Source organism: Dermochelys coriacea, chromosome 7 (genome assembly GCF_009764565.3).
Source record: "Dermochelys coriacea isolate rDerCor1 chromosome 7, rDerCor1.pri.v4, whole genome shotgun sequence".
In the NCBI taxonomy this organism is placed as follows: domain Eukaryota; kingdom Metazoa; phylum Chordata; order Testudines; family Dermochelyidae; genus Dermochelys; species Dermochelys coriacea.
Window position 1 is genome coordinate 87,506,665 of NC_050074.1, and position 72,089 is coordinate 87,578,753.

Below are 72,089 nucleotides of genomic sequence, written 5' to 3' on the forward strand. Positions count from 1 at the left end.
CAAAAAGAAAATATTTCTAGTGAATTGTCATTTTAAATCCCTTAAACTCAGTTCTCCTCCATGCTTATTAGGAATTTCCCAGGCAGTAGATGTTTCCATTGAATTCCCTTCCTGCAAATGACACACCTTTTGGGAAGGGGGATGGGTCTTAGTCTATGCCCTTTTGGTCAAGAACCCAGAGTTGCATAGGACCTAGCCACCTTTTCTTCACAACCTCTTGTTAGAGATTGAAGGTTGTTTCACCTCTTTTGAAAGGTCTGCATGAAATCCTCAAACTATAATAGAAGATTTAAGTTAATTAATTGAAAATAAGGTTATTAGTAACAGAGAGAAAAATATTGAATCCCTGACTTTCATCTAGTCTGAAACATTTCAAAAGCTCTTTTAAGTAGAATCATAGAATCACAGAATATCAGGGTTGGAAGGGACCTCAGGAAGTCATCTCGTCCAACCCCCTGCTCAAAGCAGGACCAATCCCCAAAGTAGAGTCATTACAGTGAATTTAAAAAAAATACATTTCTAGAGAATGTCTAGGAAGTTAAAAATGAATGCATCAGAAACCCACATCAAACATTACTACCATGATTGTATCATGTCATTTTTGGCAATGTCAGCACAAACTATATGAACTCTCTGAAATAGTCATTTTTTAAAATAGAAACATATTGAGACCTGGCATCAAAGGGTGAAGATGTAGCTTTGAAAACTGCTCAGACTAGTACAATTCCTCAAATGAAGAAGGAAAGCAGAAAAGTGAGATTAAATAAATACATTCAGAAAGTGGTCATAATACCTACCAAAACCAGTAACTTAACTAAATCTTTTGTATATTATTGAACTCTTGAATAACGTGAATAATTTAACACACTCACACTTCAAAATTCATTTATTCCAGAGAGGAAAAAGTCAATTCAACAATGTTATGCTTATGCAAAGCACACAAGATTTTTTTATGGGGAAAAGGCAACGTGCCGTATTTTTTGAAAATAAGCAGTTAGCATAAGCTTTTAAGCCACACACACAGAGTCCAGCCAGTCGATGTTTATAGTTACCAGTCCAGAGTCTGGATTAATTTAGTGGCCAGCCAGATTGGTTGCAGAGGGGAGCCGGGCTCTGTCGGTCGTGATCCGATGCTTCTGGAGTTGTTGGCAAGATGAACCCAAAGCCCCATGGCAAAGCACCTTGTTTTTATAGTCCTCCTTCTTTGTTGAAGTCTATGGATTTTGCTGTGTTAGTTTATGACTGATTACTTCTTAGTGGGTGAAATTTTTTGATGGCCCAAAACACCTCCGGGAGGATTATTCCATATGGTTTTGATTTAATTAATTATTTTGTGTTTTAAGCATGCCAGCCTTTACCTCAGGGTTGTCAATCTGCCCCTTATTAGGCATGGATGCACACTGATGGTTTTCTGGTGTCTGAGTCTTTTCACTTTTTTTCTTGGCCATCTGGCTTCAAAAATGGCCTTTATACCTTATCTTTCCCTAATGCATACATTTCTCATTTACACAAACAGTTCTTTGCAGAGACCTTCAAAAGGTAACAAATAGCAGTGTTTTATATTGAACAAGAAAGGCATCATAAATTTTGTAACTATCCTTTCCCACATTGGGGCCTAGGCCTCTGATATTCCTTTAATTTAATTAACATAGACATGGACAAAATCCTGTTTGTTACTTACAAGGCATAAAAAGAAAATGGCTAATACTAGTATTCACTATTCTATTCATTTATTTTAATACCTTAATTCTTATTATAAAACATACAGTGTATATAGTCAAAACATAATCAATTATATAACACAGTACCCATGGTACAACACAACCAGTTCAACACAGCAACTTTATTCTTTCAATCTCTATGAAAGCTGAGCATTACTGATCTAGCTTAGTGTAATGCATTTATCCCTGATCTCTTAGAGTGAAATTCACTCCATAACTGAGGGCCAAGAGAGACCTCTGCACCACTTAAGTCCTAGTTAAGTCCTATTTTGAGGTTTTAAGTTGTGCTTTAAGTAGGACTCAGATATATAGGTCTTGTGCTACCATTTGCTCAAGGGTGAATTTAACTTTCAATGGACAATCTAAACAGGGACTATGATAATCAGTTAGAAGAATCAGTATATAGAAAGGATATATTAAGATGAATTTTCATAGGAACTAAGTACCATCACAAACTTCATCTTCCTTTCTAAGTGCTAGGCACATTTTTTTGACTTTGTCTTCTCTAATATAAACATAACAACATGCGTGGGGCTTTTTATATATAAACTAATGGCTGAAACAGGCTTCAGAATGATTTTTTATATATAGAATAATCTGCAGCAAAACACTAAAAGATCAGAAAAAACAAACCTGTCAGATGTTAGTCATGTTGCTTAATGCACTATTAGAAGGTTCTCAAGACCCAGATCCTTAAAAGTATTTAGGTGCCTAGCTCCCATTGATTTCAATAAGTTAGGCACCTAAATACCTTTGAGCATCTGGGCCTCAGATACTATAGTGATAAACATGGTATAAGGACTTATATAGAAGAGAACAGAATAGAATAGAAGGCAGATATGCTCCTAAATTGTAGGAAAATGACATGGAGTCTCATGTTTGCTGCCTCAATTACTTCCATATCAAATTTAAGGAAGAGGTCACTTTTTTACTTCCCAGGCTATAGACTCAGCCTGGGATTTGGAAGTCCAGCTGTATTTCATCAACACTACTGCAGAAGATTCTTCAGAGAAAATTCTCCACTGTTTTCAATGAGCTTTGGTAGGTGTAACTGGGCTGAGTTTTGCTCTGCAGCAGAAACTTAGTTAACTTTTCTGTTGATGATGCATGAGCTAGCACAGAATCCAGTTGTTCTAGCACTGCAGTAAAAGCAGTAAAACATAGAAAAATATTTTATTTTCACCATCATAAGCAGATGAGACACCAAATCCCCACAGATCAGATGATTAAGATGATGTCACTTTTACACAGCCACTATTCAGAGAATATTGCCCAAAATATCATACAGAAATGAACAAACAGCAGTGTTTATTTTATACCAACCCAAAGGTTGGCCACTTTCTGAAACGTATGCACATTTAGCACAGAGTGAGCTCTTTTATAATCTCTTCCCTTTCTTTTGAGCTTCTCAAATCTCCTCTCCACCATCTGCAATATGACATTCTGTATGAACCATTGTTGAAACTTTTTTCGTTTAACCTTTATTTGTACAATAGTAAGATTTGAACAGAAATATCCCCTTTGAAATAATTTGTTATATTTCCACAGTCTTGTTTTTTTCCTCTCAGGTGAAAAGTGAGAGAACAGAATACTTTTTACTGGGTTTTTTGGAGGAAGGCATAAAAGAATAGTCCTGATAGAGTCTTATTTTAGTCATTTAAATGGATAATCCTTTTCAAGTACATCTTTAAATTAATGATGAGTGGCTTCTTTGAAATATTTTTGATTAAGAACATTTAGAACATTTTTAAATCAGACATTTCAGATTCGCAATAAAACTTGAAAATCTTTTATGAAAAAAAAATTCTCCTCAAAAATTTCCATGTAGTTAAAAAGTCAAATAATTTTTGATTCAAAAATGGCTTGACTGAAAATTTTCATCCTGCTTCAGCTAATACTAATCATTCACAGCAAGCTGCAGTAGCTGTGCTTGGCATGGGAAGACTCCTCAGGTTTAAGAAGTGATGGTATTTTTGTTCCTAGGCTGCAGTGCCCTGCTGTTGCTTCCTCAACTATGACTCTACTTCCCCATTTTGCAGGGAAGCAAGACCAAAGTTGTAGACAAAACTTGATTCAACTCTCAAATCCACTATAAGGTCTCTGCAGTGCTGGGGATTCTTCCAGCACAAGAGTGTAGACCTACCGTGTGAACTTCTGGAATCATGCCACTTTACAAAGTGGTGGTTTGCTTGGCTGCCCAGGATGATTTTCCCTAAAGCAAATAAAATACATTCTTAGGGAAATATGTGAATGTGCTATTTTTTCCTGTAAAACTCATGAACACAGCTTTCATTGTAAGCTTGTTAGGAACAGTTCTATTAGCATTTTGAGCTTGTTTTCTCTCTATACAAATATTCTCATTAGAGTATTTGCATATATAATGCACATTTAAAAGAAATATTTTAAACAACTACATTTCAAATTAAGTTTCCTTTTCATGTAAATTTTTGTTAGATTACAATTTTGGAGAGCACTGCTCAGATAGTTCAGAAACTAAAAAGAAAAAAGAAAAGGAGTACTTGTGGCACCTTAGCGACTAACAAATTTATTAGAGCATAAGCTTTCGTGAGCTACAGCTCACTTGCTGTAGCTCACGAAAGCTTATGCTCTAATAAATTTGTTAGTCTCTAAGGTGCCACAAGTACTCCTTTTCTTTTTGCGAATACAGACTAACACGGCTGCTACTCTGAAACCTTCAGAAACTAAAGCAGTCTCTGTTATGTGGGAATCAAGCATATAAAAAAAAGTAACAGTCGCATCTGGCATATTTCACATGGTATAGAAAATCAGTCGTAATATTGCTATTTTTTAATATGAGTAAGTTGGAGAGAATCTTTACAAGCATTCACTAAATGCATTACCGCTATTCTTCCAACCATCTGATTAGGATGTAGATGAGCAGGACCACTGAAAGGATCCAGATTTCAGATGAAGTACATCATCAATCCAGGTTCTAAAGAAAGCATTTAGAAACACAGATGTTTGTACAGAGTATCCTGTTCACTGATGTAGTAAAGAGTGATACTGTGTCTGGAGTGGCTCACTACCATGACTGCCTATTTTAGGGCAAACACCCCAAACTGGTGGTATTTTCTATAATTAGATTTCACCAAGACAGGGACAAATGTGAATGCCTCAGTTACTGTAACAATCTTACTGTGGATTCACAGATAGTCCCGAGACAGGATTATGTGATAAATGGTCACTGATTAAAAAAAAATCACAAATATTATTGGTTACACCCAATCCCAAGAGACCTGTCACTCACCCAGCTAGATTTGCATCCCAGATCTCACATCAAAGATAATACTAGGAAAAAGAAATGAGTTACTGAGAGGTCAAAGTAGGTGAAAGATATGTACAGGTGAGTCATAGTCTATAATTCCAAATGATAGCAAAAAAAGTTGTAATCTGCCATTTCCCCCAAAGTATCTCAGGGCTACCTAGTATAACTCCGGGGACCTCCATCTCCTTGTTCAGTTGTTCTGCAGCATTAGAATCCAAACAGTCCAGAAATGAACTTTTCTTTGTGTCCATATTTATAGTTTCTTCACACAGAAAACAAGTTTACAGTTCAGTTACCCATGTGGGCTCTTTCTTTGATGACAGAGAGGAATGCATTTAAAGTGGTTGGTCTCCAAACACCGCACACAAAGAATGATCACTTGTTTTGAAATGTGCAAGAATTAGCACTTCCTGTTAAAGTTCTTCATTTTCATTACATAAGGCTTCTTTCTCATTTGATAGGTTATTTAGTTACAGGGGTATATACAATGTAAATGTTTGCTATTACTTTCTAACAGGATACAGATAAATAAACATAATGCAGGCAGCGTCACATTGGTTTTCATAAAGTTTAAACACCAGATACATTCTTATCCTTTTAACAATCACTTTGATCTGTACTAATACACAAATAAATTGGCCTGGGGCCTTCGCATGAGCTGGCATGTGATCTGCCAGCATCACAAAGAGTTAACAGAAATTTAAATGCAGAACCTCTAATCTATGGATAAACAGTACTTGGGCAGTTGTGGGTTTGCCCTCTGATCTGAATGCAGGTGCGCTGCAGACTTTACCAGAAGAAACCTTAGGCCCCTGTGGACTTTAAGCACCCATAGGGTCAGGAGGAAACTGAGCAGTGCTTTTTTGAATGCTGGTGGTGTCATAAGTGTTGCATTTAGATGCTTTAAATGGTAGTTAGGTGTCTAAGTCCCCCTTGTGAATCTCTAGCCTAATTTCTTACACCAAATTCTCATAAACACCACAGTCCAAATCACATTATTGACAAGTCAGTGGTACAGTCTAGTTGCCATTTAGCTCCATTTTTTTAGTAATTAAAAGTTCGAAAAATTTAGAGCTTGTCTACAAATGAGCTATTCTGGAAAAACTCCAAGTGTATTTCAGAACAAAACAAACTTTTTTCCTAATTATCTTAATCCACTTGAAATTCATAACTGACCATATTCCATAATAACTTCTATGTGTAAACAAGCTCTTACTTCTAAGTTATCTTTCAGAAGTGCACAGAGCAGGATCAGCCTGGTAGTATGTTGATAATCTTGATTCTACAGCTCATTGGCTTGCTTGCTCAGCCAGCAGGGGCTGCTCAGCTCCTGGAAGATGGCTAGCCTTGTGTCCCTCTAATACTTACTCATTTGGGCTAACTGGGGAGTATTACTGATGGGCTCCAAAATTAGCTCTGTCCAATCTCCCCAGATGGAGGAAAAGCTAGTTTAGATGCTTTCATGAAGATGTAGGATCCTCTTTACTTATGTTCTGCGTTATATGTATAGGGTTGAATGTACCAACCAATCACAAGTAGGAATCCAAAGGATTACTTGCATATCGGCTCAGACTTGAACCTTGTTAGAGCTGGATTGATTTGGATAAGGACTCCCCTCCTTCCTAGTTTTTCAAACAGCTGTTCAGTCCTTTTAAACTTCTTACACTTTTTTAATTTAGTTCATTCAAAGGTCTATATAAGCTACTAGCAAACGTGGGTGATGGCATTTTAAAGAAACCAGCTAGAAAATAACGTAGAGCACTCCCAGCAATGTTGAATTACTGTTTAAAAAAGCAAATTAAATCCAAAACCTGATCTTTCATCAACATCCCCTCAAGTAACATCTTCAACCCAGGATTGTGTTAATCATCACTATTGCAATAACACTCGTGTTCAGCAATTAGGGCTCCTGTTTCTTTTTAAAAGATTTCAGAGCCTTAGGTTGCATTTATAAATTGTTCTATTTAAATAGTAATTCAGAGCTGTTGATAATTCTGAGCCCTGAGGAAGGCTGGTTTGGCTGAAACATCAGTTGTTCTGAAAAATGAAATGGTTTGTTGAAGCAACAAAATAAATGAGCCTTTAAATAAAAAAATGCCTCGAATTTCACACACATACAAAATTCACTAACAGGAGAAGTAGTGTAGGAGACACTAAGAAGGATTTAGAAAAGGATTCCTTCAGTGGGTGCATTTGAAAAGTTTCTCCAGACTTCAGATGCTAGTGTTCCCTATTTTAATTAGTGGACACATCTCTGAAAGAGAGAAGATATGTGACCATGCTATTTTGGCTGAAATTTATGTCTGATTCTCAGGTGGTCTGTCAGTCACTGATGAGCTGGAAGGATCTGAGCCACAGGGACTGCAGCTCTGGTGAGTAGGGAAGGAAATAGACTTCTAGGATCAAGGCTGGCACAACTGATAAAGAGAGCTTTAAACTAGGAATTAGGGGGAGATGGATGGGAGATGTCCAGGAAATCTCCACGCCAGATTTTAGCATTGAGAGGGAAGAAGACGAAGTAAGAAAGGATACAGTCGTGGGTAGGAGAATGTATAGAAGGAGCGAGGGCGGTGTGGATACTAGTCTAATAGGTTATACTGGCTGTAGAATGACTGTGCCTAATAGGGTACAAAATGTTAGCGAGGCCAAACAGCAAAAATTAAGATGTTTGTACACCAATGCGAGGAGCCTAGGTAACAAAATGGAGGAACTAGAGCTACTGGTGCAGGAAGTGAAACCAGATATTATAGGGATTACAGAAACATGGTGGAATAGTAGTCATGACTGGACTACAGGTATTGAAGGGTATGTGCTGTTTAGGAAAGACAGAAACAAAGGTAAAGGGGGTGGAGTAGCATTGTATATCAATGATGAGATAGAATGTAAAGAAATAAGAAGCGATGAAATGGATAAGACAGAGTCCGTGTGGGCAAAAATTACATTGGGGAAGAAAACTAGTAAAGCCTCTCCTACGACAGTGCTTGGGGTGTGCTATAGACCTCCGGGATCTAATTTGGATATGGATAGAGCCCTTTTTAATGTCTTTAATAAAGTAAATACTAATGGAAACTGCATGATCATGGGAGACTTTAAGTTCCCAGATATAGACTGGAGGACCAGTGCTAGTAATAATGATAGGGCTCAGATTTTCCTAGATGCGATAGCTGATGGATTCCTTCATCAAGTAGTTGCTGAACCGACTAGAGGGGATGCCATTTTAGATTTAATTTTGGTGAGTAGCGAGGACCTCATAGAAGAAATGGTTGTAGGGGACAATCTTGGCTCAAGTGATCATGAGCTAATTCAGTTCAAACTAAATGGAAGGATTAACAAAAATAAATCTGCAACTAGAGTTTCTGATGTCAAAAGGGCTGACTTTCAAAAATTAAGGAAATTAGTTAGGGAAGTGGATTGGACTGAAGAACTTATGGATCTAAAGGTAGAGGAGGCCTGGGATTACTTTAAATCAAAACTGCAGAAGCTATCGGAAGCCTGTATCCCAAGAAAGGGGAAAAAATTCATAGGAAGGATTTGTAGACCAAGCTGGATGAGCAAGCATCTTAGAGAGGTGATTAAGAAGAAGCAGAAAGCATACAGGGAGTGGAAGATGGGAGGGATCAGCAAGGAAAGCTAACTAATTGAGGTCAGAACATGTAGGGATAAAGTGAGACAGGCTAAAAGTCGAGTAGAGTTGGGCCTTGCAAAGGGAATTAAAACCAATAGTAAAAGGTTCCATAGCCATATAAATAAGAAGAAAACTAAGAAAGAAGAAGTGGGGCCGCTTAACACTGAGGGTGGAGTGGAGGTTAAAGATAATCTAGGCATGGCCCAATATCTAAACAAATACTTTGCCTCAGTCTTTAAAGCTAAAGAGGATCTTAGGGATAATGGTAGCATGACAAATGAGAATGAGGATATAGAGGCAGATATTACCATATCTGAGGTAGAAGCAAAACTGAAACAGCTTAATGGGACTAAATCGGGGGGCCCAGATAATCTTCATCCAAGAATATTAAAGGAATTGGCACCTGAAATTGCAAGCCCCTTAGCAAGAATTTTTAATGAATCTGTAAACTCAGGAGTAGTACCGAATGATTGGAGAATTGCTAATATAGTTCCTATTTTTAAGAAAGGAAAAAAAAGTGATCCAGGTAACTACAGGCCAGTTAGTTTGACATCTGTAGTATGCAAGGTCCTGGAAAAAATTTTGAAGGAGAAATTAGTTAAGGACATTGAAGTCAATGGTAAATGGGACAAAATACAACATGGTTTTACAAAAGGTAGATCGTGCCAAACCAACCTAATCTCCTTTTTTGAAAAAGTAACAGATTTTTTAGATAAAGGAAATGCAGTGGTTCTAATTTACCTAGATTTCAGTAAGGCATTTGATACCGTGCCACATGGGGAATTATTAGTTAAATTGGAGAAGATGGGGATCAATATGAACATCAAAAGGTGGATAAGGAATTGGTTAAAGGGGAGACTGCAACGGGTCCCACTGAAAGGCGAACTGTCAGGTTGGAGGGAGGTTACCAGTGGAGTTCCTCAGGGATCGGTTTTGGGACCAATCTTATTTAATCTTTTTATTACTGACCTTGGCACAAAAAGTGGGAGTGTGCTAATAAAGTTTGCAGATGATACAAAGCTGGGAGGTATTGCCAATTCGGAGAAGGATTGGGATATTATACAGGAGGATCTGGATGACCTTGTAAACTGGAGTAATAGTAATAGGATGAAATTTAATAGTGAGAAGTGTAAGGTTATGCATTTAGGGATTAATAACAAGAATTTTAGTTATAAGTTGGGGACGCATCAATTAGAATTAACGGAAGAGGAGAAAGACCTTGGAGTATTGGTTGATCATGGGATGACTATGAGCTGCCAATGTGATATGGCTGTGAAAAAAGCTAATGTGGTTTTGGGATGCATCAGGAGAGGCATTTCGAGTAGGGATAAGGAGGTTTTAGTACCGTTATACAAGGCACTGGTGAGACCTCACCTAGAATACTGTGTGCAGTTCTGGTCTCCCATGTTTAAAAAGGATAAATTCAAGCTGGAGCAGGTACAGAGAAGGGCTACTAGGATGATCCAAGGAATGGAAAACTTGTCTTATGAAAGGAGACTTAAGGAGCTTGGCTTGTTTAGCCTAACTAAAAGAAGGTTGAGGGGAGATATGATTGCTCTTTATAAATATATCAGAGGGATAAATACAGGAGAGGGAGAGGAATTATTTAAGCTCAGCACCAATGTGGATACAAGAACAAATGGGTATAAACTGGCCACCAGGAAGTTTAGACTTGAAATTAGACGAAGGTTTCTAACCATCAGAGGAGTGAAGTTTTGGAATAACCTTCCAAGGGAAGCAGTGGGGGCAAAAGATCTATCTGGTTTTAAGATTCTACTTGATAAGTTTATGGAGGAGATGGTATGATGGGATAATGGGATTTTGGTAAGTAATTGATCTTTAAATATTCAGGGTAAATAGGCCAAATCCCCTGAGATGGGATATTAGATGGATGGGATCTGAGTTACTATAGAAAATTCTTTCCTGGGTATCTGGCTGGTGAATCTTGCCCATATGCTCAGGGTTTAGCTGATTGCCATATTTGGGGTCGGGAAGGAATTTTCCTCCAGGGCAGATTGGAGAGGCCCTGGAGGTTTTTCGCCTTCCTCTGTAGCATGGGGCATGGTTGACTTGAGGGAGGCTTCTCTGCTCCTTGAAGTCTTTGAACCGTGATTTAAGGACTTCAATAGCTCAGACATGGGTGAGGTTTTTCATAGGAGTGAGTGGGTGAGATTCTGTGGCCTGCGCTGTGCAGGAGGTCGGACTAGATGATCAGAATGGTCCCTTCTGACCTTAGTATCTATGAATCTATGAATCCATTTGAATGAACAGTTTTAAAGTTTAATGACCCTCCATTGTATGAATGTTGTTGTAGCTCTCACCAACAGAAGTTGGTCCAATAAAAGATAATACCTCACCCACCTTGTCTCTAATGACCTGCTATTGTCAGCTATTCTACCCTTTAGAATCTCATTCCAGCATGGAAGTAGAAGACAGCAGGAAGGCGAAGATCAACCTTACACTCAAAATGGAATTTGCAGCCTGAGACAGAGAATAGTTCATAATCTCACACAAAATGCATCAGTCGTAGAGACAACAAACTTGAGTGTATGGGGCTAGTGAGATCTCACCCCACATGAGGCTTGAACAAAAAGTACAATAATAAATAAAGCAAAACAGAGTTCAATAATCAGATATTAAAGAACCAGAAAGTAGCATGTCTGAACTATTTTTGGCTCTGTGAACAGCTACAAAAGGAAAGGCTGGGTATCTTAAATTGTCTTAGATTAGCACGATTTCTTTCTGTTTCTGCCCCTACTCCCTGTGGTTTCATTTCTAGTTGTGAGTTACTGCCAGTTGCTTAACACCCCTAATGAAAAAAATAGCTGTCATGCAAATAGTCTGCTTATTTGAAACATCTTCCACTAACTGCCAGGGGACAAAAATAAATAGATGAAATAATTTATTAAACCAAATAAAGTTTGATAGTAGCAGCCGTGTTAGTCTGTATTCGCAAAAAAGAAAAGGAGTACTTGGGGCACCTTAGAGACTAAGGTGCCCCAAGTACTCCTTTTCTTTTTTGCAAATAAAGTTTGACTACACCATAAACAAAAGTTAGAGCTCTGGCTCAAAGGGAACCCATCCATCACACATGCACGGGAATGCCTCCTCTTTTTTTTTCTTTTTTTCCCCTTTGATGTCTGGATTATTGCCCATTTTTCTTTTGTGCTTACTTTTTGCAAAGCAATCCTATGTAAGTGGGCAGGTCTCATGAACTACCACTGAACCTTCTATTTGCTACCATTGGTCCTTTGCTGGTTGGCTGGCAAAAGAGAGTAATAATAGAACAAGGATTCTCAAACTGGTGGTCGCGACCCCTCAGGGTCTCAAAGTTCTTACATGCGAGGGTCACGAGCTGTCAGCCTCCACCCTAAATCCCCTTTTGCCTCCTGCATTTATAATGGTGTTAAACATATTTAAAAGCATTTGTAATTGATTTGGGGGGGGGGTCGCACTCAAAGGCTCTGTAGCTCACGAAAGCTTATGCTCAAATAAATTTGTTAGTCTCTAAGGTGCCACAAGTACTCCTTTATTTATGTGAAAGGGGTCACCAGTGGAAAAAAGTTTGAGAATCACTGTAATGGAATGTCTTCCACCTCCCTTGCTGAGACCAAGGAATAGCATCTGATCAGGTTTCCAACAGCATAATATTAATGCATTACAACTGCACTATAAGATCACACTTGTAAGTCCTATATAAGCATTAATTATTTTCTGTCAAATTGCTTGTTTTCATTATGTTCTCTAGGATGGAAACAAAATAGCTGAGATTTGAATGAGATCACCATTATAGTTGGTTCAGAGGTAGTATTAAAATAACAACTTTGTGCTATTAGTTGTACAACCACATGCTTTCTTATCAATGACTGGATCACATATGTAACTAACTGAATTTCGTATTGCTGTTTTATTCATAATTGTTTGCACTTTGGTTAGTTCCATAGCATTATTAGTTTAGTCAGGGAACAAAAGCAATATCATTTTACTTAGGCAAGTAACCAGCTTTGCACAAATTGTACATATTTGAAATGAACTGTTAGCAAACAATCTGTTAATTTTATTATTTTGTTTTGTTTTCTGAAGACATTAACTAGTTTCAAATAATATATGAATCCAGAATTTTATGATTTGATCACAGTTTAAGAACAAAAATCAAGGCACTACTCAATGAATAAATTCTTCCCTCAGCTCTAATATAGGGGATGCCCAGTGGAAAAAGCATGGCTAATTAATTTATTGTAAGAGTTTGTTTTGTCTTAATATATCTTTTAATTGATTTGCCCTGCTAGTTGTTGTACTCTGGGGGTGGAGAAAAGCAATAAACACAGATATTGAAAATTATAAAGCAATTTACACTGTGGAAGGATTAACAGATTTTTACTGTTAATGTTTATCTCAGATATTTTGTTCTTTATTTCTTGTAATTGAATTCACTTAATCTGACATTTCTATTACTTAATTAGACAGAAAAGAATCTTCAAAGTGTGTTGTTGCTCAGATTGTTTTTAGGTGTTGAATTAGTGTATATTATTGCTGGCTTTAAGCTTATATAACTGGTGGAGTTTCATGGGGCAGCATACCGCTATCCTTGTCTAGATAGCGCCCAGATGCCTTTAAAATAATAACTTAAATAGACTATTGTGTCAGAAAACATCTTACTGGAGGCTTGACTTGACTCTAGGGAACTTGTTTTAGGATTTTCCTGGTCCCCACATTGAGCTATGACAGATGCTAAGGTTACTAATGGCCCTCTGATGCTGTGTGGAGACATTCAGATAAAAAGAATCAACAAGAGTGGAAAAAACAACTTAATATTGTACTGTCAAATATATCTGGATGATTATTTGTTCACCGACAGAGTCCTCCTTTCCTCAATGACACAACTCTCTTAATTTTGCTCTTTGGAAAAGAATATTCTAAGACTAATACATCTCTATTATTCTTCCCTTTAATGCTAAAAAGGAATATTCTACTGCTTCATTTGTGGCAGGAATAGTCAAGTGAAAGCACAGAATTTATAGAATTCAGGTATGTGTCACTGTATATATCTAATCTAATCTATCCCAGAGGAAGTCCAGCAGCTAGTAATTTTTTCTGCCTCTGCTTGAGCTATGGGTATGGTGAACATCAGGTGGAGATGCTGAGGATCTTTGCCCTTGAGACTACTGAGGAAAGAAACACTGAAAGGGAAGAGTGAGTGGACCCATCACAGCTCTTCTGATCCCTCCTTCAAGGTACTGTACATTCTGACAGAGGCCTGAGTTAGCATACAGCTTCCATTCACACATGCAGAGAGGAAGTAGGGCCAGTTCCCCTTATCTTCCTGCTTGGTGATGCGGGGTCCTGACACCACCAGTTGGAAATGCTGCTGTATAGGGCAATCAGGTGGACAATATATAAGGGAAAATTGTGCCCCCTCATGCTCACCCTAACTCTTGTCCTGGCCTGTATGGTATTCTGTAACAAAATAATGCTATTTGATTTAAAGTTCCATTAAAAATAAGTGGAATGAGCCACCATAAATGAGTTCAAATCTTAACAAGAGCCCTATGTTTCCCTGGAGCCTTGTTTCTTGAAGGGATCCAAAGTAAGTCTTGACTTAACAGATTTGCCAAGGAGCTAGTTACCGGTTTTATGGGTGCTTAGCTCCACTCATGACTGATTTAGCCTATTTCCCCTTCCTATGTATAACTAATATTGATATATAATATATTTAGTTGGTATTGCAGTTCGGGAAGAAAAAGGACAGATTTCTTTAATGGTTTAAAATGTATATTAATCTGCCCCTTTTCTTCCTGATCATTTTACCAGCTCCATTCATCCATAAAGATGAGAAGAAAAATGAGAATGGGAATCTACAGCACCCCACTGACTAGAGCCATAGGATAGAGAACTCCCAGTGAAGGTGCTGCCCTTCTGTACTGCAGCTATTACACCCTCTATTCTTTGTGCAGTTGCAGAGTCACAGTTAACATTTGGTTTCAGAGTGGTAGCCGTGTTAGTCTGTATCAGCAAAAAGAATGAGGAATACTTGTGGCACCTTAGGGAATAACAAATTTACTTGGGCATAAGCTTTGGTGGGCTAAAACCCACTTCACTGGATGCATGCAGAGGAAAATACAGTAGGAAGATATATACATACAGAGAACATAAAAAATGGGTGTTGCCATACCAACTCTAACGAGACTAATCAGCCCACCTTAATTGATTAGTCTCATTAGAGTTGGTATGGCAACACCCATTTTTTCATGTTCTCTGTATGTATATATCTTCCTATTTTCCTCTATATGCATCTGATGAAGTGGGTTTTAGCCCACGAAATGTTATGCCCCAATAAATTTGTTAGTCTCTAAGGTGCCACAAGTACTCCTTGTTCTTTTAGTTAACATTTGAACTTCGGTGTGAATAGCCATTAGTACATCTGCCACTTTTGAGGAAGAAAATGCCATATGAAGCAGCAGTTTCTCCTTTCCTATCCCCTAATATGTCTAATATATTTCCCCTTTTACCCACAAACTCCCTGGGCAAGATCTGTTGGCATAGGATTCCCTATGTTCATGGAAGTATAGGGTAGTGATCAGAGTTAGGGGTAGAAGTCGGAGTGGAAATTCCTACCATATATAATTTCTACTAGTAAGGACAGTAGCTTAGGAAGGCTAACTCAGGCTTCTGTATAATCATTATTTGGAATTTTTTTGGACCTTTTTATAGAGCCCTAATTTTCACCTTCATTTCATTCTCCTTTATTGGTTTCCTTAATGCTTACAACAAAGAACATTTGATTTAAATTGCAATATGAATATGTGAATGTTATGAAAAGAGGGCAAGGTTCTTAACATTGCCAACCGTGATTCTAAATGGATATGGGTCGAGAACTGAACTTAAAATCCAAATGTCTCAGACTTGTGATTGTGTAGACTGGATTTGAATTCCTGCTTTCCCTATGATTTGTTTTGTGTTGGACCAGAAGGTCCTGTTTTCTAAATCTGATTGGAATGTGGCACTGATAGAAGAAATATCCTGAGACCAATTAATTTTAAGAGATTTGCCTTTGTTGACCAACATCTTGCTAGAGTATTTTGCAAGATTTCAAAGCCATTGAATTTATACTGTTCTTGGCTTGGCTCGATATCAACAGTGAAACCTTAACCTAACCTGGATCACTAGTGCATCTCGCATTCTAAGTAACTTAATTCTCCACTAAGTGGATCTTCCAATAAATAATAATTGGAGGTTTGTGCTGGTATTGTTTTTTAGCTGCCTGCAAGGATTTATGGGCAGCTGTGAAACATTTAGGTAGTGCTATATTATGCACAGGTTCTATGCTTCTCTGTGTCTTGGATAAACATTCCAAAGATTGAATCTATTCAGTGTTCCTGTCTCTACAGACTAGTCCTGATATTACTATACCAAGTTTGCACCAGTGTAATTTCATTGACTTCAATGGATCTAACATGTAATTTATACTGATGTGAGATCAGAATCAGGGTCCTTGGGTTTTTCAAAACTAAGCTAGAAATAATACAAGAAAAAGCTTTCTCACAGCATTTTCAGTTCTTCCTATTTCCAGTTCAGCCATTAATATTGTAAAAAAGGCTTTTTGTAGTACTTTGGCACTTCTGCTTTTGCAGAGAAACATGAAAAATAATGAGAATCAAAAATGTAGTGTCCACATGTCTCCTGTGCTCTTGGAAGGTCCTGGGGGATTTCACCATTTCAGTGGAGTGCTGTGTCTGTCAGGATTCTGAGCTCAGTTACACCACTGAAATTGGGATCAAAACCTGGCCCAAAGATAGTGTGAAATAGTTTGGGATCCTTCAGGTTAAAAGGGGATATACATGTAAAATGTTATCAAAACAGTGGCAAGTCATGTACAAAATAATACTTTGTTTACTGAAATAATTCTGTAGATTATATGTGACAGGCATTCAACTTGATTTTACATTAGCATCTGTTGGTATAAGAAGTCCAGAGCTCCCCTAGCCTGAGAAAATCAGCCTTTTTCAGTTGCATTAATCACCCTGGCGACATTTAAAGCATTTTAAATTGTGGCTGAAATAGCAAGTGCTGATCAGTTTACTTTAAATACATGTAAGCTGCTTGCTCTAGCTTGTGTTTTGAAAGGGGATGCAATTACTTTACTGACTTCTGTTTGTACTTGTGCCTTTCAACATTAAATATGTTTATGGCAGTCTAGGATTTGATAAAAGTCCTGGATGCTGCAGAAGTGTTGCCATGGGATTCTGTTTATTTTTCTCTCAATGACTCGTATAGCAACATTGCCCCGTTTACAAACCAAAAGATAAATTATCTTCACTGCCAGTGCTGCACACTCAGTCTGTGATCTGAAAACCAAGTAGTTCTTTCTGTTTCCTCTGATATTACCAGTAACAAAGACTCCACAATCAGCCTTAACTGATAATTTAGTGCAACGAAAGGTAGCAAAGTCTCAGCAACACTAGTTTCTACCACAGCCAGAGCAATTCATTTTATTCAGTCATTATCTCAGTACTGTTTACTTGTTGAACTTTAATAACTGATGCTGTCTACTGCATTCTCAAGAGCCTTTTCTGACCAAGTCACCACAATTAATGTCATTGTTCACTGCTTAAAAACGTCGTTAACGCAGAATTGAGATTCATCAGCAGTGCCTCAAACCCTCCCAGAATGTTGAAAGAACCTATCCTTAAAACTCTGAAACACAGAGTTGAGGTTTCAGGGCCACATCAGTGTGTACCTTAACTCTGCCCCCGGGAGCTGGCAAGAACACAGTGGAGCTATTCTGTAACTATCGTTCCACCAGAACTGCCCTGTAATAACTAGACATGAAGGTGTATGTATCTACAGCTTGTGCTAGAAGTGTGTTTACCAGCTCAAAGATACATCTGCTTGTTAGCTCTGATTGAGCCAGCACACTAAAAATAGAGCATAGCCACAACAGCAAATGCCTAGGGTTTCGGATGGGCACATACTCAGGGTGGCTAGCTCCTCTGCCACTTGCACAGCTGCAGCTGTGCTCTATTTTTAGTGTGCTAGCTCAGGCACAGTTAGCGCATGTATGTCTCCTCAAACTGGGAAATATACCCCCAGCTTGCTGTGTCTATGTATCACATTTTAGGTGGGATGTTGTCCCACAGAAGTGAATTTTTGTCATTCATCCACATGCATTCCAGCTGCCCCAGCTGTATTTACTGGTGCAGAGATTACTTGTGGCAGGTTGCCACATTTCTCATTGAGATGTGAGGAGAGGACACCTGCACCCAAATGGATCATGGAAACCTCATTTCTGTGTTAAGTTACATGGGTTGTGCAAACAGAGGCGCATATGTGGGGGCAGGGGTGACACACAAGGAGGCTTCCTGGGAATACCTCACTGCCACTTAGCTACCACCTGTGCTCTCTCCCTGACCCCATAGATCTGAAGGGGCCACGAAAAGGAAAGGAGTGGTAACTGATCAGCTATGAGGAGCAAAGCTGAGGCAGGAAGGGATAGTGGAGAGGATTCCTGGAATCCATGCTCCACTTCAGGGGCAAGTGTAAGGGGAAGAGAGTCTAGCATAAGAAGTGAGGTATGAAGGGACACACTAATAGAAAGGGGATGTTATGTGTTACCAGATCAATCAAAATACCCCATGGAGATGAATAAAACCTGACACAATAGCTCTGAGAGATGTGAACTGATTTATTAATCTCAATGAGTGTTCTCTTCCCCCTCTCTCAAAATCTACCCTAGCGCCTGTTGGAGAATACCGGTGTTGAAGACAATCTTACTTATCCCTATGGGTTTTAGAGCAATTTGAATATTAAAATTAGGTCCTAATGAATAACCAAATGAGTCCAAATTCAATAACAAATTTGCCATGTTGTAGCATACCATATTTAAAATAATTTCACATGTGGATTTTAGATCCTTTTAAAAATTAAAACAAGTTCATAATGTAGGAGCCAAATGTTAGGAATCCCTTGATTAAATTACTCCAAATTTTCCCCCCACACTCTACCCCAACCTCTGTTGTGGCAGTGTTGCAGCCCTGCAGCATGAGCTCTGCGAGCCTGAGTCAGCTGACTGTGGCCAGCCACAGACGTTTAACTGCTGTAGACATACCCTAAGGGGCCAGCCACCCAGTTTGTACAGTATAGTTTTTAAATGTTTGTTGTAGTTTGAGCACTGTGCACTGCTTAATTTTTGTATAGGTTGTTATGGAAAGTTTACATTTGTTTTCCTGGTATATTTTTCATGATAAACAAAGTTACTCTTTTGACTGATGATAATATCCTGGCACTACATTAGTCAATGGCTGCCTTATGCCAGTCCTTACAATACGGTAGTCACTATTATGGTGTGTCCTGATGCTTGGCAACCTCGTTGATCATACTGATATTGATGAAAATCACAGGTACTTGCTTTTTTCCCCCTAAAAGTCCATTGTTAAGAAGTAAAATAATCTCAAAATTAATAATAGTACATCTATCACCCAACTCTAAAAATCAAAAAGTACCTATATAAAATTGGCACCCTGTCAGCACCATTCGTAAATTCAAATTGGAGCTACTTACTTTCCTGTCAGTAAATATTTTATCACAGCAGAGACAATAGAACATTGGAAAAGTGAGCTGGATTCCATTCTGTCTTATGTATCATCAAACAAAATGCAGCTAAATTCTGACTACAGTCTTTATTACTAGTGGCAAAGTACTTAGAAGAGGTGAAATAAGTCTGTTTTTCTATGGTATTGATTATCACAGTTTAGGGCACCTGCACCTTTATTTCTCCTTGGGCAAGGGTACACACTCCCAGGCTTCTAGCTTCCCAGCTGCTGCCTTTTGGGGTGGAGACCTGTGTCTCATTCCCTTCTGACTGGGGTATTTCCACACTGCACAACTCCCTGCCTTCACTGAAAAAAATAAAAGGAGTACTTGTCGCACCTTAGAGACCACAAGTACTCCTTTTCTTTTTTGCGAATACAAACTAACACGGCTGCCTTCACTGAGTTATTCCCAGTAGAGCTAGGCTGCCCAAGCACCCCTGCTTGCTTTCTCTTTAGAGACAGTTAATAGTGTGACTGTCCACAATTATAGACCCCACATAGTTCTTTCTGTGCAAGTCTATTTTACTTTTAAAGTAAAAGCACTACAGAGCCAACATTTAAAAACAACAAAAGAACCTACACACATGCTAATAAGCTTACCAGACATCACTCCATTTCTACCATGGGCTCTGGCAGAAGCAGTCCTTCAAACCGCATCCAAGGGATTTCCTTTGTGGTCACAAGTTAATCACTTCAGCTCAGAACTAGCACACTCATAATATGTTTACTCCACTCTTTATACAGTTCGGGGATCTTTGATCTGGAGTTTCCAGGAGCAGGTAATTAGCAGACAATGAGTTCCCTTCCCCAGGGTATAGCTTCAAAAGGGCAGATTCTAGGGGATCATTTTGCATTCCCCTTAGATCCAGATATTTCCTAGGAAATCCACTTCACAGGTAGTGTTCCAAAAAGCCATTTTAAGTTCCTAATACCTTCCAGGGATTGCATTAATCCATCTCCTAGAGAAGGTATATATCTACAGTTCTACAAGAACACATGCACAATTGCATTTTTAATACAATGGACCCCAAAAGTATTACAAATAACTGAATTAAGTTAAAACTTATTTAATTAAGTTCACTCAGGATATTGCAGGATATTGTCAGTCTTTCACACCTGTCAGTCTGTCACACCACTATTACTGTGGTACCTATGTGCCATGGTATTGAAACTGGAGTTTGCAAGGGTAGGAGTTGTCAAAAGCTTTTGCTGATATGTAAAATAGGTATAAAATATAAGAAAGTCCCTGAAAGAGATCACTATGTAACCTTATGATTTCATATGAGTCACTTTTTTCCCCCTTCCAGGCCAAATTGTGCCCTTACATATGCATAAGTGTCATTGAAATAAGAGACATTTCTCCTCATATCTGTGAGCAGAACTTTTGGTCATAACCATACTTTAAAGCAGATATTCAAATGGAAGGACCAACCAGTGGGACCTCTTTTTTGTTGCCCAAAGAGCAGATTTGCTGAGAGTCAAATGTTTTCTTCCATTAAGACCCTCTGCTGCTGATGGCAGTTGTTAATATTACTCAATAATATATCGCCTAAAGGTCCTAATCAAGACTGGGACCCTGTTGCCCTAAGTGTTTTACAAAGAGAGATACATAAACACAATCCCTTCTGAAAGAGTTTAGAATCTAAGGCCAGGTCTATACAGTAGACCTATGCCGGTATAAATCCACAGCCCTGAGTCACCTAGTTATACTGACCTAACCCCCTGTGTAAATAGCACTATGTCAATGGGAGAGCTTCACCCATTGACATAGCTACTGCCTCTCTGGGAGGTGGATTAACTACACCAATGGGAGAAGATCTCCCTCTGTGTTGTAGTGTCTTCACTAACGCCCCAAGATAGCAAGCAGTGTACAAATGGTGGGAGAGAGGAAGCCAATAAAGCATGTTTCAGAGTAGCAGCCGTGTTAGTCTGTATTCGCAAAAAGAAAAGGAGTACTTGTGGCACCTTAGAGACTAACAAATTTATTAGAGCATAAGCTTTCGTGAGCTACAGCTCACTTCATCGGATGCATCCGATGAAGTGAGCTGTAGCTCACGAAAGCTTATGCTCTAATAAATTTGTTAGTCTCTAAGGTGCCACAAGTACTCCTTTTCTTTTTGCCAATAAAGCATGTGTGTGTTTGTAAAATATAAAATTACACAACTGTCATGTTCCTGTACTAGATATGCACTGGTCACAGAGCTTATTTATAGGCACCAGATGTGTTCATCAGAAGATCCTTTAATGATTTGCCAGGTATGGCTGAGGTTCTTTTAAATAAGGCATTTTATACACTGTACCACCTAACAGCTGAACAATATAATACAGTTGTAGCATTTCCTTACAAGAGCTACACAGTTCTGTATTTTCATAAATTGCTGTATATATTGACTTTCCTCACTGTCCCTCACTTTGGCATAATATGCTAACTGATTTATTGCAGGTGCTGCAGTGCAAAGTGGGTCCTGAGAAAGGATATGGAAGAACTTAGGTTAGTAGTTCGAAAGAATAGTGTATAACTAAGGAGGGGCAGAGCTGTGAAGGTTTTTAGTGGTTCAGCCAAGAAGTGTGAATTCGATGTAGTGGAAGTGGGAGAAACGTTGCAGAAATTCAAAGTGAGTGAGAAGAGGACTGTGAGAACCTGAAACCTTTCTTGAAATATTTCATCTTTTTCCTAATCAAACAGATCTCTGTGAACTAACACTAAACTGTGTATTGGAAGTGTAAAAGAGGAACTTAACCTCAGTATTTATGCCTGTAATAGAAAAATGTGAGTCTGTTCTATATCAACCGGATGATTTTATTCAGTATAAATTATTTTCAGGAAAACATATGATCAACTAAATTATACACAGTAGATAATGAAGAGTTTGCATTGCACCTACAGATCACTCAGCCATGACATTGGAATCATGTTAGTAATAATTAAAAGTATCAAAGTAGCAGCCGTGTTAGTCTGTATTCGCAAAAAAGAAAAGGAGTACTTGTGGCACCTTAGAGACTAACAAATTTATTTGAGCATAAGCTTTCGTGAGCTACAGCTCACTTCATCCGATGAAGTGAGCTGTAGCTCACGAAAGCTTATGCTCAAATAAAATTGTTAGTCTCTAAGGTGCCACAAGTACTCTTTTTCTTTTAATTAAAAGTATGTGCATGCTTTTGTGCTGGAATATACTATTCTGACACAGGATTAAGCTGTACATTATTAGAACATGATTTTCGTCCCATTCCTAGTCATCATTTATAAGTCAAACCTTGGCTCTAGTAGGTGTATACCCAATTTTACTCATTATCTTGTGCATTGAGCCAAATCCATAACCTTGTTTGCTTATGAAAATAATAAAACCTGATTGAAGGGTTCTTATTTATTTATGCAATCTTTCATTTTGCATGAAAGTTTTCCCAAACTTGATGAAATTTTCTGACTCTTCCTGATAGTCTCTATCATACTGTCAGTCCCATTCAAACTTTTGAGAGCAATATCACACATGAGGAATGTGTAACAGCCTAGTGATGACCGAGATAAGCAACAAGCTTATATATAAATGTAAGAAATATGACCCCACCAAAACACAAATCAGAACATTTGTAAAATATTGCAACAAAAACATTCCAGTGTGGTTAGAGGAGGAGACAATGTGTGTAGTTGGGAAACCTAGAGAGTTTCTAAATTTTATAGGACATGAGAAATCTACTGAAGGGAAAGAAATTTCTCTACTGAAGGTGATGAATTGTGTAGGCTGCCCTGGCAAAGATTATAAACTCTGCAGATTACTGGTCATGGCATCTCTCCCTGTAAATATTAATGCAAACATATGGTGGTCCTTACTAGCAAGAAAATTAATATCAACATCATTAAACAACCATGCCAAATTTAATTGTAAATGAAGAAAACATTCTCTCCGAAATTGTGCGTGTAATTTAGGAATATCATGATTAGAGCCTGACAAATTAGGGAAAAATTGTTTCAGGTTGAACCAAAAATGAATCTTTACAAAATTTTTGGTGAATCAAAAACTAGAAAAAAAATCTTTTCAAGTTGGTTGCACCCCAAACACAATGTTTTATTTTGATTTTGAGCACTTTTTTACACATGGTTATTAGAAAAACAAAATTAAAAGAAATTTTGAAATTAAGTTATTTTGAACTGAAAAATCAATTTTTTAAAATGTCAAAATGAAATCTTTTGATTTATTATTTTTTGTTTTAGTGACCAAAACAATTATGTGAAATTGACATGAATATGTGAAATATTTTTAAAAACAATGCAGAGTCCTTGTGGCACCTTAGACACTGTCCATTTATTCTTTTGCATACATTGGCCAAACCGGACAGTCTCTACTCAAAAGAATGAATGGACACAAATCAGACATCAAGAATTATAACATTAAAAAACCAGTAGGAGAACACTTCAGTCTCCCTGGACACTCAATAACAGATTTAAAAGTGGCAATTCTTTAAAAAAAAAAAAAAACTTCAAAAACAGACTTCAATGAGAAGCTGCAGTACTGGAATTAATTTGCAAACTGAACACCATTAAATTAGGCCTGAATAAAGACTGGGATTGGATGAGTCACTACAAAAGTAATTTTCCCTCTGTTGATATTCACTCTTTATTGTCAACTGTTGAGAATAGGCCATTTCCACCTTAATTGAACTGGCCTCATTAGCACTGACCCCCCCATCTTTTCATGTGCTGTAATATATATATACTGCTTACTGTATTTTTCAATCCATGCATCTAATGAAGTGGGTTTTAGCCCACAAAAGCTTATGTCCAAATAAATTTGTTAGTCTCTAAGGTGCCACAAGAATTCCTCGTTGTTTTGCTGATACAGACTAACACAGCTACCACTCTGAAACCTGTCACCACGAAATATTTGTGTCGCCTAATCTGCATTTTTGGCCAAATAAAAGATTTCTGTGAAAAATTTCACTCATCTCTAATCCTGATGCATTTTATATGAATTATAGAGACATAGTGTGATGTGATCCAGTGAATAATGGCCTAGTTGAGTGTTGTTGGACAGATAGTCAAGTGATCTGGCTTGTTGCCTGACTCTACCTCAGTCTGCAACCTTGGAAAAGTGACTCCACTTTTCAGTGTCAGCTATTCTGGTCTGTGAGTAGTAGAAGTGGAGCCAGGATTTCTCCCTCTGTCAATCCTCTCCCTGCCCACTAATTGATATAGGTAGTAGCCCTTGCTCACATCTCCAGTGCTCACAGTTGAAGTCACATTCTGAGCAGGGTTGAACCAGCGAGTAAAGTAACGCTTACATTTCTAAAACCCAAGCAGATCCCTTCGACAATTGCTTGGGTGTTATTCAGTTGATTATTGTGGCAAGGTATATATTTCCTTATTGATATTTTATACCTTATAATGCTATAAAAACATGAGAGGGAGGAAAACATATATTTTAACTTTTTATTGGACACCTTCATGCCTGAATAGATTTCCCTCTTAGCTATGATGTCATCTAAATCCAGCAGACAATGGAAGTGAGCCAGACATACAGAAGTAGCTAATGTGGGTCCTAAAATAAAATTGACAAGTTTTAGGTAATAAAATTCTCAATATTGCGGTAGTGGATGAAAATGTCAGGCCATATCTTTAGTATTAATTGGCATAGCTTCAGTGACTTCAATAGAGCTATGCTAATCTGTTGGCTGACTTTCTAGTTGTTGGTGTTTTATTTGTTGAATTGACCTTGAATAGATTTAGTATGCTATTTTTATTTATGACAGGTTTCAGAGTAGCAGCCCTGTTAGTCTGTATTCACAAAAAAGAAAAGGAGTACTCGTGGCACCTTAGAGACTAACACATTTATTTGAGCATAAGCTTTCGTGAGCTACAGCTCACTTCATCGGATCTGATGCCACAAGTGCTCCTTTTATTTTTATTTATGTATTTATTTCTGCACAACATAGTTTTTGAGCAACTCTTGTACATAGATGACAGCAATTTTAAAGGTACTCAACTAACATGTCATGGCTTAGATCCTATGCGATTCCAGTACAGTTAACTCATTGAAATCACTGATTCCCATATCCTGAATTAGATGATGAAGCAGAATTAATGTATCATTGCACTATAGCATCATGGTCAGAATTATCTCCTTTACAGAGAAGTTCAAGATAACCATTTCTCTGATTAAATGTGCACCTGCTTGCTTAATAACTATAAAAATGGCCACTTTAGTTGTATAATTGCTTAGCAGTACTCTTTTTTTTTTAACGCTATTGCCTAGCACATATGTATGAAAGCTGTGGGATGAAGAAGAGGCGAGATTCGAAAGATCAAGTTATTATTTAAGTATGTTAAATATTTGTCTCTCTTAAAATTAATCTCTGGGATTAAACAAAAAAATCCCTGGATTTTAGGACAAAACTGCAGAACACTCCAAACTAAAAGACTGAAGAGACAATAGTGCATATATATCACTTTTAAGTTTTGTAGTTTTTTTTCTCCCATGATCACTGGCTTTCCTCTGTTCTCGGCTCATGGTACTCTATGGGGATAGGAGGTAACCTATCTGTGTGAACCTTTCTTTCTTTTTTTTTTCTTTTTCTGTTCTAAGATTCGTATTCTTACATTGTAAAATAGAAATACTAAAATTGCAAGGTTCCATTTGCGATCCCTTATGTTGGGGATTACTAGGGTGCACACTAGAGCAATCATGGGACTACGTGAGAGGATAAAAACATGCTAAAAAGATCCCTTTCCTAGATCACCTTTGTCACTAAAGAATTAACCCTAAAGTTCTAAAGTAGAAATTAAACTTTGCACATTTTTTCTAAAATACAATACTACCAGATTTAATTTCATAGCTACTGCGATTGCATACCCAGTTTCATGTAGTTTTTCTTTTATTCACTTTTCTAATCTCTCCAAATGTCATTCGAAGTCACAGCCCCAATTCTGTATCCACTAGTGCAGATCCTACCACCTGCTACTCAGAAATGTTTACAGACAAAGATGTGGGTTCAGCTCTCACCACAGTATGGTTTGGATTATGATATTCATGAACATCAAGATTTATGATTTGTAGACTGAATCTCTTTTTATGCTGGAACTTGCAAATGGGAAATAAATAGTTGATTGGTACTTCACGTGAAGCTACAAAATATTTTTCTCTTACGCAATGAAATCCAGTTTTTTAGATGGAGGCTACAAATGAAGTCCTAAATAGGGGCTAGTTTTAAGCTGTGATGTCCCAGGAATGGGCAACAAAAGAGAGCGTGCCCCCGTGGCTACGTGAGAGGGGCGGGAGGAGGGTATATGCTCTTCTTTCCATTAGGCTGAAGCAGATTGCTGCCCCCAGGGAACTGCCCCTGCTCTGCTTGTGGTTCATCATGGGAAGGAGTAGCTAGCTAACACTCCTTGTTCTTCCAGAGTGAATGGACTGCTGCTGTAGAAGGTTTTTGGGCAGTAGGCACAGGTGGGTGGGTGCATGCATTCTGCTTGGCTGCATCAGGTCCATTACAATCTTCCCCTTGGATTGTAGGCTCTTTGGGGCAAGGACAGTTTATTCAATTTGTCTGAAAAGTTTCTTGCATGCTTTGGGTACTGGGTACTTTGGGTATAAAATTAAATAAATTTCTGCTTTTCAGATGGCAAAATAGGCCACAGCTATAAGTGTACTTTCCTCCATTTTGCCTGTGTACAGTATATGTCATTCTTTCTAAGATATCCACATCTGTATGTTCATGTGTATCCTTTTACTGTAATAATTCCTTGTCGGCACAAGGACACTGTAGGTGGTGTACTACCTCTTTTTGTGAGTTGGATTCTACTACAAAATATTCGATAGCATGCCACTCTGAAATGTCTATCTGTCTTTATATTGTGTTCACATTTTGTTTTGGTTCACATAATAGTCTTTCATAAGTAGTAAATACTTTTGTTGGTTTGATAAATACTTTGTCTTATGCATGATTTATGCATCTTTGCATGATTATGCAGTGTCTGTCTTCAGTGACTGAATATCAAACCACAGCTGGTAATATCTTTTGTCATATTTTGTCCTGCTCCTTTCAATCTAGACTCACATGATGCTTTATTAATATACTTGTAGATAATTTGCTCAGTAGCCTGATGTTTTTTTGGTTTCTTTTCTGATGCAAAATGCATTATGTTGTCTCATGAATAAGGCTCTTGTCCCTTGATAACCACCCCACTGTAGTTTTGCTGAAATTCTTCAACACTTGCACACATTAAAGCTGAATCCTCACTTCTCACTGATGAATTTTGCCATTGACTTCAGTGGGAACACAATCAAACCCTAACCTTTAACATTCATCCATGTCTCCAGAGAAGGAGGGGTATTGCCATGTAGTTAAAACCCAAAGAGCAGGTCATATTTAAATAAATGGAGGAGTTTATTAAATATCTTTAATTGCATGAAATATTGAGGAAACATGAATCAAAAGTTTTCTGCCATGTTAGGGAAACAAAACAACAATATTGTGATAGCTCAGAATTGGTGCATCTCAGGAGACCTATAAGAGACAAGAATGAACACACTGAAATCAATGAAGTTAGGCCAACTTGCATAAGCTGAGGATGTGACCAATAAAACAGACCACAGAATAAAGACACTAGACTTTTCATGTTGAACTAATCCATTCCTATGCTTGGCTAGAATAAAGAAAAAAATTCAGGCTAATGCATTAATATATATGGTGAAAATCCATGCCCTCTCTAAACTAACAAAAGAACTGTCCTGACTTATACTAGCTGAAGATTTGATCCTTGGTGTCCAGGGAGGACACCTGTGGATAAAAGGGAGATTCATTTTGCCTTTGGATATGTGAGTATAGCTCAAATTTAAGCTAAAAGGAGCCAGGTACCTCAGAGTGCACAATTCAGTTCTATACAGCATGTACTACACCTTGGCAGGGTGATAGAAAATATATTTAAATTAATCTTGCCCATCTGTTTTCTATGAATGGGGTGCAGGGGAGAAAAGGACTTTAAAGGATGGATTTATGGTGCATGCAAATTGACAGCAAAATAAATTCTGAACTACATGGAGGTGAGGTAGTGGGCTACGGAAGTGGAAAGCACAGTTCACAAAACACCAGAGGGAGGGCTCCAAAATTGTTTTTGTACCTGAACCCTAATTTACTCTTAATTATTTTAAATTATGTCTGTGCTTTTCAAATTTAGAAAGACTTTTCCTTGTTCATTGTGAAAGATAGATTGTAGAGCCAGATAGCACAGTAGATTTTTATGTTTGCATGAAAGAGGAGTATAGATACAACTTTAAAAAAAAAAAGGAGAGATGACGTAAATCTTTTAGTATTTATTTGAATACATATAATTTAATGGATAAACTGCAATCTCTGCTGTTGGTAGAGAAATTAAGTGATTGTGAGGATACTAATTGATATATGCATATCCATTTTTATAATGGCCATATAAGAGAAAATCTGATCACTTTTAGTATACATTATTTCTGTGTTACAGGATGCACTTTTCTTTTTCTTTCTTTCTTTCTGGAACAAGGTCTTGTTTTAAAAATAAGATCCCTCAGGCCTGTGGTGTATGTTGATTGGCCACATACAGAGCAGTCATACCTCCCACATATTTCAGTTCTGCTTAGCCTAAAACGATACTATACATTTATGACTTAAAAGTGCACTAAAAAGAAAAATACACACACACACACACACACACACACACAGTGTTTCTCACTTCAAGCCACGGGGTTCGGCAGCATCCAGCACCCAGTTCCTGGACTGTAACCCAGTGGAGAGGGAAGGCCTGGGTTACCCACCAAACCACCAAAGAAGGTGGAACAGAAACCCTCCCCAAAAGGGCTAAGGACTACTGAAGCAAACTGATATCAGGGGTAAGGATTGGTGAGTCCGGACTCAGACTGAGAGTCCAAAGTGAAGTTGAAGGAGTAATAGTTTACCCTTGAAGAGGCAATACTATATGTGATCTGCCAGAGGGCTGATTCATAAGAGGAAGCAGTCAGCAGAACACTGCAGGGCTAGAACAAATGTCAGCAGGAAGCATTAACGGAGGTGAGCCTACTACACCCTGCCCAGCCACCAAGGGATTTGCTGGCAAGTCACATGCTTTTGGCAGATTTGAAGGGGTATGAGGGCAGGATTTAGTGAAATGTCAGCATGTTCCCTGCAGGTAATCTGTGACTTCAGTCCCATTGGAAAAAATGGGAAATGGTGGGGCATGTATACTACGGACACTCGCCTTCAGTAAAATATGTACTGAGTGAATCAGTAGCTTCATTCCCATTGGGTTGTCTGAGTCCCATTGTAAAAGATGGGAAATGGCTACCATTTAAAAATAAAGGAAAATTATGTATGCAATTGGTCAGAGAAAAAAGAAATTTTTAAACTTTGCTTAATTACGATGTAACTTTTATCAGATGTGCATTTGAAGATAGCTAGTAATGTTTTAACTATATATAAAGTTCTAAAAATAACAACGTAACTATTTTTAGCAAAGGAGTAAGACACTGAGTAACTTCTTAAAGTTCTCATTTACTTTAATTCATAACTTACATGGATTTCTTTTAAAAATCACCAGAAAACTCAGTTTTTTACCCACAGATCTTTAGCCATAAATGTGGGGAAGAGACACAGTACTCTTCATGTAAAACAAAGCTGCAGAATCTCTGCTGTAAGTGAAAAATGGAACCCAACTTCAATCTAGTGGCACTAGCATATATATATAACATATATAATGTGTGCAATGTATAATGTGAATGACTTATTACTATTAGTCCTATTTTCTCCAGACATTTCTTCATTTAAATTCAGAACCATAACGTATTAACAATGTTTGCAGTTAAATATTTATCATTTGTATGTTGTATTTATCAAGCTGTTCTGTGAATGAATATGTAGATTTTGTTTTCCATGTAACCAAGTATTATATTCCAATATTTTTCCAAGGGCATAGTTTACTTTAGAAAAAAACTAAAACACATAAAAACATACATTCCTTCCCCCCAATGTACTTTGTGGAATTTAAATAACTGAAATACATTTTACTGGAACTGCACTTTTTTGCAGATTGGCATAATCATCAAAGCTTCAAATATCAATATCACAGATCCAACTCCATTATAATGAAATTCATCATTGTGTATAAAGCCCAAAAGGAAACAAGTTTACTACATGACAACAATCATTAAAGTACATCAGTAGCATCAGCCTTTCCACATCAACCACCCTTGGGGCACATTTTGTCCATATTTTCATAAACAGCATAATTTGTGGAAAACATGAGTTTCCTTGAAAGGAAAAACAAAAGCAAAATAGTAGTAGAGCAACCCTGAAAACAGTTAATTTCTTCTCTTATTTAGGCTACCAAATCTTTTGTCAGTCATCATTTTACTTTACATTTTACCATAGAGTAATTAATAAAGGAAGAATTTGATATTATTAGAATCTCATGCTAAGATAAACATATTTCCTCAGAAATATGAACCTTATTTTGAATGATGTATATAGGGTGACCAGACATCCCAATATTAGGGGCTTTGTCTTATAGATGCAACTATGCCCTCCACCTGAAAAAAAGAAAAAAAGTGTCCTGATTTTTCCACACTTGCTATCTGGTCAACCACCTACATGTATATTTCAAACAGTAGCTGTGGCTGTAGTTAAGCTCATTAGTAAGGTAGGAATGTGAGATGAAGAGAATGTAGGATTTAAATGTGTTTGTCAGAGACTCAGCCCTTTTCTTTGGGCTTATAACCTGACTCATCTGCCGTATCCAAATAGACCCAACAAATTCATGACTACATTTGTGCCTTGAGGGGTTTTACCCCGATGTGTGCGTACCACTCAGGGGTTTACATTTGCATACTTATGAGCACACATAAGCTAGGCAAGGGTGCTGAGCTAATATATATAAAACTCTATTACACTTTCTTCCTTCCTCCACCTCAGCTAGACTCTTGGTCCAATCACAGGTCATAGTTCAGCTCCTCCAGGACTTTACAGAAAAGATTACACAGATAAAGCTGAGGGCTATTGTATGTAAAACTCATAAATGTGGATTTTAACAGTTCCTAGTCAACTTCAAAAGGAAAGTACCACACAGTTTTAGTGAACAAACACTTAACACATACAAGAACATTGTAAGTAGCATATAGACTCCTTATGGATAACTTCCCAAACAAAATCTATTAGGTTGTAAAATTATCAGTGTTCCTTATACAGATCTTCCCACTTTTTAGCCGTTACATATATTCAATGCAAGGTTTCAGCGTAACACCTACACTTCTATATTTTAATATACATATATAAAATTCTCTTATGTCTTCTTTTAGAGATGATTTCTCAGTATATTGTGTGACCATAATATATAGTGTGTGTCACCTGGATTCTTCCCTGCTTGAGAGAATGGCAGAGCCTCAGTCCTTCTCCAGACACTTCAGAGGCATGTCAGCAAACAAAAGTCTGAGGATCTTCACAGCTAGCAGCATTCCAGCTGTGGGGTTAATAGTGGACTGGTCTTCTTATTGCTGGTAAGATAGGAAATCTGGGGCCAGTATCCAAACTGGTATAGGTATTGGGTTCAGTGTATAAAATATTCATTGCCTTGGTTTCTATAAGGCTCTTTCTCTATATGTCACTATCTTTTTCCCCACAAGCCCAGCAAAGACCTGTTTACACTTAAAACTTATAACAGCATTGCTATGTTGGTCAGGAGAAAAAACCCTATACTTTACAGACATAGCTATGCTGACAAAACCCTTAGTGTAGATGCCGCTATGTTGACACAAGAGTGCTTCTGTCAGCATAGCTAATGTTTTGGGTGGAGGTGGTGTTCCTACACGGACAGAAAAACTCCTGTTGCTGTTGGCTACATCTTCACTCGGGAGCTATGCCAACACAGTTATGCCTACAAAAGCTCTGAAATATAGCACTAGCCCAAGTCAGATTAGGGTGTACAAACCCTTACCTCACTGAGCTTTGCCCTTGTTCTTTCTTTAACTGAGAAAAGACAAGTTCAAAGAAGTTAGTTAACAACTAAATGTAAATTCTACAGGCTCTATAGTGTCTGAGAGACCAATTCTTCCCTCCCTACTCTCCCCCTAGCTCCATAAACCATACTGCAGTAGACCAAACATTATCCTAACTGACAGCTTCCCTAATAAGTAAAGCTGTATTCAAAGTGATATAGCCATTGGAACCCTGCCCTCATAGCAGACACATCTCTTGGTACAGCATCAATCCGCTATCGATTCCACAGGTGTTGTTTTCAACTACCACACTTATAACCTTACCTCCCTAAGCCATGATTGCCTCAGCTCTTAGATGGAAGACTGATTGCCCTCAATGAAAACTTGTACAGCTTTAGAAGAAAGTATCGGGCAGGTCTAATGACTAACACTTTACTTCTGGACACTTCTGAGCCAGTATAGCTGATGTTTCATGACCACTCTAGCTAGTCTTGCCCTATCCTGCTCGCTGCACCTGTGCAAATACAAAGTCTTCCAACTAAAATTCATGGCTCCTCCTCAGTGGTTCTCTCCTTTTCTTTGGACTTAAAAAATCAAATGCTGCAGTACAGCATGTGGGTTACATATGCACAACCTTGACTCGCACATTTGAACATTTGGGGGATTTGCACACGTGTCAGCTGGATGCAAAATGTTTGCATATTCAGTTATATACTTTAAGAATTGTCGCTTTATTACCTAGCTTCCCTTATCTCCTGTTTTTAATGTGTGGGTTTTTTTAAGCATAATCTGTTGAATGATTAAATCTACACTTACCAGTTAAACATTATGGCAGAAATTCACTTCTTCCCTGACAAAGTCCAAGGTCTTAACAAGTGTGTTCTCTAGTGGATAAGGTAATGTGCTTGGTCAGGTGACAGCTGACTTGTGTGACCATGGGCAAATCATGTCACCAATCTGTGCCTCTAGTTCTCCTCTTGCCTTTGTCTATCTTGCATAGCGCCCCCTCTCAACCTGGTTACCTTCTTTAATGCCAATCTGCTTACAGGTGTTGATGGATTGGTCTGGGTTCTTCTGGATCCTGCCACCCACTCAGCAGGGTGTATCTTCTTTATTTTTTCCTACAAATTTGGAGGTGACTCCACCCCCCTCGCTCCTTCCTGGCAGGATCATCAGGGCCTCTTGGGAGGAAAATTCTAACCACAGGGTAATCTCCAATTACTTGCCAGATAGTTGGAGACTTCCAAGAAATAATACAAACACATACAACATATTCAACACAATAATTATATTAAACAGGAGACAAACAAACATAACAGGGTTAAACACTATTTTTAGGGTCACCAGTGCCCATGCTGATAATACCTGTGACTTTCCCCAGTCATGTGACCTGATGTAGCAAATGTAAGATTAGTGTCCCATTGGTACGTGTACTTTGTTGGGGCCCTTGATGATCTATGACCACAAAATTCTTCTCTGCAGTGGTTCAGCGGGGTTTAGTGACTGGGTTCAGTACAGCCCAAACGACTCACAAGTAGGAGGAGGTGGTAAGTCCCTCCACACGTTTAATATGCAGCAGGTTATAAAATCCCCAAACCCTTACTCCCTGGCTTGAGGACCCAGTTCAGGGAGTAGGGGCTCCCCAAAACAAGTTCCCTGACTGACTGACTAAAAGATGGTGCACTCACAAACTCCATGAATGATCCTCAGGTTCAGAGATAACTCTGGACTCCTGAGTCACTGCAGAGGGGCTGATCTCTGCTAGCAGGGATCCTCTTCAGGCAGGAGTCAGGCTGCTTCTGGTCCCAGGATTTCCCCTCACCACAAAGGGGTGCAGGACTCAAAGTGCAGATTACACAACTAAAATACAAACTGTAGTTTCCTAGCCCAGCATCCAGACACTCACAGCAGGCAGCCGCCCTGGACTAGCAGCCAGAGCAGAGCTGACCAGGTGGTGACTGGTTTCACCTCGGGAGCTGGAGGGCTAACTCAGCCTGGTTGGGGAAGTTTCCCAGCAAAACTCTACAAACTGGGACTCATCAGTGGAGAAGGAAAAGCCTAGCAGAGGGATCTTGCTGTCAGGTCCCTAGAGGCCCGTTCTCAAGGGGAACCCTGCATGCAGGCCTGGGACTCACCAGCTCCCCACACAGCTAGTCTTGCCCTTGCCCTGACTGGCTCCAGACTGACTCAAAAATGGCTTCTCCCCTTTCCTGAGCTCCCTGGGAAGGGCAATTCACTCCCTATTGGTTGCCGGGCAGACTCGGAGTCTGCCTTGGCTCCTGCTCGCTACCAGGGACAGTGTGCCTCTCCCTGAGCTGCCAGAAGACAGAGCCCCAGGAATCTAGGTAATCTCCTTGGGGGTTACAGACTGTAAACTCTTTAAGGCAAAGTCTGTCTCTCACTACATGTTACCACACTTTAAGAAAGATGTGGACAAAATGGGGAGAGTCTTGAGGAGAACAAAAATGATAAAGGATTTAGAAAGCTGACCTATGAGAAAAGATTAAAAACACCGGGCATGTTTAGGCTTGATAAAAGAAGACTGTAGGCAGACCTGATCACAGTCTTCAAATAAGTGAAGGACTTTTTATAAGGTGGACGGTGATCAGTTTTTCTTCTTTTCCACTGAAGGTAGGACAAGAGGTAATGGGCTTACTTTGCAGCAAGGGAGATTTAAGTTAGACATTAGGAAAACTTTCTAACTAGTCAGGTTCTGGAATAGGCTTCCAAGGGAAGTTGTGGAATCCCCTCATGGGAGGTTTTTGAGAACAGGTTGACAAACACCTTTGAGGAATGGTCTCAGCATACTGGCTCCTGCCTCAGTGTAGCGAGATGGATTAGATGACCTGTTGAGGTCCTTCTGGCCCAATATGACTGTGAATCTATGTTCATACAGCATTTAGCAAACTAGGGCCTCAATATCATTTAGGGCCTCTAGGTGCTACTGTAAGAATAAATAACAATAAAAAATAATAAAAGCAGGGGGGTGAAGTAAGTAGTGGAGTGGATATGAATTTCCCTTCTATTTGTCATGCTGCCTAACTGACAACTGCATTTCACTTGTGCTGCCAAGCCTCATCCCTCCCCTTGTGTGAGCCTTTGTGTTGTCTAGAACCACTGGAATCAAAGAACAAGAAATTTTCCTGACTTTCTGTCTTACCTTCATGTGAGCATTTCTCTGATGACTTAAAAAAAATTATGAGTCAAACTGTAAAACAAATGCAGTCCCTTCCTCCTCCCAAACCTGCTTCTCTAGATTTCAGTCAGTTCTTACTAGGGGAGCCTTTTTTAATTAATGTGCCAGAATCTATTGTAGTAGAAGGACTTGTGCTGCTTTTCATTTAGCTGAAAAGAAAGCAGCATCTCTAAAAGAAAGTCATCATTCCGTGAATTACAATAAAGTATGTTCCTTAAAGTGCTATTTCTTCCTTCCTTCCATTATAGACCAACTCTTTAAAATAAATTATTATATTTAATCCATAAAACAAAATTGGGTTTTGGGAGGATTTTTTTGGTTTGTTGTTGCAACTCCTTTGGACTTAGTACAATTCCAGTGGCAGAACGGCAGCATACTGGAATTTTCTCATCACGTTCCATTGAAATTAATTTAGCATCTTTCCTTGGTGTGGACAAGCCATAGCAAAAAAGTGTAATCATAATAATACATTTTACCTATATGACTGCTATCCCAAAAGGTGTGTTAAGCAGAGTGCATGAACCTTGTGCAAGTGCTTGGGTACAAACGACACTTTTTAGATTTGTTTGGAGATTCAAATTTGAACTCTAACTTCCAAAGAAAATTTTAGTTGAACATTACTTGCTTGCTTGAAAATATGGTGCTATCTGGTGCCTACGGAATGTCTGTAGCAGCATCGGTTAGTTGCTTGAGCTGTGCTTGGACTCAGATTCCTGATGCATGGCTGAAATGGACTGGAGTACATAGTTTTTTTTTTATAGGTGCCACATGGATCCATGTAAAGCAGAAACAAAAGCCATGGCAGTGTCTGTACTTTTCAGACTAGCATTATGAATGTTAGTCGGGGCTGATTCCAGAACCAGGATAGTATCTGTTAAAGGCTAATAAACAGTCATTTTTTCAGATATATTAATGGCATAAATTGAGTGTCTGTTTCCAAAGGCACTGTCAGCAGTTGGTACATTCCGAGCTACATTTATTTCTGTGTGAATGATGACGGGTGGAGGGAATATTTGGCAGATTCTGTTATAGGGGAGGTGCTTTCAGCCAAGATTTTTTTTCTCTATTGCTCTTGTTCCCCTCCTCATCCCATTCGCACACATCTTATCTTCCCCCTTGTACCACCACCACTCCTCTATTTTCCTCCACCACCCATCTCTTTTCCTATATTTTGGCCTTCCTGGTAGAAGGAAGGTTGGTGTGTGTGTCAGCCCTCTATCACCAGTTATAATCTCACTGGAGAAATTATAAGTATGCAGGTGTGATGCTGTATGAGCCAATATAACAATTTATATCCTTTATATTGCCACAAATTGCAACAAATCTTGTACGAAGAATGTCATGTAAAGTTTCAATGGAAAAGACGAGATATGCTAAATATGATCATCCTGGTTAAATCCATGTATCATTTTTGTATCTAAAGTTATGAATATTGGCCATGGACTTGTATCTTACACATGTCGTATTCCTGGGTAACACCCAGCGGGTAAAATTTACCCAGACAGCTATGTGTTGATGGCTCATTAAGGACACTTCACTCTAATAATAGGCCATGAAAGAAACTCATCCCACCTAGTAAGTCTTCCTGTGGACACTTCAGCAAGAATATGGGCAATGGCTGCCCCTGTGAGTCAAAGCATGTAAGGACATGTGATAGGCTCATGTGACTTTGGACTCTATCTTAAGCCAGTAACTTTCCACAGGAGACAGTAAGTTTCCAGGCACCTGGCAGAGGATTTAAAAGGCCCCCGAGATATCTCCATTTTGCCTCTTTCTTTCCCTGATTCTCTGAACTGTGGACTTACAACTATAAGGAGCATTTTGAACTATGGACTGAGGATCCTCCAATCTTTTGCAAGTTACCAGAGAGACTTTAAAAGATAGCAGTTTATTCCATCGCTGCTACAAACCTGATATAAGGACTTTGCAATTATTTGTATGGATACGATCCGTTAACCATTATTAATTCTCTTCTTGCATTTTATTATTAACCTTTAGATTTTAATTGCTTAAGGCTTAGCAGCAGTATGACTATTGGGTAAGAGCTGAGTTATATATTGACCTGGCTAAATGGCTGATTCCTTGGGTTTAGTAGAATCATATGTTTGATGACATTGGTTTTCAGTAACCACTCTTCACAGAGTACAGTATCTGGGTGGTGAGACCGGGGCTGGAATGTCTAAGGAGACTGCATCTGACTTCTTGTTAACCACTGTGATGAGACAGAAGTTTACTTTTGTTAGTGACTTGGTGTAATATAATGATAGAATAACCCCCAGTTTGGGTGTGACTGCTCTATTTCCCAGCAGTTTGTCCTGAATCTGGTATTCTCAGCTGTGACCCACTGAGGCATGGTGACACCAGGTAAGTTATAGAGCCTAGCAGCATCCAGTCCTGCAGTAAGGCTTCTGCCTATACAGGCATTTTGCAATGGCTTTAGGGAAACTGAGAACCATATTTGTCTTTTCAGCAGCTGTCTTGTCCTAGGGAAACTGAAATTGATGGGGCTGGCAGTGAAAGGGGACAATCCCAGAGGCAAGGGAGGGAACACTTGCTGAGGGATACCAGGTAGCTTCTCTCCCTGGGAGTCTCTGGAGCTAGCATCCCTTAGCTAGCTAGAGGGGAAAGGCCAGAATTCTCTATATCCCAGGATTTAACATGGCGTGAGGAACCATGTGCAGCCTCATTTGGCTCAGTTCCAGAAGCCCCACTCTGAACTAGGAATGGGAATGCAGCCTGACAGATATTGCAGGTCTAGCCAAGTGCTTGTTTATGGATCAGGAAGGAATTTTTTCCTCTCATGGGCCAATTGGCAGAGGACCAGGAAGTTTTCCACCTTCCTCACAAGAGCTTCAAGCCTCAGTGCGCTAAGTAGGAATGCACTTAGTACCTAATTGAGGTACTTGGGTTGAGTTGCTAAATCATTGAAACTTGCTGCTGGTGATTAAAAGGATAAAATGAATGGTTCCTTGGGCTCATGGGATAGGGAAGACCTTGTGATCTTTTCAGGACCAGGTCCCCAACATTCTGTACCCTCTGTCTCCTTCACAGGTGGGAGAGTGCTGGAACTCAGAGCGAGCTGAGTTTTGGGAGGCAGGCTGTGGAGAGTCTATCCTGAGTTATGTGATATACAGTAAGGAGCCCAGTAATCCCAGTTTTGGAACCAATTAAGTACCTGTATAGGAAAGTAAGGGTGATAGGTGCAGAGGTGACATGTGGGATGGGACACATGGGGTCATGTGCCCCAGATTTTTGCCAGGGTTTGCTGGCCCCACTTGGTCATATGGTGTGGCTGGGCCTCCTCCTTGCACAGCAGTTGCTAAAGCCAGCAAGTTGGGAGCTGCAGCTGGGGGAGAAAGGCAGCGGCAAACAGCTGGGAACTGCTGGGAAAGCTGCTGCTGTCTCTTTCTATGGAGCTAAAGGAGTGGCCCCTCCCTGCAACTCCCAGCTATTTGCTGCTGCCTCTCACTGGGGAGCTAACACCTGGGTGCCGCAGGGAGAGGCTGCTGAGGGTAAAGGAGGGGTGTGACTGAGGGGCATGATGCAAGATGTTAGGGGCCCTAACCTTTAAATTATGCCCCCCCACTTTCAGCAGGCACCCATAGTCTCTGGGTGGGTGGGTAGTGCTCCTGCCCTGTGCTAAAGTTTAATAAAAGTGGCAGCCAGCTGCTTAATTCCATGCATGTGTCTGTCCTCATTTCACCACTGCGTCCGCATGAAGAATAAAACAGTTGAAATACAGGTAGTGAGCAGTCATTTTGGTTTGAGCTGGCTCATTATAATTAAAGTTCAAAAATCTAAAACAAGAAAGACATGGGCTGTAGAACTGTGAGATACATTATTGAGTTTCTGCCTTCAGTGTGAATTTCCTTGCATTTAAACTAGATCCTGAAATTGGTAATGTGTTTTTTTTAAATGATACATTAGAGTACTGCCGATAACACTGTAGCTAATAATTTCCTCCTGGCAGTTCTTGGCACAATTACTTCAAAACTGAAAAAATATGACAGTATCATACAGATTGTGACAATATTCCCATTATAAGCCTCTGTTTTCATATTTTAGTATTCAGAGGTGGATTCTAGTCTATGAACTTCATTTAAATGCTCATCATCAGAGCAAACCCTGCGAGTATTACACGAGGGCTGCATACTAAACTTGAATCCAGGCACTAAAATATAGTCTGCTTCTAAATCTTAGTGCAAGGAGAACCATTGTCCATAAATTACTAAACAACATTTGGCTATAGTTTATATAAAAGCTTATAAATGATTAATGGAAGCTATAAACATGAGCACTATGAGTTTATAGATGACTGAGCATATCAGCAGAAGGTATGGTAATAAACAACCTGTTGGACTCTATGGGTATGTCTACACTGCAACTAGACACCTGCGGCTGGCCCATGCCAGCCGACTCAGGCTTGAGCTGCAGGGCTGTTTCATTGCAGTGTAGACTTTTGGGCTTGGTCTGGAGCCCAAGATCTGGGACTCTCCCACCTTGCAGGATCCTAGACCTTGGGCCACAGCCTGAGCCCAGAAGTCTACACTGCAGTGAAATAGCTCTGAGCCAACTACAGGTTTTTCATTGCAAGAGGCAAAATTTTAAGAATTAAAACTTAGTCAAAATGACGAAACCTAGATGTCTCCTAAATCCATATCTAAGCACTTAATACAAGTAGCCTCATTCGTAGAGTTGTTGAATGGCCACAATGAAAGCAACAGGAGCTCCCAGGTGGGTTTTAGTTAGGTACTTAACTGCCAATTGTGCCTTTGAAAATCTTTTCCCAATTGCTTAAAAAACTTTGAATAATCTGCTTTTATTCAGGTGTCTAAATGTGGATTTAAAAGCCAACTTTAGGCATCCAAATCTGAACATTGTAACCCTGGACTATCTGTATGTGTGAGGGGGAAAGCTAGAGCAGGGATTCAGGGGCCCAGACTTCACTTTTGTACCAAGGTATTCTGCACATGATGATTATGCTAAGTAACTCAAGATCTTAGTGTTCTGTGGCATAGGACTATTATTATTTATAGTACAGTCACACTACGGAGACCCAGTTCTAGGCAGGGATCCTGTTGTGCTAGGTGCTGTACAATTGGACAAGATTTTTTGAAATGCAAATTTACAAATCGCTTAAATGTGGAAGCTACTATAGATTTTCATAGCTTTCCATTATTTTAGATGGAAGGACAGCTGTGATGAAATGTCACGTACAATGTTACCATCTGAGCTGTAGGTTGCCCAGGCAGAAATGGACAGTCCAAAAGCCCTGACTGGAATATATTAAAGGCAATCCATAAGGACTACAAAATGGAAGCAACTGAATTTTTCAGAGAATCATAATTTGAGAATATTGGGTTTCATAGAAATAAGGGAATTACCATTCCCCTGGATCACACAATTGGTCCATCTACTCCTGTATCCTATCACTGAAAAGAGCCAGCACCTGATGCTTCAGAAGAGGTACCAGTCACTAGTCTATCCAGAATACCTATTGTGCCAGTGATACTACTCATTCTGAATAGCTTACTTGCAGCCAGGACATAAGAATATGGGGCATGGCAGGAGAAGACATTATACCAAAGCCCATGTTTCACACCCAGGGAATCACATCAAATGGCTTTGCAGTGGGCCTCAGATTTACTTGAACCAGCTCTGCACAGGACCCCAGAGTACAGATTAACAAATCCACCTCGATCTTCCTGGCCTGATTCAAGGGCCTTATCCAAGAGCCTGACTGTTAATGATTGATAAGGACCATGTGATTACTGTTATATGGAAAAAGACTGTTTAGTTTCAGAATCGTGGGTACATATATTATCTGACATTACCCCAGCAACTATGTATATATGCTCAAAGGCAAAAAATGGATTTCTCTAAAGACAGATTTCTCTGAGCAGGGAGCTGACTTCACAATTTTATTTTCAGATAAACTTCAAGTGGTGGGGAATGAATAGAAATACATCTTCTCAGGGTTGACTTTGATGAGGGTACTCATTCTGAATATCTTACCTGCTGCCGGGACATAAGACTTTTAAATGTGCCATACTCAAGATATGAAGGAAAAAGGGAAGTTGACAAGGGAGATGTATCTGATTTTAGTGAGGTTTCAGCTAAGAAATCCATCCTTCCAGACTTTTAATATCTTCCCAGTGTCATAATGCCTTTGTTTTAGGGGAAAAAGACTTTATACTTAATGGTTTTTATCATTATTTATGAGGTGGGACTGTTCACCAAGCTTGACAATCAGGGCCTTTTTTTCCCCTCTAGCTGTGGTGCATAATAGAATTTAGATATTTCTCTTCCCCTGCCCCCATCTCTCCATTTGTTTGCTGTGAATTGTTCTAGTTTTGCTTATTTTAAGCAAGGTTTAATCCTACTCTGTTTACCTGGTTATTTTTTTTTAATTTTGAAAAGCTTTATAGATGATCATCAGAAGCCATATTGTTCTTGTTGCAAATAGGGAGGTTTATTTGATTGTACTAATATTCATTAATTTTATAACTCTAACTCACTGCCTCAAAAGTTTAAAAAATGAACTGTATTAGAACCTTAAATAATACCATGCAGGGTAGGGGACTGGGCCCAATAGATGATGTACAAGTTAAAACAATGATGTACAAGTTAAAGTATTGCCAACTCTCACAATTGAATCACAAGTCTCAATGATACTTGATGCTTTTTTTCCGTTAAAGACCCAGATCCTAGAATCCTGCGAGAGTGAGAATTTCAGTTCTCATTTTGTAAGAAAAGTTTCTAGTCCTCATGAAAAGCTAGCAAATAAGACCCAACTGTGCCCTTTCAGGCTCAGAAGTCAAAAGACAAAGAACGCTCACCCCTTCCAAATTCATTTTTTTGTGGCCGGATTCTTGGGGTTGGCAATACTAAAGTTTATCAGTGCCCTGATAGCTGTGCCAGGCTTTAGGCTGATGTAGTAGAACATAGGCAGATCTCTGGACTCCTGCCTGCCTGCCCTTACTGATCCTGCCACTGCCCTGATAGCTGTGCCAGGCTTTAGGCTGATGTAGTAGAACATAGGCAGATCTCTGGACTCCTGCCTGCCTGCCCTTACTGCATCTGGTTTCACACAGGTAAACTGTTTTAGGGGCACTGGATCTTACCAGGGCTTGTGTGAACACTCTCTGAAAGTATGGCTTGTGATTCTGGGAGGCAGTGCTATTGCAAATGACCTTTCAGAGTATGCTTTCCTTTTCCTTTATGTAAGGTGAAACTCCGACTTTAAAAAAAAAAGTGAAAAGAGTGAGTGTGGGGACTTCTCTTCAAGCATTTCTTGGAGTGGTTCTTGTTTGTTCTCTATTTCATAATGGAAAACATTACCTATCATTGCTACAGTAATATTAGAATGCAGATGAATGTGAATACACAGTATATCTGTGTACCAGCTGATAAAAATATGATGTTAAATCAAACATGAATTGGCATCATTATTCATTTCCAGTTAATTTATAATCAGTTGTGATAAAAAAAGTTATTACTTTATGTGGATGAAGAGTGAGGAAAGGAAATGTTACTTCTAACTTGAAATAGAGATGCATTAGAGCAACACTGTATGCATGTAAATCCTGAATAAAAATAATTGATGATGTTCCAGATATGGTAGGAAGGGAAAATAGTCTCTGGAAAATATATTTCTTCAGTCATGTTTTTTTTCAAATACCTCCCAGGATGTATTAAAAAGGAACTATTTTCATTAATAGAGAATTATATAATTGCAGTGAAAACCTATGGGTGCTTTTATTTTATACAGTCTTTCTGAATTCAAATCTGTAGGTATTTAGAGTAATTTCTGTAGTACCCCATTAGTTTCTTTAAGACTTTTCCATAGAGATAGGTTTTAAAGAAATTATCTTTGGAGATCTCACCTAGGTTACCTGAGGCCAATTACAGGAAAGTGCAAATGTCACTTTTATTAGCCATTGTACATGGTGAGAGGCTAGTATCTGATGCCTATATTTTATGTAATGTTTGAGGTACAATGTGAGAAGTCTAGTGAAGTTTTCAATACCAGTCAATAGTGTACTGCAATGGTTCTCAACTTTTTTCATTTGTGGACCCCTAAAAATTTTCAAGGAGGTGCAGACCCATTTGGAAATCTTAGACATAGTCTGCAGACCCCCAGGGATCCATGGGCCACAGATTGAGAACCACTGATGTGCAGTATTGTGTGGAAGGATAGCCAAAACTTTTGAGCATAAAGGCATCAAGATAATGATGGATGGTTTCTTTTATTGGTTTTCTGGTAGCACCCACAATGAGCTAAAAGCTGAAGCCACCAGTTATGACAGTGGAAGACTGTGAATAAGATGACTGAAAATCAGTAAAAGGTTGATGGGGAATAATCAAGGGGATGGTAGATCGACAAACATGGAGTGAGAGGAGAGATATAGAGTCTGATGGAATGTGGCTTGGAGGAGAATGCATGAAGAACAGGATACCCTCAACACGCTCCTTTTAGGATGTGTGACGGGGGGGACTAGGACCAGAGACCCTCTGCTGGAGGCTTCAGGGTCCTGCCACACCCATCCCAGGAAAGGAGCAGTGGAGCTAAGTCCTCCAAACAGCCTAGAGAGACTGCAAAAGGCTAGCCAATCAGAGAGGCTGCAGGGAGCTGCCAATCAGGGTCCAGGCAAGGCATAATAAAAGGAGATGCAGAGCCAGAGGAGTACAGATGGTGCTCCTGTCTGGCCAAAGGAAACTGCAGCACCATGGACAGTTCATTGCTGGCAGGGACTGGTGGACCAAGAGAGACCTCCTGGCTGGTGCTGGGCCTGAACACAGAAGAGCCCTGTGCTAAGGGTGAAGCAGCGATGAAGCGCGGGGCTGCAGGGAAGTGGGCTCAGGGAATTGAAGGCAGTTTCGCTAAAGGGACATAGCAGGGCATGGCTTCTATTCTTAGGGTCCCTGGGCTGGGACCTGGAGTAGTGGGTAGGCTGGGTTCCCCCCATAGGCCACTGGGGAAGTGGCCTACTCTTGGACAGTGATAAACCCCTGGAAAGGGAGCTTAACTGTAAGAGGCCCAGCTGGACCCAAAACAGACTAAGAGGGCAAAACCATTGCCTCTAGGGAGGAAGCCCTGGGGGTACAGCTCAATGCCAGGGCCAGGACTGGTTATAGACCACAGACACACCCAGCCAGAGTGGGCACTTGAGGGGGGTGGGTGGCAAACCATTATCTCTTTCATCCTGAATCATGCTGTATGAGATGGGGAAGCTGCCTAAGGAGAGATCAGTGCCACTGGCACGGAGGAAAAGTGCATGGTAGGTGGAAAAGATGGGGCTATCACCATTTCATATCATATTTTTAAAGCTGACTTCATAGAGTCAAACAGTTCTCTTATGTAAGCTTATTCTGGTGAATGGTAAATTAAACAGATATAACTTTGACTCTACAAGAGTGTATGCAAATAGCCCTAATTCAAAGTGAAGATATCAATGATGCAGCAACAATGATTAAATGAACAGAAATCTTGCATTAAGTAACTGAACACCTTGCAAATCTGAGATACTGCAATTCTTGTGTCTACTGTATCACTGTGGAATCAGAAAAAATAAAGGAAATTGTATGGAGAAAAATGCCTGTGAAAACTTTAATCCTTTCTCTGGAAGTGTGGACTGTGTTTCTCCAAGTCTGAAAAGTAAAAGGTGTTAAGGCCTCTTGCTTTACTGAAGCTAATCTCCTAAATACATAAAATTGCTTCAGTAGGTATGTACAGTACCTACTATCAATTTCATCTCCTAAAACATTAATGCCATGCTATTTTCAAATTAAAGACGGTTTTACTGACCATGTTCATCTGTCTACTTTCTACCCCGGTTGTGATGAATAAGAAAAAAAAAGGAGAAAATAATAATCATTACTACCATAACCACTGTAATATTTCCTTCTTTTCATCAGAGGCTCTGTATCAGTATTAGCTTCTTCACGTTTCATTAACTTTTTTCAGGGAAAAGGGCATTATAGGGTTTGATGGGGTGCGACTCACCACTGCGGCATCTCCTACTGGCTGTCCTGTGAATTAGCTCTGCACCCTCTTCTAGGGGTGTCTTGTCCACCATCACCTCTACTCCTGGATGCACATCACTCTCAGGATCGCAGCATCCTCTTCATGCCCTCTGGCTATGCAACACTCAGTGTTCTCCCGTTCTGGGGGACTTGCAATCTCCACCCAGCCACTTCCCTTAGTGGCAACTGCAATCTATTGTCCTGGGACCACTTCCCATACAGCTCCAGCACCCTCTTCTGCCTTACCTCAGGGCCTCAGCCTGCAGGCCATAGCAGCCAGCCAGGAGCTCTCGAGTCCCTGCTTGCAGCACTAAATTGTCCCAGGTGCTGGGGCTTCTTCCCCCTGCTAGGAGCCTGGTCTTCTCCCCTCAAGTTTTAGTCAGTTACTGATTGCTGTGCTGCCCTGTACCCCTTCTTATATGGGTCTGTCGGGTCATGATTGGCTACTCCTCTCAGCCCCTTTCTAGTTGGCTGCCTCCAGTGCAGCCTCCCTAGGGCTGCTTTTAATCCCTTTTCTGCCAGTGAGGGCAGCCGCCCCATCACATAGGGAATAAGGCTTTTTTAATACAGAAATGTAATTGAGAGAGAAAAGTAATACGAACAGAAAAGTATGTTCATTGTAGTGATTCTTGGTCATCCCTTTGTCAGGCTCAGAGGGAGGCCACTCTGTCTCACTATATCACACAGTAAGGGGTCGATTATCAGGCTAGGGCTCTGACCCTCTGGGTGGGACAGAGCAGAGAGCAGTCTTTAGCAGAGCCCTAATAGTTGTGGGTGGTCCTGTCAGTGGGAAAGTTACCAAAATACATTGACTCATTTTCTGGCCACACCACTAGACTAACTAGTCTGATTCCCCATGGCCACTTCCCATCCCAGTCTGGTTGTAGGGCTCCATTGTTTGTGGGTCCTCTGTCTCCTCTAGATATTTGGTGGACAGCAGTCTGAGCCACTCCTCTCCACAGTCAGTCTCCTACGGGGGCAGGTCACTGCATGGCTTGGTCTCTGGTCCAGAGTTCCACAGCGAGGTAGAGACATCTGCCTCCTTCCCTGGTTCCTGCTCAACTGACCTGGAGGACTTCCTGTTCCCCCCTCTGCTTCCAGCACTGGGGGGGTAGGGCTGGCTTGGCTCCTCCCACCAGGGGGCATGGGGCAGTCCCTCTCCATCAGGCTCAGAGGGAAGCCACTCTGCCTCACTATACTGTTTATAAATGAGGAGAGGAATAAAATTCCCAATTATTGAAAATGACAGATATTTTTTAAACTATATTTAACAAGAAAAAGACATTTCAAATAATTCTTAAGGAAAAGCCTATAAAATAGCTATTGGCAAAAATGGGTACGGTAATATTTAAAAGATGTAATATACACATCAACTGGTCCTAAACAAATATTTAGGGAAATTATTGTACCATAAATAATTTTTGTCTCAAAGCTGTTGGAGAACTCAGATGGGAAGATCTGAGGAAAAGCAATTACACAGGTTTTCCAAAAGAGGGAAGAAGAATGATCTTGATAATTACTGTTTTAAAATTTAGTTACTCTTCCTTATAAAATAATGGAATATATATTGTGAAAATTATGAAATATTTAGACAATAGAAACATCAATAATAAGCAGCATGGGTTATAAAATACATTGGAAATTCATATGATGTTTGGGGTAGAATTACTTTAAAAAGTCTGAAACAATAACCATAACAATTCATAGCATATTTTTTGGATCCAAAGAATAGAGAAAATTTCCTTTTTAATTTAAACTCTCATAGAAAAGAAACTTAGTGATAAAATCAAATGCCAGTAATTATAGGACTTTATAATAGGATATATAATACTGTAAAACATGATTACAGATGGAGCGGAGGCCATGATGCAAAGGAATTTACTCGATTTATTTACCTGTGTTTAAAATAGACTTCATTTTAATATAATTTCTTATTTAATTGTGGTTGTATACATATTGTAATTCCCAATTTTTCAACTTTATTCATGAGTGCTTCATCAACCTTCTGCTCATATGTACTGGGCCTAACCTGTTCGTATCCTCTACTGCTTCAAATGAAACTTCACATGAGGTTTGGTCCAATTGCTGTGTATTATATGATGTAATGAGATAAAGCAGCATATTCTGATATGAAATTTACTAGGGATTTAATGGAATACTCTTAGATACATCAGAGTTACAGAAACCTTAAGGGTTAAAGTAAAAATAGAAAAAGATCATTTGAATTGTGGGTTAACACGTGCATACTATTCTTGAGGTCTGTCTTCCTTCGGTTTCTATTACAAAAAGCACCATTAATGAGATATTAACTTAAATGTCTTGTCTCCAATCCACTTCTGTCTTCTATTCCCTTTACAGTCTGAATTTAACTAAACTTAATAAGTGATAGTCAATTTTCTTTGCAGTAATCTTTATTATTTTTCATCAGACTCCCACTCTTGATCAAGTGTGAATTTTGTAATCTTAACTCACTCATAAATAAATAGTTCAAATAAAAGTATGTTGTCTTTCAACATAATCAAAAAGACCAGATGATACTGTATAAACAATAATGCTCAGGCTAATAGTAAGTGGAAAACAGTAGTATTTGCACTAAAGTGCAATGAATTTTCTTAACAAAATGTCTTCCGCCCCACGCAAAAAAAGAAAAAAAAAATCCTCCTCCCTTATGCCATGGAGTGGCTGTGGAATCTAATGGGTGAAACAGCCTGTGCAAGACCCTTACATAGCTCCTCTGTGTATCCCTGTCCATGCCCTATCCCTCATCACTCCTGAATAGTAGTATGCTAGGGGTTCCCGTGTTGCAAAGGAAGTGCATGCCCTGGATGTCTCCAGCATCCAGCCTTCCACTTGTTTATCAGAATGGCACTGTTCCTGCTGCTTTGGTGCCCTGTGAGACTGTGGAGGACAAAACTCCATATGACCCTAACTGAGGATTTTTTTTTCCTGATGTTGGAGTGAGGAAACACCATGCTTCTTTTGGACTGCTGAGATAAATGCCTTTTGTACTGGGATGGTGTAATGAGTTGGTACTTATCTCTCACCCCCTTTGACTGAATGTGTGTGCTTGCACATACTGGCTTGCAGTGGAGTCTTCAGTGACTCAGCCTTCCAGCCAACTCACACACAGTCTGAATGTGAAGTAAATAACAGTTCCAGGGAAACAGTCCTACAGAGGGGCTATCCCAGTATCCCTCAGTTGGCCTTTCTTTCCCAGTAGCCCTCCATAGGCTCCAGCCCTTAATTAGTCCAGCAATCTTTAAAATGGCCTTGGCCCTGGTATTGAGCCATTCTCCAGGTATCCCTTCCTGGAGTCAATGTCCTCACCCTCGTTGGGCCTTTTGGGCCCCAGATCTCCTGGTGAGTCACTAAAAGAGTTCAGTTCCCCTTCTGGGGTCATTAAAACCAGGTCATTTTCCCAGTGGCTGATGGGGACCCAAGCCCACCTTCCGCTGCTGTTCCCAGTCCAGGGACTCTAAAGAAAGCAGTCATCTGCCACATCCCTTTAACTAAGCTGCTTTACTGCTATGAATCCCTGGGCCACTTCCCTGCAGCCCCAGCTCATTTTTCACCTTTACTGCAGTGCCTTGCCCTGGTTGAGTCCTAGTAGCTAGGCAGGACCTCCTTCTCCTTTCTTCCCACTGTCTCTGCCAGCAGTGTTCTGTCCAAGGTCCTGTAGTTCCCTCAGCCAACCAGGCACACCATCCACACTCCTCTGGCTCCAGACAGCTATCAAACTCTGCTTTGCACTGCAGCGCCTTTTATATGGGCCTGATGGGCCCGGATTGGCTGCTCCCTGCAGCCCTTCTCAGATTGGCTGCGTCCCATGCCACTGCTCTAGGCAGCTTCTAGGACTCTCTCCACTGCCCTATTCTGTGACTGGGTATGACAGGGTTGCGAGGTCTCCAGCAGGGAGGCCTCAGAGCCTAGTCCACTCTGTTACAGATGGTCAATCAAGAAACTAAGATGGTTTTTTAAAATTTTCTACATAGGTCATGAACTCATTTCCAGCAAGGAAAAAGAAATCAACTCATACTCTAGACCATTTGGATGTGTTTGTGAAAAGCAATCAGTAGAAGTATTACTACTAAGAAATCATTGAAGGTTAAATAACTCTGTGGTTGTATAGAATGATTTAACTTCTTATTTTATTATTATTATGTATTCCTTGTGCAGGTGTAAGGTAAACTTGTAAAAAAGCAAACAAAGAAACAAAAAATATCTATGCATTGAGGCCCAGTCCTTCAAATACTTATAGTTAGGTTTGATGTGGCTATTCATATGCATAAAATGACTCTCGAGAGTGTTGCAGGAGCAGAGCTAAATGGATAAAAGAGAATAGCAAAATTTAATCGTGTATGTTGGTCTTGGGCATTAACCTGAACACAAACAATTGGATGCCATTACCAATGACAACTACAAGTGCAGTTAAGTGAGTGAATTCTTAAGTATCATGTTCAATTGTTAAGTATAAAGTATAAATGCAGCTACTGCATATGTAATTGTATATGCTACAACTGAGGTGAAATGCTGATTATGCAGCAGATAACTGACATTTGAAATTTCTCATGTTCTGTTGCTACAGTAAAAAGGTTTGCGCCTTGAAAAAGTTGTTCAGAAACCTTTCTCCAAGAGATTCATTCCTGATTCTAGGATTAATCAAACAATCAAAAGTGTTTCTACCACTGAAAATTAGGATCTGCATAAGTTCTTAGTTACATTAGTAGGCTGTTTTGGTATATTTGTGATTTGGCAGTGAGGTTGAATGCAACTGTTTCATTATAGAATGTAACTGCATGCAGCAGTTGATTACCATGTCAAGACCCTTTTTTTTTTTTTACATTTCTCCTATGGAGAATTATAACAGGTATGAAATGGATACAGAAGCTACGCTTGAAAAAATGTAGACTATAATGAAGATTTATATTCTTTCTCATGTTTTTTTTAATCGATAGACTTCTACATCAGGGATATAATTTTTATTTCATTCTATGCAATAGTTCAAAAAATCCTACATGTTATTCTTTTCTTTGCGATTCTAGACAACTTTTCCAGAAGGGATATAAGCTATAGATCATTTAGGCAGTTGGAGCAACATGAGCATAGAGTGGCATCCACAACTCAGATTTATCTTACTTTCAGATATTTGACATTAAGCCAAATAGTTATAATTTAGTATCAGAAAACACAGATGTCTATTAACTTGCCATTTCAAACCATTTTACTCATGGTAACACTAGACTGCTCTTTGAACATAGTCTACTTAACTGGTTTGTACTCTGTAGGGAAAAACACTTTTATATACATCTTTGGATTACTTGTGGTCCACTTACTGTACATTACATGATGTGATGTGACATAAAGCCATGTACTCTGAGATGCTGTGATTCACTGGAGTGGTGTTTCCCAAACTTGGGATGCCACTTGTTCAGGGAAAGCCACTGGTGGGTCGGGCCAGTTGGTTTACCTGCCGCTTCCACAGGTTCGGCCAATCGCGGCTCCCACTGGCCGCGGTTCGCTGTGCCCAACCAATGGAGGCTGTGGGAAGTGGCGCGGGCTGAGGGACGTACTGACCGCCACTTCCCGCAGCCCCCATTGGCTGGGCACAGCGAACCACGGCCAGTGGGAGCCACGATTGGCCGAACCTGCAGACTCGGCAGGTAAACAAACCAGCCCGGCCCACCAGGGGCTTTCCCTAAACAAGCGGCATCCCACGTTTGGGAAACACTGCACAAGAGAGTTAAAGAAACATCAAACGTTATACTGAAATCTGTGAGGATTAAAGTAGCCCCCTACAATTTCACAATAGCTTCTCTGTCCAGAACCTTAAAGAATATACCATTAATTCCTTCCTGTTACAAATATTTAGAGATACTTGGTCTTTTCTCTTTTTCATTATCTTTAATATCCCCAGGTACAAGGGGCTGATATTGCGATCCTTACTCAAACAACATTGCTACTGTAGTTGATGAAAGTTTGCCTGAATGAGGAGTACAGGATTGGTCTAAATGTGTAACACTTCTCTCCTGTTAAATTCTTTATCCACTTTTTCATCTATACGAGCTAATATAAATACCTGATAAAAGATCTCTTTACCTGGCATTACATTTTAATGCTTTGCGTTTTAACAACATTTCATTCCCTTAATTGGATGTACTCTCATGTCAAGCAGCTACTTGCTGCCTGATCTTACATTCCTTGCACACCCCAAATTCCCAGGACTTAACCAATTTGTTGTCTTTGAGCAATTAAGAACTTCAGGTTTATTGACTTCAATGGAACTTTTGGGTGCCCTCTTTGAATGGAGTAAAGGAAGTGGTGGAGGGAGAAAATCAGAGGTGCTTGGACCAGCATTAATTTCTGACCACATTTCCACCAAATCCTAAGGAAAGCATGCCATGAACAGTGGCTGCTCCCTGGCTGTGCCCCTCTGACTCCAACACACCTCCTTCTTTCCTGTTTAACTGTAACCTCTGATGGGGTTGTGAAAGTTATCAGGGAGTGGGATGCATCCAGCTGGATTCTGCATCCTGGGTTTTGCTCCATTTTATATAAGGAGAGGGGAGTATTAATAGAATTACAGAGTATTATTTCACAGCACGGTCAAGGCAAATATATTATTAAAATTTGTGTTTGAAAGTAATTGTAAACTTCAAAGTATTAAACATCCCGGTCACAGATACTTAGTGCTGTTAAAACTTACCTCAGTTACTTAAGCCTAATTTGTAGGTTATATTGAACTTGAGTTCTAAAACCTAATATTCCATTTAAAAATGTTACCATTACAAGGTATATATTGGAAATAGTTGGCTTTTATGCATGTTTTCATCTAAAGAAAATAATTAGTTAATTATTAAGGATCAGAATATCAATTACTATAGGTTCATTTGTGCTGTTTTGCCAAAACGCGAAAGAATAGTCTTAGTTTAGAAGGGAAAGAAAATGTGGAAGTATATTTAGCAAGCATTTCAAAATAGGCTTGAAACAATATATATAAAGCTTTGCTAACTGTTTCTAAGAATTTTAATCCAGTCAAATTTAAAAGCATTAAACAATTGACAGTGTCCAAATTGTGGTACATAGGCTTCATGATTATATAGTTTCTATCTATATTACTGTATAACAGAGTTTGCTTTTCCCTGGAAATAATGTTAAAATATTGGTGACTCAGCTTTATTGTACTTTAAAATCACTGCCTAATATCATTTATGGCCTGATCCAGCTGCCACTATGGTCTGTGGAAAGACAAGAATGATTCAAGTTCTGGAAAACCTGTTTTATAGAAAGAGATTTAAGGAATTTAATCTCAAGTGTTTATCCTGGAGAAGGTGATATGATCACAGCCTATAAATACTTATGTGGGGAGATAATTTCTGTTAGTAGACAGATCTTTAATACAGCACACAAAGACATAACAAGATCAAATGACTGGAAACTCAAACTAGACAAATTCAGACTAGATATAAGACACACAATTTTAACAGTGAAAATAATTAACCATTGAAACAATTTACCAAGGGATGTGGTAGATTTTCCATTACTTGAAGTGTTTAACTCAAAGTTGATGTCTTTCTAAAAGATATGTTCTAACTCAACCAGATGTTATGAGCTTGATGTAGAATTAACACAGTAAAGTTCTGTGGCTGGAATGAAGAATACATCATAATGGACCTTTCTGGTTTTAAAATCTGTGGGGAAAATCTTAGCCCTGTTGAAGTCAGTGGCTTAACTACCACTGAAGTCAATATAGAATCATAGAATATAAGGGTCATCTAGTCCAACCCCCTGCTCAAAGCAGGACCAATGCCCAATTTTTACCCCAGATCCCTAAATGGCGCCCTCAAGGGTTGAACTCACAACCCTGTGTTTAGCAGGCCAGTGCTCAGCTTCAGTGAGCTGTCCCTCCCCCCAATATGGCCAAAACTGCCACTGAAGTCAATATGGCCTAGGTTTTGCCCCGTGAATGGAAGCTGGATCAGACCCATGGAATCAAGATACTGTGTAATATGTATCTGATTTGTCTACCTATAGTTATATAAAAACAAAAGTCTCTGTGAGGTTTATTTTGTGTGTGTGTGTGTGTGTGTGTGTGTGTGTGAAATTACCATTAATATTAATAGGAGTTGGGTGCTAGATTTAAAATAGATGCCCTATATTTGTAAAAGCAGTATATAGTACTCATTAAAATATTGCTGTTTGTGAGGCTTTTAATGAATCAAAAACCATGTAGCATTACTCAGCTAATGTCAATATACTCATATATAATTTATTTTGAATAATAGATGTAAAACTAGTTATATGTTCCTTCTAGGACTAATTTCAGTATATGGCCACATTCTTCCCTCATTCACACCATGTAACCTTAGTGAACTCAGTCTTGGGATTAGTTTGGTTTAACTTGATGCATCTGAGGACAGAATTTGTGTCTTTAATTTAGAGTAAACTATGCAATTTTGGGGGAAAAGTAGGCAGAGAATGGTGATGGTGAAATTAAGTGCATTTTCTATTAAGTGCAATCTATCTATATTTGCCTTACTTCTGGCATTTACCCAAAGAGTAAACATAAACAGCCACTGAAAAGAGCACCTCTATAATGGTAGAATTTTTTGAAGGTTATTACTACAATAAATTCTCATCTTGGAAGGCATGGGGGTTATAGGTGTTTTTCTTCAGATGCCTTGTAATTTTACTTCAAAGTGAAAAAAATTCATTGGAGAAACAGTGAGCTATTTTGGATACTCATGGAACCATAGTAGTTAAAATGACCGAGTACACTATTAAGTCTCCTAGTGCATAGAGATAGTAGTTGAATTTGTGTTTGTGAATGAGATTACTCAGATACAAGGTGTAGAGGGATGTATCTCTGTAATCCAGACCAGTGTCCTTCTGTCCAGATTAAAAACTCTGTCTCTCTGACATCTTCTCATGGATGGTCTAGTGATCAGCTCAAAATCAACATAACTAAAACAGGGATCTTAATCTCCCCTGACACACACACAACATCCTGCCTGTCATCAGGCCTGTAACCTGGATGGCATCTTCAACTTGTATCTCTGTGTAGGTCCTCACATGCAGGCTATGTATAAATCTTGCTGATTCTTTCTGCATAACATCTCTAAAATATGGCCTTTCTTATCCATTACACAGCTAAAATTGTCATCAAAGCATCATCATCTAATATATTTTTACTGCAACATATTTCTCTCTAGCCTTGACAAATTCAATATTGCCCCTCTCATAGCCATGCAGAATGCTGCTGCAAAGATAATTTTACTGGCCCATCACTTTGACCATATCATCCCTCTCTCTCCATCACTTCACTGGCTCCCCTTCTCTTTGCATCACACATAAACTGCTTGTTTTCACTTTCAAGTTCCTTAGCGGTCTATCCCCATACAACTTATCATCTCACAGTAGCTCTCAAGATGTCGATTCTCACCTCTGAGTGGCCCATGATGCCACCTTCCTTTGATCACTTGTTAAATTTTCAAACAAGAAACTTTGTGCTTTCTCCCATGTTGCTCATCATGCTTGGGAGGAGCTCTCTAGAAACATTAGACTCATCAGCCCCCTTCAAAATCTTTCTCAAAACTCTTTGGCCATGATGATTACCAAAAACTTGACAATGAATAGGCTGCTGGAGTGCTGATTCCACTACCTGTTATGATGACCAATATTGTCTCATTGTTTTCTTGTACCCTCCCATCTGTTTGTCTGTATCCATCTATTATCTTTCTTATACATAGATTGCAAGCTCTTCAGGTCAGGGATCATCTTCTTGTGTGTTTTCAGAGCCTTTCACATAAAAGGGTCCTGGACAGTCCATAACTATAGTCCTAAGTGGCAGTAATACAAATAATAAATACCTTACTGAATTGGAGCCATATGTAACAATAGTGCCAAATAGAAACAATATTAAATAAATACTGTAGTCACAAAACAAATATTGTCTACACTATTGGAAAAATGAAAGAAAATTAAAATGGCAAGTGTATTAATTGCAGTTCTTCATATATAACTGAGTTTCCAATAAATATATCACAGCTGTGTCAGAATGTATCAAAATGCTGATTGTAAAGAAAAAGGTAAAAAACCACACTAGTAGTAGGATCCTCACTGTGGTCGTTAAGATAAAAGAAGTTATTTAATTGAATCTTCACTTCCTGAAGTGTTTCAAAATCAACAGATTTTAATTTTTAAAACCATTTCTACCATATGATTTTATTAAATGTGTAAATATGATGCTGGCTTGATTGTTCAGGCCCCTCTTTTCATCTTGGGTTTATTTTGCTAAATTTTTCTCCTTCTCTTGATTGAGATTTTGAACTTTCCTCTGAGAAGCTTGTGAATTTTTAAATTACAGCCTTTGCTGCAACATTATTGTAAAAATCACATGGGGGCTTATCCTGTAAGCTCTTAGGATGTAGAACTCCAATTAAAGTCAGTGGGAGTTCTGCACACAGAGCTCTTACAGACACAGGCCTTTCACATGCAGCTCACTATAAATATCAAATGGGTGCATTAGAGCTCTCTCTTATTCAAAGGGCTGAACCTGCACACTATTGAAATTTGCTTTTAAAACTCAAAACATGAATGTACCAACTAATTAGGAATGGTAAGCCTGCTACAGATGCTATCAAGCAAATCTGTTGCTGAGTTGTGGGAGTGCGAAGGAAGGGATACTTTACCTTCACTTCTCAAGTTTAACCATTTTAAATTCAGGGCCTGTTAGTCCATGCCACCTGAGTGGGGCCTGTTATTCTCCACTGCTATGTGGATTCCATTGGCCAGTTCCTGAGATGACCTGGAGCGTTGCTTGACACACTTTGGAAATGGAGTATACAAAAGTGGCTCAAACACCACCTTTGCATTCCCTGTTCTCTGGGTTGTTGTGGGTCAGTTCACCCCATAACATAATTTACAGCAGCCTCAAAACTGGATCTAGTCAGGCATCCTCTTTGCAACATACCCTGATCACACTTCCTACATCTGAAGGTGAGGATGGGCCAGGAGATGGTTGTGCAGAACTGGCATAGGTAAGGTGGCACTACATCATCTGGAAATTCCCCTACACCAGGAGAATTCTCAACTGCCTCATTGTGACAGCTTTATGAACTCTCTGTCCCACCGAAATGATCCACACCAGGGGCAATGTTCTGCCCTTGCAACTCTAAGTTTTCTGTGCCTAATGCATTTTGGGGGAGCTGAGGAGTTGGAAAGGAATAGTTTCCAAACTGCATGAATCTTCAGGCCATATAGCCCATTTCTTTCTTGTTCTTCTGCTCCAAAAGTGAAAGGGCCCATGATCTGATCATACATCTTCTTGCACCGCATTCCCTCCAACCCCCCAAAAAGAGAGCATTGATGTGATGCTGAAAGCACTTTTCCTCCTTTTTAGGAGACAAATTTCCAGGGTGTTCATATTGTGTACTCAAATGGGAGTGCCACATGGTATTGTGAATTAAAATATTTGTCATAGAATCATATAATATCAGGGTTGGAAGGGACCTCAGGAGGTCATCTAATCCAACCCCCTGCTCAAAGCAGGACCAATCCTCAACTAAATCAACCCAGCCAGGGCTTTGTCAAGCCTGACCTTAAAAACTTCTAAGGAAGGAGATTCCACCACCTCCCTAGGTAACGCACTCCAGTGCTTCACCACCCTCCTAGTGAAAATTTTTTTCCTAATATCCAACCTAAACCTCCCGCACTGCAACTTGAGACCATTACTCCTTGTTCTGTCATCTGCTATCACTGAGAACAGTCTAGATCCATCCTCTTTGGAATGCCCTTTCAGGTAGTTGAAAGCAGCTATCAAATCCCCCTTCATTCTTCTCTTCCACAGACTAAACAGTCATATACTGTGATTGCTGTCAGGATTATGCCTTTAGTCTTTTATATGTGAATGAAATGACTGCTCATTTTGTGTGGACTATATGTTTTTAGGAACTTTACTAGAGGAATGGACAGTAAATGAGTTGTAAAAAATCTTGTTTTAGAAAGTATAAAACTACTATTGCTGTCTGATCTTTGTTTCATCTAAAGGCAAACATTAGCTGGTACCACGATCAGGGTATCAGAGGTTTGGGAAATGACACTGTGTGTCAATTCGTTTAATGATTACATCAGGGGAAGAACTTACTTATTGTGAACGGAGCTCTTGTCAAAAGCCTGATCCTGCATTCCTTGAACATGCACGATGGTGACTGAAATCAAAGAAATGCAGGATCAGGCCCCCCAAAGTGTTACTGTATTGTTCCATTAATATGAATAACATCAGTTTTGGTTCTAAGGAAAAAATACTCTTTATGCAGAAACCAGAGAGTACTGAGCTGTAATCAAAGTTCAAAGACAACTTGATATGAATTCTGTATCTCTGGAGCAGGGCCTGATCAAAAGCCTGGACCAAAAAGCTCTCAAACTTTGTGGAAAATTGGATCTTTATCAGGTTTGAATTTCCTGGCTTGGGCCAGTCTTTAGTTTCCTTTAACATATTCTGAATGTGGTGTTCTTTTGGTGATATGAAGATTCAAATTCTAGTATTGATTTTCAGTGATGTATTCTGGAGTAATTCTATTGCTTCATTGGAGGCTTTCCAGATCCACACTGCTGTAACTGAGGGCAAAAACTGGGTTGTAAGGCTTTAGCACTGAGCAGAACAGGAGTTCACACATTATTTTTGCATACCAGCGTGTATTCAGAAATTCCAATGCTATCTTTTGGTGTTATACTGCCAACCACCACCTTCCATGTAAAATCAACAGCAGTAGTAAAGTCCCCAATGAGCTTCATGGATCTCTAAAACTTCTGGGGTCAAATCTCTGATTGGGATAGAGGTGGGGGGGTTGTTTGGTGGGCCTTATATTCACCCTCATAGGTCTAGAGCCCAGGCCTTTGGAGCGAACAGGTAGTTCCCATCTCTGGGCTGCTACCCAGCAGCAGCTGTAACCAGCCTGTGCTCCACTTCCATTGACCTGCTGTGGACACACCCCATGGGATGTTCCACCTCAAGGATTTTACAGGCAGCAGCCCCATGGCTCCCTGCCCTATATAAATCGAAGGGGTGTTCCAGAAAGTGTCCAGGCAACAGTGTGGATCTTCTGAAGCTGTTATGACTGTTCCTGTTCTATGCTATTGAACTCTTGACTTGACCTCAGCTTGTTTTGGACTTTGCCTCCTGACTTGGACCCAGAAACCTAATTTGGCCTCTGACCCTCAGAATCAACCTTGGCCTGGAACTACCTATGAACTCCTTGGCTACTCCTAGTCTTAGGTTTTCCCTTGCTTTGACCCTTGGCCCTGACTGCCCTTGTTGGGATCCTGACAGTGGAGGAACTCCTAGTTATCAAAGTAGTAGCTTGGAAGGAAAAGACAGTCATCCATTTGTACAGGATATGTAAACTCAGACCTTTGAGTATCATTTTAATGAGGCACTTTGATTCCTTTTATGCTATGGATAAAGCAAGCCCCCAAACTTTGCACAAATTCCAAAAGGCTCATTTGATTTTTTTTAATTAGTCTCTAGTAGGCTGAAGTTGTGCATCCTTCTCTTTTGTTTAACGTTTGTTTTTAAAGTTCTGCATTATTTAAATGACACTTTACTGTTAATGGATGAAAAAGCACAAAGCCTGCCACCATGCTTAGGTCACATGTTGGCAGAGCAGTTCCATGGGGGTGCTTCTGCACCTCTCACGTACTGCAGAAGGGCCTCTGGGATGATTCCTCCTTGGTTGTTGCAGAGGGCAATAAGGGGATAGGTCAGGGTGGAGACCACAGGATCCACTCCAGTGGCTCCCACAGACTGCATTGGTTGTGACAAGTTGCTGCAGCAGTGGTCACTGAGGGTGGCATATGGGAAAGCTATGCTGCAGTCCAGAGTTTGTGTGGATTGTTTTGGAGGCACAGTCCCAACAATTTGAGATGCCACTTATCCTGTGGCATCCCTAAACTGCTGTGGGGAAAACCCACCCTGCCCCAGCCAATCTGGCAGTGAGGGAAAAAGTCCTTCTCAGTCCCAAAAAGGTGATTAGATCAATACCCACAGCTGGGGAAAACTGTGAGAGAGAGAGCCATATCCAGAGAGACAGGGCACCTACCTTGGGTCAATATAGAGCAGTGGCTTACCTGAGCCCCTCCAGCTCAAGTGATGCCCCTGCCACCCTCCTCTCCCAACCCAAGGAGGGGGAAACTTTTAAAGGAGCTACAACTCCTGTCTTTTCCACTGACCGTATAAAGTCTTTCTTTCCTCTCTCTCCCCACCCCATGCCCCATCTTTGAGGTTCCAGGGAGTGCATTTCATCTTTCCAAGCAACCCATCACCACCACTGTATGTCACTTGATTTCTCTGGCTTCATGCAGTTTTACACCTTATCCACTTGATGCTTCCTTTAAAAAAAAAGTCAGAGAAAAATCAGACACAGAAAAATTGTGGACACTAAGCTTTCTAATAAAAATTGTTGCTCTCAGGACATGATTTGAGATCTTAGAGAGAAATTATCTGGAGAGACGCGCACACACGTTTTCTTAATGTGTTGCTACAGGGAGAGGTATCCCAGCATGCAACATTTCCTTTCTGTACCATATACTGTATCTCCAAAGAAAATCCCCTTTGGGCATTATTCTATTTCTTTCTAATAGCAGTCTGTAAATTCACTATCCTTTTAATTTTTTTTTTAACTACACAAGCTTCCTAAGAAAGCAAAGACCTCAGCCTAACAGCAATGAATGTTGATATTTTAGGTGCATGCCTGCAGTGCATTGTGCAAATTATAAAGACAGACATATGGTTCTACAGGTGGAGGCTTGTTCAGATGAAAGATTTGTTTTCATTTGTCTAATACTATCTGAAGGCAAATTCTATGGAATATCAATACAATTTTCCACTTCAGAACCTAGGTGCTTGCATGAATTAATGTGTGGGAGATCTTGATGTGTACTTAGGCAGAATAAAAATGCTATTTTATGGCTCCAGCAGGATAAGTCTACTCTTATCTTAATATGGTAGCATAGAATTCTGCTATGTTTAAAGAAAAGATGACTCTTCCATTCTGAACACCAGTTTTCAGTTGTTAACTTACTGATTAAAAATTCCTGGTCTGGTGGTTGGTCCCAGCTTGGAATTATTGCCCTCCAGCTTTGGGGGTGGGGTGGGAATGGTTTAGCTGTATCTGAATAATTGCTTATAATTACATACACTAAACAATATCTATCAGTTTAGTATTATATTTATTATAACGTAAATCTTCTCTATGGGGCAATGGGGTCAATGATTAGTCCTTATTTGGGAACAGTCATCTTGCTGATTTTGAAAAAAACCTCTAAAAACTGCAGTGTAAAACACAGCTCTTCCAGGAAGCCTTTCATTAACCTGATTCCTCCTGCCAAAAAAATGTTAACATTGATGAGTGAAAAATATATCTCAAAATAGCAAATGCAAACAAACTCCTGGAACCAACAAGTTGTGTACTTAACAGCATCCCATCTCTTCCCTGTTTCCCGATTTGTATGTTGTCTATGTAGCTAGTATGTTCTCTGTGGCATGGATCTTGGGCCAGATTCTCTGCTGCAGCCAGGTTCCTTGGGCCACAACAGAGAGGAGGTTTTAACTGCCTCCCTCATTCTCTGCTTGGCTTCAGCCTTCTCCAATATGTACTAAAGAGCAAACAGTATCCAATGAAATTATTCACCAGCTGAGGATAGCTGGAACAATGCCTCCTCTTCAGACCCTTGCCATGCAGTCAAATTATAGGAGGTAGTGCATGAGCTGACTGTATCAGCTTTATGCCTGATGGGCTCTTGCTAACACTGGAGGGAAATCCCTAGTTAGTGGGAGAGCAGCCAGCTGGCACATTCTTTGCACCATCTGAGCTGTGGAAAGAATCTTCCCCCTTGATTTCACATTATCTGCAAGACACACTGCATACACACAAATAATACTAAGTATAGAACTAATAACTCTGGTATTGTATTCCATTAATCTGACTTCATTACAAACCACACACTTCAACATCACCTCAGGTATATTGCTTACTGTCACACTGTTCCCTCAGCAGGCAATCACGTGACAGAAGACTGTAGCACAGCAATGCATTCCCTTCACAAATTTATTTAAGGTTGGGAATTCTTTCTCTAAATTTATTCGCTTTGTGAATTTAAATCTCCAACTTAACATTTTGGTAACTTAGTTGTTTTACATTACAGTCAATCTTTTCATAGAGTAAGAAAGCATTAGAGGTTTCCACAGAAGATAGGTGGGAAGAAATACTGTATTGTATAATTTAACAAGACCTTTCAGATTTGCAGCTGTGGACTGTAAGGTTAATAGTTTTTTTCCTATTGAGACTCTGGTGCTTTTGATCTTGCATAGAAATTAACAGGCACCTGTGTATAGAATTTGTTATATTAACACTGGATTTCTTCATGTAAAACAAAATGTCTCTTGCATCCTCTATCATCCCAGGCATGCTTCATTTTTATATTAGGAGCTCTTACAAAGTTATTTCTTATTGCCCATTCCACCTGTTATTCTGTGCACAGTATTAAGGTCAGTTTTAGCAGCAGTTTCACACACCTTTGTGATATGAGGTGTTAGAAGTAACTGTTCTTTTCAAAGTACCACTTTAGCTACAGTATATTGCAAGAGGAATTTTGGCAATCGCTATATTTGAATAAGGTTGAAATTAAGCTTCCATTTAACCCCTCCTTCCCCATCTTCTCAGCTATTCATAACTTTATCAAACAAACAGATTTTTGGAATGAAATTTTCCATGCTTATTCTCCAGCCAGAGGCAGCTCTTTTATAGAAATCCCACTAATGCCCCTGAGTTTCAAGTGTATTTAAAATGAACAAAACAAACTAAAAACAAATAATTTGTCCCATATAATATCACTTATCACTTAGTGCTTTCTATATTCAGTGTGCTTTACAAAATTAACCCTCAATGCAGCATGGGAAAATAAGTATTGAATCCACATTTACTACATGGGGAAACTGAGATAGTAGTGAAGAATTCCCATAAAAATATGCATGCCTAACTCACCTACTCTGCCACACTTTATTTAAAATGGGCTTGCCTGCATTTTCTTTTCTTTGAACGCAAGCATTCAGTGCATATATTTGTCCTAAAGTGCTGTTAGTTAGACTGCAGGAGCTTAGTAGAACAGCAGTTTTGTACAGAGGCTGCACTAACTTTTGTGCCTTTGAAAATCCCAGCCAAAATGTTCAAATATAAATGTATTGTACAGCAACTGAACCCATTGACTCCTGTCCTCTTTAACTTTTAAAAGCTGCCAGTAGATCCCCTGACCCCCAATAGGTGAAAGTCTTTCTGGCTGTTCAGTATACATGAAGTAGTTGCTGGAAGGGGATTCATATGGACAACTGTTATGTTCCAGTGGCTCTACCAAAACCTCAAGATGACATGATACTACACCAGCCCCCTATCACATGAGTTGAATGGGAGTTTAGGGATCAGGGAGTGTAGTTAACATTTTTCCATAGTTTTGAGGGTTAGGGAGGAAATGTACCAACAGTCTCTATACACCCCCATCTGCTCAAATTCACTCAAGATTCTAATGTGAATAATCTGTCTCGGGAGAGGTCAGGTACTTGACCCACTAGGATATGGGCAAAAAACCAGAGCCTTCCTTTGTTCTTGATGGGGAAAGTCTGCAAAAGCAGAACGTGATTAATAGATTTCAACTTTTAGTGCTATCGATTTGTGAATGAGAGCAAATCAAGCCCCACGAAACTGACTGCAACCCCCAAGATTAGAGGAGTCCCGTAAAATAGTCTATCATTGTAAGAAACCTGACTCACTTAAAGAAGCAGAGAGAAGAGAATGATTTTGGTCCAGTGCAGTATGTGGCTATTTTTAATGAAATCTATAAGAACTTTTGCATACCACAGTAAATTCTAGTCATCACTGGAATCTTACTTGATGGAAAGATGGTGCTTCTGTCCAACATATGCTAAATAGAACAAATATTACCTTTGGCAATGAAAGCAGTTGTCAATACAGATGTAGCTGAGGTAATAGGCATGTACATGAAGATAAATGGCAGCAAAAAAAATTAGTATTTCAGTACAAGCCAGCTGTTTGCACTCCTGTGTTCTTTCTTATACCTGGGGCTTTGTAACATAAAACATGGTTATTGCTGGAAGCGTGCAGTCTGATTTGCAGAGGTGTTGAGCTGCAGGTGCTCAGCATCTCTGAAAAATCAGACCAATAGCTTTTTAATGGTGTATCTGGATTGCAAGAACATGTCACCTCTGGAAATAGGTATGAATCCCAATAAAACACACACTAACCTCATGGGAAATAGTGTACCCTTAACATGGCTTTCTACTCCAAAAAGTCTCTGTAAAAATGGGCTTGTGAGGGTCATTATTAATTGTTTCATTCATTTGCATATTAAATGTGCTCTATTTGCAAGTAAAAGGATTGTTTTCTAACTGCAAGCCCTGCAAACTCACTCTTTTCTCAAACTGGATTCTGTCCAAGCTCATACATCATCCCCAGTAATACAGCATCTGCAGAGCAAATTGTGCCCCTGTGATACCTTTGAAAATCCACTTATCATAGAATCATAGAAGATTAGGGCTGGAAGAGACCTCAGGAGATCATCTAGTCCAACTCTTGCTCAAAGCAGGACTAACCCCAACTAAATCATCCCAGCCAGAGATTTGTCTAACTGGGCCATAAAAACCTCTAAGGATGGAGATTCCACACACACACCCCCGCCCCCGCCCCAGATAACCCATTCCAGTGCTTCACCACCCTCCTAGAGAAATAGTGTTTCCTAATATCCAACCTAGACAACCCCCACTGCAGCTTGATACCTTTGCTCCTTGTCCTGTCATCTGCCACCATTGAGAATAGCCTAGCTCCATCCTCTAGCAAGAGATGTCAAGAGTAACAAGAAGGGTTTCTTCAGGTATGTTGGCAACAAGAAGAAAGCCAAGGAAAGTGTGGGCCCCTTACTGAATGAGGGAGGCAAGCTAGTGACAGAGGATGTGGAAAAAGCTAATGTACTCAATGCTTTTTTTGCCTCTGTTTTCACTAACAAGGTCAGCTCCCAGACTGCTGTGCTGGGCATCACAAAATGGGGAAGAGATGGCCAGCCCTCTGTAGAGATAGAGGTGGTTAGGGACTATTTAGAAAAGCTGGACGTGCACAAGTCCATGGGGCCGGACGAATTGCATCCGAGAGTGCTGAGGGAATTGGCGGCTGTGATTGCAGAGCCCTTGGCCATTATCTTTGAAAACTCGTGGCGAACGGGGGAAGTCCCGGATGACTGGAAAAAGGCTAATGTAGTGCCCATCTTTAAAAAAGGGAAGAAGGAGGATCCTGGGAACTACAGGCCGGTCAGCCTCACCTCAGTCCCTGGAAAAATCATGGAGCAGGTCCTCAAAGAATCAATCCTGAAGCACTTAGAGGAGAGGAAAGTGATCAGGAACAGTCAGCATGGATTCACCAAGGGAAGGTCATGCCTGACTAATCTAATCGCCTTTTATGATGAGATTACTGGTTCTGTGGATGAAGGGAAAGCAGCGGATGTATTGTTTCTTGACTTTAGCAAAGCTTTTGACACGGTCTCTCACAGCATTCTTGTCAGCAAGTTAAGGAAGTATGGGCTGGATGAATGCACTATAAGGTGGGTAGAAAGCTGGCTAGATTGTCGGGCTCAACGGGTAGTGATCAATGGCTCCATGTCTAGTTGGCAGCCGGTGTCAAGTGGAGTGCCCCAGGGGTCGGTTCTGGGGCCCGTTTTGTTCAATATCTTCATAAATGATCTGGAGGATGGTGTGGATTGCACTCTCAGCAAATTTGCGGATGATACTAAACTGGGAGGAGTGGTAGATACGCTGGAGGGGAGGGATAGGATACAGAAGGACCTAGACAAATTGGAAGATTGGGCCAAAAGAAATCTAATGAGGTTCAATAAGGATAAGTGCAGGGTCCTGCACTTAGGATGGAAGAATCCAATGCACCGCTACAGACTAGGGACCGAATGGCTCGGCAGCAGTTCTGCGGAAAAGGACCTAGGGGTGACAGTTGACGAGAAGCTGGATATGAGTCAGCAGTGTGCCCTTGTTGCCAAGAAGGCCAATGGCATTTTGGGATGTATAAGTAGGGGCATAGCGAGCAGATCGAGGGACGTGATCGTTCCCCTCTATTCGACACTGGTGAGGCCTCATCTGGAGTACTGTGTCCAGTTTTGGGCCCCACACTACAAGAAGGATGTGGATAAATTGGAAAGAGTACAGCGAAGGGCAACAAAAATGATTAGGGGTCTAGAGCACATGACTTACGAGGAGAGGCTGAGGGAGCTGGGATTGTTTAGTCTGCAGAAGAGAAGAATGAGGGGGGATTTGATAGCTGCTTTCAACTACCTGAAAGGGGGTTTCAAAGAGGATGGCTCTAGACTGTTCTCAATGGTAGCAGATGACAGAACGAGGAGTAATGGTCTCAAGTTGCAATGGGGGAGGTTTAGATTGGATATTAGGAAAAACTTTTTCACTAAGAGGGTGGTGAAACACTGGAATGCGTTGCCTAGGGAGGTGGTAGAATCTCCTTCCTTGGAGGTTTTTAAGGTCAGGCTTGACAAAGCCCTGGCTAGGATGATTTAACTGGGACTTGGTCCTGCTTTGAGCAGGGGGTTGGACTAGATGACCTTCTGGGGTCCCTTCCAACCCTGATATTCTATGATTCTATGATTCTTTGGAACCGCCCTTCAGGTAGCTGAAGGCTGCCATCAAACCCCCCCTCATTCTTCTCTACTGTAGACTAAATAAGTCCAGTTCTCTCAGCCTCTCCTCGTAAGTCATGTGCCCCAGCCCCCTAATAATTTTCATTGCCCTCCGCTGGACTCTTTCTAATTTGTTCACATCCTTTCTGTGCGGGAGGGGAGTGCCCAAAACTGGACGCAATACTCGAGATGTGGCCTCACCAGTGCCGAATAGAGGAGAATAATCACGTCCCTCAGTCTGCTGGCAATGCTCCTACTAATGCAGCCCAATATGCCATTAGTCTTCTTGGCAACAAGGAAACACTGTTGACTCATATCCAGCTTCTCATCCATTGTAATCCCCAGGCCCTTTTCTGCAGAACTGCCGCTTAGCCAGTCGGTCCCCAGCCTGTAGCAGTGCATGGGATTCTTCCGTCCTAAGTGCAGGACTCTGCACTTGTCCTTGTTGAACCTCATAGATTTCTTTTGGCTCGTCCTCCACTTAAGACAATGAGATTGCACAAGTATAGTTGACAAATGCGGTTGTATCGTAGAGCTTGGCTGTAAGAGATCCTCTTCCTGGACACTACGGTGCTAATAAGCGATGGTCACATAAACACCACCCTATACCGGAAACCTACTGACCGCTATTCCTACCTACATGCCTCCAGCTTTCACCCAGATCACACCACACGATCCATTGTCTACAGCCAAGCTCTACGATACAAACACATTTGCTCCAACCCCTCAGACAGAGACAAACACCTACAAGATCTCTGTCAAGCATTCTTACAACTACAATACCCACCTGCTGAAGTGAAGAAACAGATTGACAGAGCCAGAAGAGTACCCAGAAGTCACCTACTACAGGACAGGCCCAACAAAGAAAACAACAGAACGCCACTAGCCATCACCTTCAGCCCCCAACTAAAACCTCTCCAACGCATCATCAAGGATCTACAACCTATCCTGAAGGACGACCCATCACTCTCACAGATCTTGGGAGACAGGCCAGTCCTTGCTTACAGACAGCCCCCCAATCTGAAGCAAATACTCACCAGCAACCACACACCACACAACAGAACCACTAACCCAGGAACCTATCCTTGCAACAAAGCCTGTTGCCAACTCTGTCCACATATCTATTCAGGGGACACCATCATAGGGCCTAATCACATCAGCCACACTATCAGAGGCTCGTTCACCTGCGCATCTACCAATGTGATATATGCCATCATGTGCCAGCAATGCCCCTCTGCCATCTACATTGGTCAAACTGGACAGTCTCTACGTAAAAGAATGAATGGACACAAATCAGACGTCAAGAATTATAACATTCAAAAACCAGTCGGAGAACACTTCAATCTCTCTAGTCACTCGATTACAGACCTGAGAGTGGCTATTCTTCAACAAAAAAACTTCAAAAACAGACTCCAAGGAGAGACTGCTGAATTGGAATTAATTTGCAAATTGGATACAATTAACTTAGACTTGAATAGAGACTGGGAGTGGATGGGTCATTACACAAAGTAAAACTATTTCCCCATGTTATTCCGCCCCCCCCCCACCCCCCACTGTTCCTCAGACGTTCTTGTTAACTGCTGGAAATGGCCCACCTTGATTATCACCACAAAAGGTTTTCTTTCTTCCCCCCACCCTCCCTAACTGCTGGTAATAGCTCATCTTAAGTGATCACTCTCCTTACAGTGTGTATGGTAATACCCTTTGTTTCATGTTCTCTGTGTGTGTATATAAATCTCCTCACTGTATTTTCCACTGAATGCATACGATGAAGTGAGCTGTAGCTCACGAAAGCTTATGCTCAAATAAATTTGTTAGTCTCTAAGGTGCCACTAGTACTCCTTTTCATTTTGTGAATACAGATTAACACGGCTGCTACTCTGAGAGCTGTGACTGTAATCTGAGGAGATCTGGGTCTGAGTCTCCCTCCCGCATGTGTTATCAAAGGAAAGCGGCACATGTGTACCTTGAAGTTCCAGTCTGCATCATTTCAGCACAGAATTGTTTTGGTTGTGTCATTAGAAGGTCACAAGTTTCTTTTTGCCATGCATATTATCAGTAGGGAAGTGAGATATGAAAGCAGTCTGTGAATTTAATGATGGGTAGGGGAAAGTATAGGTTTAGGTGATATCCACTGTGCAAGTGTGAAGGGGCGGTAAAAAGCCACAAAGTGGTTGTTAAATTTAACTGTCAGAGGAGTAGGCTCTGTGTGGGAGCATAGGGCAAGTGCAGGTAGTGCCTGTCTGTTACAGTGGAAAGGCAGAACACGAGTATGTGTGCTCTGGGTGTTGTAGCCAGGCATTGTTTAAAGAGGGCAGAGGTTAAGATACAGAGTTAAGGTAAATGCCCATGCATCTCCTGGTTTTCAGAAGTTTGAGTTTTGCTGAACTCAGTGTTTTGAAAGGGCATGAACTACCACTGGGAAACCTTAACACTGTTAATGAAGATTTTTGCTGTTTAATTTTCTAGTTTTTTAAACAGAAGGAGAAATGTTTGTTGGTAGGCAGATTAGTTCTCATCTAGGTTTACAGCTGATATGCTACTGTGGCCAGGTAACAATCAAAAGACGTACACTGGGTCTATACTCTGGAGACTGTCAGCATAACCCCACAGTGTAAACACAGCCTACATTGATGGAAAGGCTTTTCCATCGGGGTAGGAACACCACCTCCCCAAACAAAGTTAGCTATGTCAATGGACACATTCTTCTGTCAAAGTATTAGCACCTACGCTTGGGGTGGTTCCACATAGCTTTGTTGGTCAGGGGTGCGGATTTTTCACATTCCTAAGCAACACAGCTAGTGACCTATCTTTAGTGTAGATCAAGGCCTAGCTTTTATATAGTGCTTTTCATCAGTAGATCTCAAAGAACTTTACATCACTATTTCCATTTTACAGATGGGAAACTGAGACAGAGGGAGGAGAAGTGATTTGCCCAAGGGCACCAATCAGGCTAGTGGCAAACCTAAGAATAGTCTCAGTTGAGTGGCCTTTCCATTAGGCTGTGTGAGTCCTCTGTGCTCCTCCTTGCTCTTGTACATTTGATTCTAGTGGAATAAAGCTAATTGTCATGTTTTGAAATGTTTGCAATGTATAGTTGTGAACAGGGCTGCTGAGAGAAATGTTGTCCATGGCCCGTATCCCAAAACAATGGCAGTTTATTAAATGGTGGGTACAGTAACTTTAAGTATGTGAGAGAAAATTGGTGTGTCTCTCCTGCACTCCTTGCCCTCCCATTCTCTGCAACACATAGCCCCCCCCACCATTTCCAGCTTCTCCAACCCCCTGCCCCCCCAATCTCATTAAGCCATTAGTTAGCATTGTAATAGTCACTAATGTAAAAAGTTGCTTCTTGCTTTCTTCTGCCCTGTGCTGCAGCATACAGCTATCTCATGCAGTAGCTTACTGGAGGGCTGCACACTACTTTGGTTGTGTAAACCCAAGCTGCACACTGAGCTGGGCCCCTCACTCCCACTATCCACTCCCAGCTGGGACTCCCATCTCTGCTTCAGTCAGGCTTCCCCAGCTATGCCCCATGTCCACCCCTCCTCCAAACTTAGCCTCTCCCACACACACATTTGTTGGCCCCAACCCCCAGTGGGGTGCTGTGTATCTAACTATTCATTTTCTGGATTTCGGATGTTTGAATCTGAATTACTTTCCACTCCCTTCATCCCCCCAATCCCAGATCACATGAAGGGGCAGGGACAGAGCTCAGACAACACAAGAGGAGCAAGGTCCTCAGATCCACTGTGGATACTGGGGCAGGGAGAGGGACTGAGCCTCCAAAGGGGTAGTGATCCCGCAGATCCTCATGGAAGAGGAGAATTCAGGCCTGACAGTCCCCCTAACCCCCAACTCCCTCAATCTCCAACCTCTCTAATCTCTTCCCCTCACATACCCACTAATCCCTACATTCCCTTACCTGAGCTTCTATTTCCTCTTCCTTCCACTGCTACCCATTTATCCCTGTCCCCATAATATCCCTAAACCTTGCTTCAAACCCAAGCCCCTTTTGCATATACTCTTGCACCCATAAATCAGCCCTCACTGCCTAGTGAGCATTTTAGAATCTTTCTTTAAGTAGGAAGGGCTTTGCAACTTTAGCTAGAGCAGAGCTAGTGCTCCATTGTATTATTTATAAAATTAGAGAGAGAATGGAGGGGAGGGGCTCTAGACATCTATCAGCAGCACAGCACGCTCAGAGAGGTGTGAAGTGGCCTATTCATCTCAATGAGATGTTTACAGCTAAAAGAAAATACTCAGTGGAGATGAATATAGCTTGAAACAATAGCTCTGAGATGTGTGAACTGTTCCATTCCTGTCAGTGGGTATTCTCTCATCCCTCCTCCCCAGTGCTGGAGAGTTTCTGATGTGTCTCAGTATTTTCTACTCACCCCAGTGTAAGCAGTGTGTTCTTGGAACATGCCTGTTCTAAGCTATCCGCCCACAGGGGCAGGGCTTTCCCAGATCCAGGGTCACATGGGGATGGGGGTAGGGAGATGGCACAAAGATGGGGGTAGGGAGATGTTCCTTAGAGGGACAAGGCACTCAGATCCTATTTGAGGGGAAGCAAGTAGAGATGTGGTGGGGTGTAGTTAGACCGCAACTGATGGGCAGGAACACCAAGATCCTGGCTGGTCACATGGGGGCAGGGAGCGGGGCTCAGACAAGGACCTGCAGATCCCATCTTACATGGTGGAGAGGTAGGGATAGGAGTTCAGATCCTCCCCAGAATGGCAATCCCCTGCCACAGAACTTGGCTCACATGGGCAGGGAAGGGAGGTCACATGGGGGAGAAGGGAAGGCTGGGGGCCCTCACATCATGGTGCCCACATGGGAGGGGAGTGTGTTAACAGCTGATCCTGTCCTTCCAGTCCCAAGGGTTGCCAACTTTCTAATCGCACAAAACCAAGCGCCCCAGCCCTGAGGCCCTGCCCCCCTTCCATCCCCCTCCCTCCATCACTTGCTCTCCCCCACCTTCACTCACTTTTACTGGGCTGGGGCAGGGAGTTGGGGTGCAGGAGTGGGGTGAGGGTTCTGACTGTGGGTACAGGCTCTGGGGTGAGGCCAGGGATGAGGGGTTTGGGGTGCAGGAGAGGGCTCCAGGCTGGGGCAGGGGGTTGGGATGTGGGAGAAAGTTCAGTGTGCGGGGTCCCAGCAGCACTTACTGAGGCTCCCGGGAAGCAGCCATCAGGTCCCTGCAGCTCCTAGATACATGGGTGGCCAGAGATACTCCATGTGCTGCCCCCGCCCCAAGGGCTGGCTCTGCAGATCCTATTGCCTGGGAACCGCGACCAATGGGAACTGTGGGGGCAGCCAGGAGGCTTCCCATGTATCTAGGGCTACAGGGACCTGGTGGCTGTGCAGAGCTTACCCCCGGGGCCCCACTGCGCCGACAACTGGACTTTTAATGGCCTGGTTGGTGGTGTCAACGGGAGCCGCCAGGGTCCCTCTTTGACTCGGCATTCTGGTTGAAAACTGGATGCCGGGCAACCCTACAAGTCCCTCTGTCACTCAACCCCATGTCCCCTTTCCCAGTCTCCCCATTGCCTCCCTGCAACCTGACCTCCCAACCCTTGTCCTCTATTCCCACCATCTCTTCCACCCCAATCACCCCCCAACAAACAATTGGTCATGTAGTTTATTTTCTTGTCAAAAAATAGTTTCAGTGCATTCTGAATGTTCTGTTGTGCTCAGATTACATTGCTCCAAAATAAAAAAGCCCTTTGAAAGAGGCAGAAGGAGGAATATTCCTGCTTTTTTTAACTTCATATATCTGTCCTGGGCCAGATTTGATTTACAGTGCATGAGATGGTGCTCAGATCAGATGACCATAACATCTCCTTGGAGTATACAGGTCCTGTGATGTAGAGGCAGTTTTCCAGATTGTTAGCCTCCCTGTGTGCAGGTACCATGTAATGTATTTGGTGGTGAGTCTTAGACCT